Raw genomic sequence first — 72,089 nt, 5'->3', positions numbered from 1 at the left:
TTTGGAACACAGATTGAAAATAAATTCTAAGAGGGTGAAGTCAGTGGCCATCAAGAAGAAAGAGGGTCTCTTAAAAATTGATCTGAGAGTGAACAATATGAAAATAAAATGAGTAGACAAAATTGCTACTGTGGGCAGTCCAGTAACATTAGGTTGTTGAAGCAACAAAGAAGTTAAATGGAGAATAGGAATGTCAAAAGAGGTATTTAAATGACATAAAGTGGAAGATTTCCTCTGCTCACTAACCGTAACAAGATCAGAAATCAGTTCTTGTAATCAGTTTTGCAATCTCAGTATATATGGCACTCTGTGGCTACATTACTTTGGTCATAATGAAAGCTGAAAGTAATAGATCAAAATGCAACTAAATAAGAATGTTGTTGACTAATGTGATGGCTTGGTCATCAGGGAATGATACAGGAAAGCAGATACTCAAAAGTTTGAATTTTACTGATTGCTAACTTGCGGGAATAAGAAGTGAGATATAGAGCTCCTATTTCCTTCCAACATTTTGTCTGGACACTGAACCGACATATTACAGCAGAACTGCACTCTGTCTATCCAGACCTCAGAATCAGATCATCTGTATAGTCCAGTGACACCTTGATTCAGGTGCCCCATGCCGCAATCCCCTACCCTCCAGGAGGTCTTCCGCTTCAAGGGGGAAATTTATGCCCCAGCCCCATCCATCTCAGTTTAGTGGCTGCGAAAGACTGCACCTACTGTGAGTATTGGCCCAGATCCATCTCTCAAGGACGCAAAATGAATCCAAAAGCAATGTAAAAGTCACAGAACCCCAACGTGATGGATCCCTTTTTACTTTTTCTCTCTGTAGCACCTGAGATGTGAACACATGGAGATGAATATGGGGATCACGAGTTCATTCCTACAGATCTTTCCTTATATAAACCATCTTGTCAGTGGAGGATAACATTGAAGGTTAGGTACTTCCCTGAGGATAAGTGTTATATATTTAAGTGGTTGTATGATTGCTTTAAGAGCTGTCACAAGGTATCATTGGGATGTTTCACAGGCTCCTGTTTTACTTTCATTTTCTACTCCGTAAAAGGCACAGTTCCATACAATAAACCTATTGTTATTTTGAATCTATGTACGCAATTTACTATTTTTCTTTTGTTTAAAACCCACAGCCTCTAACATAGTTAGACCATTACAAAAAAAACATTGGTGACAGTCAGGATTTTGTTTCATTAAGAAAATGGAGAAAAGATCCTAAGTAAAAGAAAACATTGTGGGTCCTCACGCTTTGAATATCAGAAGGCTGGGGATGATTGACAACAGAATTGAAGATTGAAGATTGAAGTGCCAATGAAAAAAGAACAAGTGTGAAAAAGAAAGGAAAATACATTGCATTCCTTACCAGGAAAAGAAGTTGGATAGACGCCTGTAAGCTGCAGGATCTGTGCATATGTTACAGTGGCAGAGCAGAAGAGTCACTACAAAGTTGAGAAAGAGTGTAAGCTCTCTGTGTGGGACTGAATAAAGCAGTGGTTTAGACAAGATTTAGATTATATTTAGTTCTAATTAGTTCTTACTATAGTGGGCACTAATTGTGACAGTTTAGTGAGTAATTGACTTGATTAACTATCCAATTTACTTATCACTTAAATAAAAAGGGGTTCACACAAATTAAATTTTAATTTTAAATAATTAACTAACAGAGGGTAATGTCGGTCACACTAGCTCCACCTGCGACATGTGGGTAATTCAGAACAGTTCAACTAATGTAAAGGATTACATTGGCAGGAGGTACGTACAAATGAGGCTCCGAATAGGCTAGCTTTTCTTCGTATAATAGGAAGCAAAACCTTCAATTTGCTCCAAAGCTTGGTTCATTCAGCAAAGCCAGGAATCAAAACATATGATGATTTGATGAAGAACCTTGAAGAATATTACTTTGCAAAGCTACTGATTATTATGGAACAATTCAGGGTCTATTGAAGGAATCAAGTGTAAGGTGAAAGCAACCGTAAACCGGTTGGCAGAACATTGTGAACATGGTGAGTCATTAAAAGATACTCTTCGACATCATCTGGTTTGTGGTCTCCGAAAAGAGGTTTTCCAAAGAAGATTGCCTATTGAACTGTTTTGACTTTAAAGACAGCAATAGAAATCGCAGTGTCAACAGAACTGGCTGCTAAAGAGACTTCACAATTTGGTACAGGAATGAAGATTCTCAAGTTAGGATTGCTCAAAAGAAATTGAAACAGCAACAAGCATATCACAGATGTGCCAAAATAGGTCAGGAGTGAAGGCTGGAGCAAGAATAGTCAATGCAAGACTTGTGCAAAATGGGTCACATCACAAAAGCTTGTCAAGCTAAACCAGCTGTCTCTGAGAGGAATATTTAGAAGAAGCCCGGAGGCACCTTGGCACAGCCCATTGGGCATGGGGCAGTATAAAGAGAATGGGGCCGAATGGGGGTGGGGCCTAGGGAGCAATCGGTGGGGAAGTCTTGCTGCCACTCAGCCATTGGGATCAGTAGGGGCAGGAAGAATGCCAGTGATTGGGGTGGGCTGGAGGAGAGAGTCAGTCGGTAGAGGGGAGGGAGGTCAACCAGGGGTCTGCTTCCTGGGGAGTCTGCACTGCGGGGGTGGTGGGGGGGTCAATACTGGAAGCAGGGGGGTCAGGAGATTGAAGCGGGCTGGGGACGTCAGCACTGCCTGGGGCTGGGATTGGGACTGCTAGGAGGAACTGTGGGGGGAGTTGGGGGGTGGGGTTCTTGAGATCAGGGTGCTCCTGGATGGGAGGAGTGTTGGTACTGGGCCCAGGAATGATTGTTGGGGGCAGTGACAGTGCTATGGCATGGTTGGGGAGACAGCATTGTGGGGGTCGCAGGGTTGGCCAGTGATTAAGCTGGCCGGCAAAGAGGGAGGGTAACAGTTCAGGGCCACTGGGTATGCACAGGGACATGCAGGTTTCAGCCTCCCAAGTGGGAATAGTCCCTACCCCCTGAAACTTAATAATATTCAAGCAGATGGCCTCAGCACTGTACAAAGTGTGGGAGATTCTAATGTGAACTCACACTGAAAAAAAACACCGTGAATGACTCCAGTTCTCCCGCAAATTCAACACTTTGAATTTTTTTGGAAGAACTCGGCTCATCCTCTCTTCCACCTTCTTCCGTAGGAAAAAAGATACAAAAGTCTGAGGCCATGTACCAACTGACTCTAGGACAGCTTCTTCCCTGCTGCCATCAGATTTTTGAATGGACCTACCTTATATTAAGTTGATCTTTCTTTACACCCTAGCTGTGACTGTAACACTACATTCTACACCCTCTCCTTTCCTTCTCTATGTTAACAACAGTGGTTGAGGGGTGACCTGACATAAGTTGACAAGGTTATGAGTGGCATGGACAGATTGGATAGTCAAATGCTCTTTCCTAGGGTAGAAAAACTCAAGTACTAGAGGGACAAGTTTTAAGGTGTGTGGGAAATAGTTTAGAGGAGATACGCAAAGCAAGTGTTTTACACATATGTTGATGAATGTTTGGAACATGCTGCCCGGGGAGGCGATGGGAGCAGGTGCAATAGCAGCATTTAAGGGGCATCTAGATGAATACATGAATAGGATGGGAATGGAGTGATATGGACTCTGTAAGTGCATGTGGTTTTAGTTTAGGCAGGCATCATCATGATGGGCGCAGGATTGGTGGGCTTAAGGGCCTGTGTCTGTTCTGTACTGTTCCTTGCTCTTTGTTAGTTGTCTAAAGTTTGGGGAAACTATGGTTTTACCATTTCTAACATCTCTCACTGCTTTAATTATATATATCTCTTCCACAGCCATCAAAGGAATTGTAATTGTTGGACCCACCTCAGTTTGAGTCTGTTCCTTTGAGTCTATTCCCTTGTATTAAATGTCATTTTGTCAAACCAGCGAGATGTAGCTCGACCATGTAAGCCGAAGGAGTACCATATTACAAGTGGTAAGCTGTAACTCCTTATGGGTGCCACAAAGGGATCATACAGCATAAAAACAACAACTTGCATTTATATTTTTAACATTGTAATATCTCCCTAGATCCTTCACAAGAACTTTATCAACTTTATTGACTCTGAGCCACATAAGGAAATATTCAGACAGATGACCAAAAACTTGGTCAAAGAGGTGGTTTTAAGCAATGTCTTGAAGGAGGGAAGAGTAGAGAACTGGAAAGGTTTAGTGAGGGAATTTCAGAACTTAGGCTACATGCAACTGCAGGTATGGCCACCTGGAGGGTCATGGAATCTGAGGAGGTTATGGAAATAGGGTGGGACGAGACCAAGGAGGGATTTGAAAACAAGCATAAGAATTTTAAACTACAGGTATTGCACAACCAGGAGCCAATGTAGATCAATGAATACAGGAGTGATGGGTGAACCGGTCTTGGCATGAGTTAGGATATGGCTATAAGGATTTTGGATGACATTAAGTTTATTGAGGGTGGGTGATGGAAGGCTGGCCAGGAATGTATTGTAATCGTAACTTTTAAGGCCAATAAAGGCATGAATATCCACATCTTGTCCTAGCCTGTACTAAGTTCTCAGGTGCAGTTTTCAAAGATAAAGCATACAGCTAGGTTGTGTTACAGTGTTCATGTCTGAATCATTTTGGAATTAGTGCTTCAAGGCTTTCAATTCCAAGTTACAACTGTAATGCGTGTGTTTCGAGTATTTATGGTCAGCAATAAATGAGTTGCAATTTCCTTGGCATGAGCCAGCAGTAAATGTGCAGCAGGTTTCTTGGCAACAATTTTACAGATTGGCCATGACCCTGGAAAATTGAATTGTTGTGTGGTTTTCTTTTAGGTGCCATCTTCTTACATATCTATACACAGATTTGCATGCAGCAATGAACATGACCACTTTGTCCTGTTGATGAGAGTGTCCTGAAGTGCCAAACAGAGCAACTATCCATGTACACCTTTAACTGACCCTGCATTAACAAACAAGTATTATAAAGGGTTGAATAATTAATAAGAGTGAATAGTGCATTTATAGTGAAAGCTGGGCCAACAATCCAATTATTTTCGTTGTTGAAATCAATAGTACTTGACAAAACAGCTCCAGCAAAAATTGATTTTAGCGGTGACAAAAAAATGCGGTATCAGGTAAGAACTATAACTGTGGCGAAGCTATGAAATGTGATAAGCTTGTTTTTTAAACCTTGGAAACAAAAGGAAGAATGGCAACAGATTTTTGCTGGCCTCCCAGTTGTAATACAACAACAGAGCTTTCCAACTGCTGACCCCCCATTTCTAGCTTGAAATCAAGAGACTGACAATTGAAAATCTGTTGATATCCTATTGAATCAACTTTTAAATGAGCATTCAGCACATCCAACAAAACAGACTGGAAGCTTTTTAAACATGGGTGTTTCTTGCAATTTTCAAGGCAAAGTGGGTAGTTCAACTTCACTGTCTCCAGGTGTCGAGTGGATAAAAACCCTGATCAAATTGAGTGCACAAGGTCCTTAGAATATCATCATAGAATCATAGAATCCCTACAGTGCATCAGGAGGCCATTCAGCTTATCGAGTCTACACGGACAACAATCCCACCCAGGCCCTATCCCCATAATTCCACATACCTACCCTGCTAGTCCCCCTGACACCAAGGGGCAATTTTCCATGGCCAATCCACCTAAACCACACATCTTTGGACTGTGGGAGGAAACCAGAGCACCCAGAGAAAATCCACACAGATACAGGGAGAATGTGCAAACTCCACTATAATTGGGGAAGACTATCAGCCATTGTAGGCCTCTCTCTGAAGATCCTTTTTCATTTTGTTTTTAAAGATTTTTCTGGGGCTGTTGGAGGAACAGGAGCATTTTCTCAAACTACAGTCCCAATTCATTTAAAATAGACAACAGCAAAGGGTATTTAAAATTCTCATTCCCATAGACGCCTCCAGGTGGTCAGACTTCTATCGCATTCACAGTGGTAATATCTCCACACAATTGTAACTGCTGCAGCTCTATAGGATTAATGTAATTTAACTAAATAAGTCAGTCAATCTAAACAAAAAACAAACAGGACTTCAGACACTGGCAATGTGAAGCAAGTTCAGAACTGATTTCAGTAACAAAATACAGAGCAGGAGGTTGAACATTGGATGAGTGGTCTGCTTGATCACCTTGCCATTTAGGCAACAAAATTAAGAATTACCTCTATTATCACCTCTGAGATTGTGCTCTGGCTCCACAATCCAAGATCCAATTAGTTTGCATTATGGTTGCCATGGGCTGTGCAGTTAGGATTACTGAGTGATCCATCATGAGATTCCTTTCAGGTATTGCATTCTGTGGCTTAGAGCCAATGGTGTAGAGCTTTTGTATGTTCCATCAGATTGCAAAGTGGGCATAACAGAACTTTCTCCTACCAGTTTGAACTCATAAGAATCCTGTCCAAATTGAATGAACATGGACATTGGGATGATTGGAGAAGACTATCAATACTTGAAGAGGTATAACAGAGGCCTTATCCTACTATGTAGTTGAATCTCAACCATTCCGAGGCACTGAGACTTAAGCCTTGATTGGGCCAAAAAGGAATGTTCAAAAATTCTGTTGTGTTCTACAAGGAGTGGAAGGACAATATGTACAGGGTAATCGGTTTCAGAGGGATCAATTATTTTTGCTAAATCACATGTTTAAGCCTATTTTATGCCCACAACAGGAAAAAGAACTGCTAGATGGAAAAATGGGAGAATATTTCTAGATATGACACCAAAAACTGGCAGGATATTAAGCTGTGTAGGTGGAAAATAAGCCTGCAGGCCCCACCCTGAATTTTTATACACTGTTAAAAGTGAGTTACAACATTGGCACACCTAAGTTCCACCTCAAAATCCAATCTCATGCTGCTACACCGTTGCATGTAGTCGACAAGCCAAAGTCTGGAATTCCTAGGCTATTTTATTGAAATTATCTTAGTTTATCTTCCTTTCTGAGTCTAATTATAGAGTCATAGAGGTTTACAGGATGGAAATAGGCCCTTTAGCCCAACTTGTCCCTGCTGCCAGTTTTACCACTAAGTTAGTCCCAATTGCCAACAGTTGGCACATACTTCTCTGTACTCATCTTACCCATGTAACTATCTAAATGCTTTTTAAAATACTTAATTGTACCCGCCTCAGGCAGATCGTTCCAGCTTCTCATAACCTTCTGAGTGAAAAAAATGCTCCTCTGGACCCTTTTCTATCTCTCCCCTCTCACGTTAAACCTATGCCCGCCAGTTTTAGATTCCCCTACTTTTGGAAAAAGATATTGCCTAATTGCATTGCCCTTATTCAAACTGTCATTTGCTTCTCATTAACCAATCACCCCAACCTACCTACAACTTTTAATGTTCAATTTGCCATTTCCCTATTGGTTTGAACCCTTTTCCCTATTTGGCTTAATCTGCAAATTTAGTCAGATTTGTTTCTGTTGCAGCATTGAATAATCTCTATATACTATAAATAGCAATGGTCCCAGAATCAATCACTGTGGCATCTACTAGTGATCACTTGACATGTTGACATCTCCATTTACAACTATCCTTCAATTTTTTTCTGGCTTAACTATTTTTCATTTCACCTCAGAAGATTGTATCCTATTCCATGCATTACCACGTTTGGAATAATCACTTGTGTCACATGGAATCAAAAGACTTGCTGACACATATTTATCAGATCTAAGGAATTCTTGTTGTCCTCAAGGTACATATTTTCCTTAAGAACTCCACTAAACTTGTTAGATGAGACCTCCATCTTAAAAATCCATGTGACTTCCTCTTACCATACCTAGCTCAGTGTTTCATAATCCTCTTGTTCATGTTATCTTTAACAAACGTTGGTTCACTGGCTTGTATTCTCTAGCTCGCCCAAATCTCTTTCTTCAAGATTTGAATTATAATAGCTACTAATTAATCATTAGGCACAGTCCCAACTGTCTCCAAAGTGACAATGATATGACTGGTTTTGATAATCATTTCTTCAAGCATCTCTCTCTGTGCCAAATATTTTGTCTGTTCCCCTCAAACTATCAGTGACTTATCTGAAATTTCGAAAAATGTTCCTTCCAAAAATGTAACTCTCACGCTGGTAAGACTGTTTACAGCCTCCTTCATAATTACAAAACAAATACCTTGCCATCCATTGATCCCTTGAGCCAATCCACTGTTAGTGCAAACTGGAATATATTTAGAAATAATATACCAAGAACAGTTAAATACAACTAGGGAAGAATGGGAACAGAGGGAAAAGGCTGACATGAACAACAGAAATTATGCAGGGATATAATTAAAACCTGATTGATCATATTATCTCTCCTCTTGTTTATTCCTCCCAATATTCAACACTGTGGAACTGTGCTTGAGTGAACATAATAGACTGAAAAGCCTCCTGCTGTCCTGCAAATTTCTTTGGATGAGGATGAACATAAGAACATAAGAAATAGGAGCAGGAGTAGGCCAACTAGCCCTTCAAGCCTGCCCCACCATTCAATAAGATCATGGCTGATCTGTCGTGGCTCAGTTCCACATTCCCACCCTCTCCCCATAACCCTTAATCCCCTCTCTTATCAAAAACCCATCAACGCGCGTCTTAAAAATATTTAGCGAGGTAGCCTCCACCACTTCAACGGGCAGAGAATTCCAGAGATTCACCACCCTTTGAGTGAAGAAGTTCCTCCTCAACTCTGTTCTAAACCGCTCCCCCTTTATCTTGAGGCTGTGCCCCCTAGTCCTACTATCCTTTCTGAGCGGGAAGAGTCTCTCCACCTCTATCCTATCCATCCCATTCATCATCTTATACGTCTCAATGAGATCTCCCCTCATTCTTCTAAACTCTAACGAGTACAAGCCTAATTTATTCAGCCTCTCCTCATAGCTCAACCCCCTCAACTCTGGCATCAGCCTAGTAAACCTCCTCTGCACTCCCTCCAAGGCTAAAATATCCTTGCGTAAGTACGGCGCCCAAAACTGCACACAGTACTCCAGCTGCGGCCTCACCAATGCCCTATACAGCCGCAGTAAGACCTCCCTACTTTTATATTCAATCCCCCTCGCGATGAAGGCCAGCATCCCATTCGCCTTCCTGACCACCTGCTGCACCTGCAAGCTGGGTTTTTGTGACTCATGCACAAGGACCCCAAGGTCCCTCTGCAACAAGTAGATAAAACTGTTTCTTTTGGCGGTTCAAAAACATCAGATGACTGAAGCACAAATAAAAATAAGGGGAGTATAAGAATCGTAGAAATGATATTTAAGAGAGTGCATGAATTTCTGTGCAACTATAAAATAAAATTGGTGACAGGATGTAGAATTCTTAAGTGATATGTGAAAACAATATTGCGTAGATGTAAAAACTGGTCCGTCAATGCTGAGATATGATGATTGGATACATCTGAATCACAATGCTTCATGTATGTGTTGGAAATTAACTGGACAGGAAAAATTATGAATGAGGGGACCTGCGAACTAATGGGCTAAAAGGGCTACAAGAGGGAAGTGATGTGGTTAATTGCATAATAAGACAAAATATACCCTTTGGGCACATTATTCATAAGAAACAGAATGTTATTATTTGGAAAAGTTGACAGTAATATTCAAGAGGCAGACAATGAAAAGCATGGCTGTATATTAATAGATACTGTCACATCAGGGAATAGGTTTTGTAACTAATAACAATAGTATGGGATTCGCTGAGTGCCAGCATATAAAGAGAGAAGTGAAAATGCAGAACATTGCAAAAGACAATCAGATGGCAGATACATGATTGTATTTCTGAAACATTTGTACCATTCAAATCCGTTTAACAAAACAAAAATGGTCAACTAGAACCAGTCAGTAATTTTTAAAATACATTCCGAAGGTCTGGACACTGCTGGAAAAGTCAACATTAATTATCCATCTCTAGTTGCTCTGAGAAGATAAGAATGAACTTTCTTCTTGTTCATTGTATTTTATTCTTTACAGTGATTTGAACAAACGAAATGCGTTGCCAATCAGTCTGATGATGTAAAGTATAGGAATGAGCAGTGCTGAATTCAAAATCGAATTCAATCCAAAGATGGCAATTTAAAATTAACGATGATTAATAAAACCTTCTTACTGACATGACAGCTGTTTACTTCTGAGATTCTGAGTTAAGTATATTGTTGGATTGCAGCAAAATGGACTTTACATTGCTCAAGGTTGACTATCAGTGCCAAAGTTTAAAAGCATTCCATTCCTCAGCATCTACAACCCTTATCCTTTGTAAGTGTAATAATTCCCAATATATACATTTACACATCACTGGATTTTTAAGAAGTGTTCAAAACTGTCATCCAAGTTATTTAAATATACTTAATGGAATTATTACTATGAAATCTGGCACAAATGCAACAACAATTGGAATGAATGTACAGTGGCAAATAGATCACTCCAATAGTGGTCAGGCAATGCCAAATTCCATTTAGGTATCACTTGCATGTCAACTTTTTCATTTAATTATTAATAGCTATCTGTAAAGCACAATGGATACCGATCCTCTTTCCAGTGTATAGTGCCACCAAATCTGCATCACCCTAATTATAATAATATAAGAACGTAAGAAATAGGGGCATAACTAAGTCATTCAACTCAATGTTCCTGCTCTGCCATTCAGTAAGGTCATGGTTGATCTTTACGTCAATTTCCCATCAAGCGCTATACACATACTCTGTGTATCTAAAAATCTATCGATCCCTTTCTTGAATATGCTCAACAAAAGAGAAACCATTGCTTTTGGGGTAGAAGAGAGTTTCAGAGATGCACAATCCTTTGAGTGAAGCTATTTCTTCTCATCTCTGTTATTTATTCTGACCACAGCCAGGGTACACATTTTTCCAGAATCCACCCTTTCAAATCCCTTCAGAATTTTACATGCTTCATTGTGATTATCTTTCACCCAACCAAATTGTAGGGAATAAAGGCATAGCATCTCACCTTAGCAGATAATTTCCTCATCTTAAGAATTAGTCTAGTGAGGGTTCATCTCATTATCTTCAAGGCAAGTATATAATTTCTTAGCTAAGGAGACCAAAACTGTATACAGCATTCCAGACATGGTCTCACTAAGTCTCTATATAATTAAAATAATACTTCATAGAGTCATCATAGAAACCTTACAGCGCGGAAGGAGGCCATTTGGGCTGCACTGACTCCCTGAAAGAGTATCTTACCCAGGCTCTATCCCTGTAACTGCACATATTTACCCCACTAACCTACTCATCTTGGGATATTAAGGAGCAACTTGGCATAGCCAATCAACCTAACCTACATACCTGTGGGAGAAAACTAGAGTACCCGGAGAAAACCCATGCAGACACAGGGAGAATGTGCAAACTCCACAAAGACAATCACCCAAGGTCAGAATTGAACCCAGGTTCCTGGCACTTGAGGCAGCAGTGTTAACCACTGTGCCACTGTGGCACCCACTCATTCACAGTTATACTCCAAATCCTTTGTAATAAAAGGTAAATACTATTTGTTTTCCTAATTTCTGTAACTATATGCTAACTTTCTAGGGCACCTCAGTCCATCTGAATATCAATACCTCAGTTTCTCATCATTTGCAAATTTTTTTCTATTTTTCATAGTTCCTCATATTGTATTTCATCTGGCATCTTCTTGCTTACTGATTAAACCTATCCATATTATTTTGCAGCCTCTGTGGCCTCCTCACAACTTGCTTTCCCACTTAACTTTGCATTGTCAGTAGATTTGGATACTTTACACTTGATCCTCTCATGTAAGTCATTGATGAAGATTGTGAATAGCTGAAACCTAACCACTGATCTCACAGTATCCCACTACTTACAGCCTATGAACTGGCAAATAGCTTGTTTCTTCCTACTTTATGTTTTCAGTCTGTTAGCCAGTCCTCAATCTCTGCCCTAATTTTGTGTAATAGCCTCTTCTGTGGGACGTTAGTGAATGTTTTTGGACATTCAAATACGCTACATTCACAAGTTCCCATTTATCTATCTTGCTACTTGCAACTTCAAACAAATCTTGGGTCTGCCAAATCCAAAGGTTTCTCTTTCATAAATCTGCACTGGCTATGTCCATTAATATTATAATGAGTTCCCTGTTACCATGCTTCAATAATAGATTTTTATATTCTACTATTGATATGAGGTTAACTGGCCTATAGTTCCATTATTTTCTCTCCCTACCTTCTTGACTACTGGGGCTATGTTTGCTTCCCTCTAATCCATGATGACTGTTGCAGAATCTAGGGATTTCTGGAAAGTTCTCATTGTTCTCCGGAGCATTGAACCTGGTGGCTGTGGCTGTGGTGAGTGACTGATTTAAAGTGAAAACCGCTTTTTTCCTGTACTTCCGGTTCTCGGGGCTTGTTAGAGTGTAGTTTACTTCCGTACCGGAAGTTAGGCCAGGGGATTGTCGTTAAGGGGGAGCGGGGGGTATAAAAAAGGGGTAGCAGTATAGAGCGGGCAGCGGAGTGAGTGGGAACTGAGTGAGAAGGGCTTTGGCTTGCTGGGCTTAGGCGAGTGCAGGCTTAGAGAAGGTGAGAGTCAGATTCCTACCTTGGGCACTTACAGGAGGTTGGGACATGGCAGGGAATATAGGGAGGAATGTAAGTTGCGTCCGGTGCCACATGTGGGAGTTCCTGGTGGTGTCACGGGTCCCCAAGGTACACATCTGCAGTAAATGTTTAGAACTGCAGCAATTGAGGGCCCGGATCAGGCAACTCGAGGGGCGACTGGAAGATGCGTTTCTAGTCAGGGAGAACGAGGAGATAATGGCTGGGAACCATAAGCAGGAGGAGGTCTCAAGGGCGGAAGAGAAGGGAGGATGGACGACTGTTAGGAGGGGAAAGAGGAAGAAGAAGAGTAGTCAGGGTCCCCCGGCCTCCCCGGAGGCCCCCCAAGGTTCGTCGGCAGGGGCACAGAAAAATAGGAAGGAAGGGGAGACTGATTTAGAGGGACGGAAAGGGTCTGGTAAGGTGATAGTGGTAGGGGATGGGAGGGTCCGAGGGATTGATAGGAGGTTCTGTGGGCAAGGGCGCGACTCCAAGATGGTGGTCTGCCTCCCTGGAGCAGGGGTAAAAGATATAATGGAAAGGGTAGAGGGAATTTTGAAAGGGGAGGGGACCCAGGCAGAGGTCATAGTACACGTAGGGGAGGGGGATATAGGAAGGAGGAGTAGGGGAGAGGTCCGTAGGCAATTTAGGGAGTTGGGGGCCAAACTAAAGGGCAGGACCTCTAGGGTGGCACTGTCTGGGTTGCTGCCCAGTATGAGCAGGGCTAAGAATGACGAGATCATGCAGTTGAATGCATGGTTGAGGGACTGGTGTAGGGTAGAGGGGTTTACTTATGTAGATCATTGGGAGGTGTTTAGGAGAGAAAGGCAACTGTACAGGAGGGGTGGGGAGGATTTGAACGGGAGGGGGACTAGTGTCTTAGCAGGGAGGTTAGCTGGGGTGTTCAGGAATGATTTAAACTAATAGGGAAGGGGGGTGGGGAGGTGGCTGGGAGAGAGACGGGTGAAAGGAAAATTATAAGGGAGAAGGTGGTTCCGAGGGACATTTGTGGGTTGAACTGTGTCTGTTTCAATGCTAGGAGTGTGGCAGGGAAAACGGATGAGCTTAGGGCCTTGATGTTTGTGAGGCAGTTGGATGTGGTGGCTGTAACGGAGACGTGGTTACGGGAAGGGCAGGACTGGCAGCTGAATGTTCCTGGGTACAGGTGTTTTAGGTGTGACAGAGGAGGGTTGAAGAGAGGTGGAGGGGTGGCACTGTTAGTCAAGGAAAACATCACAGTAGTGCAGAGGGAGGGCGATATGGAAGAGATAGGGATTGAGTCGCTGTGGGTGGAGTTGAGGAATAAAAAGGGAGAGATCACACTGCTAGGGGTGTACTATAGGCCACCCAACAGCCCAAAGTCAGTGGAGGAGGGAATTTGCAGGGGCATTTTGGACAGGTGCAGAAAGAATAGAGTGGTTGTAGTGGGTGATTTTAATTTTCCCGGAGTGAATTGGAGGGGGCCTAGAGCTGGGGGTACGGAGGGAGAGGAGTTTGTGAAATGTGTTATGGAAGGGTCGCTAGAACAGTATGTAACTTGCCCGACTAGGGGAGGGGCTATACTGGATTTAGTGTTGGGAAACGAGCCAGGGCAGGTGGGTGAGGTAGAGGTAGGCGAACATGTGGCGAACAGTGACCACAAGTCCGTCTACTTTAGGATAAAAATGGAAAGGGACGAGTGCCGTCCAAGCGGGAGTGTGCTGAACTGGGGAAAGGCGAGCTATGGCAGGATTAGGAGGGAGCTGCAGCAAACTGATTGGGAGGGACTGTTAGCTGGCAAGTCCACGGTTGGCAAGTGGGAGGCTTTTAGGGACAAAATGAAATGGTTGCAGGGGAGGTTTGTTCCGGTTAAGCGAAAGGATGGGAAAGGTAGGATTAGAGAGCCGTGGATTACGGGGGATATTGAAGACTTGGTTAGGAAGAAGAGGGAGGCGTATGATAGGTCAAAACAAATGGGTACGGAGTGTGCGCTGGAGGAATATAGAGAGAGTAGGAGGGAGCTAAAAAGGGGAATTAGAAGGGCGAAGAGAGGGCATGAGATGGCTTTGGCCGGTAGGATTAAGGATAATCCTAAGGCATTTTATTCCTATATTAGAGGCAAGAGAGTAGTTAGAGGGAAAATTGGTCCTCTTAGGGACAAGAGTGGAGAGTTGTGTATTGAGTCGGAGGGAATGGGGGAGCTCCTGAATGAATACTTTGCGTCGGTATTCACGAAGGAGAGGGGTTCGGAATCGTGCGGTCTCTTGGAGGGAGCGGAGGTTCAGTTGCAGGATATAGTTATTACGAGAGAGGAAGTGCTAGGGCTTTTAGGTAGCGTAAGGACGGATAAAGCTCCGGGGCCTGATGGTATTTATCCCAGGCTGCTTAGGGAGGCGAAAGATGAAATTGCTGGGCCTCTGGCGCACATCTTTGTCTCTTCTTTGGACACAGGTGAGGTCCCAGAAGACTGGAGGGTAGCAAATGTGGTCCCGTTGTTCAAAAAAGGTAGTAGGGATAACCCTGGGAATTATAGGCCAGTGAGTTTGACGTCGGTGGTAGGGAAGTTAATGGAAAAAATACTTAGGGGTAGGATGTATGAGCATTTGGAGCGTTGCGATCTGATTAGGGATACGCAACATGGCTTTGTTAGAGGGAGGTCTTGCCTTACGAATCTGGTGGAATTCTTTGAGGAGGTGACAAAAACGGTTGACGATGGGAGAGCCGTTGATGTCATCTACATGGATTTCAGTAAGGCGTTTGACAAAGTCCCTCACGGTAGGCTGGTAGAAAAGGTTAAGGCGCATGGGATACGAGGCCAGGTAGTTAGGTGGATTGAGAACTGGTTGGGAAATAGGAGACAGAGGGTAGTTGTGGAGGGTACCTTGTCGGGCTGGAGGCCAGTGACCAGTGGTGTGCCGCAGGGCTCGGTACTGGGACCTCTCCTCTTTGTAGTCTACATAAATGACTTAGAAGAGGGAGTAGGTGGTGTGATCAGCAAGTTTGCTGATGACACCAAGATGGCAGGGTTGGCGGGTACAGAACTGGATTGTCAGGTGATACAACAGGATATAGATAGGTTGGTGCAGTGGGCAGATAGGTGGCAGATGGCATTTAATCCTGACAAATGCGAGGTGATGCATTTTGGAAGGAATAATGCAGAGAGGAGTTATGTGATAAAAGGTAGGCCGATTAGGAGTATAGATGTACAGAGAGACCTGGGAGTGCAGGTCCACAAATCCATGAAGGTTGTGTCACAAGTGGAGAACGTTGTTAGGAAGGCTTATGGGATGTTAGCCTTTATAGGAAGGGGCTTAGAGTATAAAAGCTGCCGTCTAATGCTTCAGTTATACAGAACGTTGGTTAGACCGCATTTGGAGTACTGCGTCCAGTTCTGGTCACCTTATTACCGGAAGGACGTGGAGTCTCTGGAAAGGGTGCAGAGGAGGTTTACCAGGATGTTGCCTGGCATGGGGGGACTGGGTTACGCGGAGAGACTGAAGAGACTGGGGCTATTCTCCTTGGAAAGAAGGAGATTGAGAGGGGACATGATAGAGGTATATAAGATACTGAAGGGAATAGATAGAGTTAATAGTGAGAGACTGCTCCCTAGACTGGGTACGAACACAAGAGGTCATCAATTAAGGGTGAGGGGGGGGAGGTATAATTTGGAGGTAAGAGGAAGGTTCTTTACACAGAGAGTTGTGGGGGTCTGGAATGCGCTACCGAGTAGGGTGGTGGAGGCAGGCACGTTGGACTCGTTTAAGATGCAGTTAGATAGGCATATGAGTGAAACGGGAATGGAGGGATATGGTAGGGGCTATTAAATAGGGTAAACCTCGGGAGACACCGGAAGGGCAGGCTGTATAACTAATATGTTTTGTCTTTATTCCACAGGTGGAGGTCCACCTCGTGTCAAGCGAGGGGCATGCACACGGCAGGTTGTGCGTGGGCTGCTCTTGGAAGTCCAGGAGTGGCCTAGTACTTCATGTCGGTGTGTGTGCTTGATCCTGGACCGATAGACGGGCTCCACAACAGCTCAGTGACTAGCACTGCTAGCTGTGCAGATACATGGATTTGGGCCTGTGTCTGTGGGAGTTTGCGCATTCTCCCTGTGGTTGCGTGGGTTTCCTCCGGGCGCTCCGGTTTCCTCCCACACCCCAAAGATGTGCTCTTAGGCTAATTGGTTTCCACCAAATTGACACTATTTCTTCCCTGAATCTGACTGAGTAGGGTCCCATTCGTAGACATGCAGGGTAGAATAGGTGTAGGGCGATGCGGCGGCGCGGGCTCGTTGGGCCGAAGGGCCTGTTTCCCGTGCTGGGTTGTTCTTTGTTCTTTGTTCTTTGTAAGTCAAAGTCAATGCATCTAGTAGCTCTGCAGATACCTCTTTTAGGCTAGAGCCCATGTGTTGATGTTTAGCGTTAGAATGTAACCAGTGACAACTTTGTATTGGATGTAATGTGACCAATAGTAACAAGTCATAAGGGTCAGCCGACCCAGTGAACCATAGAACCAATTACAGAATGATGTATTGCTCAGTTGACCAGGTGACTCACTATAAATAATTGTGGGGAGCTTGGAGTGGCCGAGGGCGTGGTCCCAAATTTGGAGTAATTAAGTTTCTTTATTAAACCTTTCTTTGATTAATAAGTTGGAGTAAGTTTTGTGATATTTTTATTCTCTGCATTTGAAGAGTTACTTCCAAAGAAACATTTAGGAGCATTAGTTTCTCCAATACTATTCATTTAGTTATAATAATCTCTCTAAATTTTTCATTCTCATTAAACTCTTAGTTCTTCACTACTTTCTGATTTTTTTTTACTATGAAGATAGATATAAACTATTCATTTAACGTCGCGACCATTTAATTTCTCCCCAGTGTAATGTTTCTTGTCTCTGACAATAAGGAACACATTCTTTCATTAATTTCTTCATTTTACACACTGTAAATATATTAACAATCTGTTTCTGTGTCTTTTTCTAACGTTCACATTTTATTTTCTCTTTCTTCATCAATTTGTTACAGGTAAAAGTGGATTTAATTTAAACAGCCTGGATTTCTCCTCTCGCCATCCATCTGTAAACAGAAAGGTGCCGTGATTTTGATTTCCTTCTTTATAAATGGTGGCATGGTTCACAACCCCTAGTTCTGGTGTGATTCAATTTCAATTTCTATTAACAACAACACAGCATACTTATGATAGGATGAACTCAGAGGGTTTGTTTATTCAAACACTCAAAACACAGGAAGAGATGTCGCTATGTAGCCCCCTGTACATTCGTACAATAAATGAGGGATAGAGAAAGAAAGGTTTACAGGGCAAAGAACCCAGAATAAAGCAATATTGTTTTAAATGAGTTTGAGTCCAGAATCAAAGTCCAATGGCATATTTCTTCACAAAGATTGGCAGGTTGAAAACTGTTGCTGGACAATTCACTTTTTCAGTAGACATTACTTCCACAATGAGATTTACATGCAGCGATGAATTAATCTTATAGGTGATAGTACAGAAGGTCAGATGTTCCAGTAGAAAACAGGGTAAATGGGGGCTAGGCATTCAAATCCAGAGACAGCCCCTTTCCTGTGTCACTGCTTGGTAGATAGCAGACTGATTTTCAGTACAGCAAGACAGGTATAGCTGGTTTTCCAAGTGAGGAGGGTCATATCTCCACTCTCCACTTTGGCTTTGACAGAGGATGCAAATTCCTTTGTCTGTGTTCCTGAGATTGTCAATGTTCCAATCATTAAGAATTTGAAAGAACAGTTGCAGGGCTCTTTGTCCTAGCAGAATAGTAGACTTTGGTGGCCAAACCTGGTTTCTGAAATGTAGAAACACTTTGAATTTGGTCTCTGCAGCCTGTAAGTGTCATTAACATTTCTTCAGTGATAATGGGGTGCAAATTTGTTTGAAACTGCCAGATTAGCTACAGCCAGACATAGCTTCTGTCATTTTAAAAGGTCATTGTCCAGTTTTAAAATTTTTGGAATTAGGCATTTATTATTTCTGCTGAATTCTAAAATCCTCCCAATCTTCGGGATTACTACCCTTTTTGGCAAATGTATAAACTATTCCATTTCTATCTTATAGTCATGGGGTTTTTAACCCTTAAGGGAATATATGTTTGTGGCAAATTATCAATGCTTTTTAAATCTTTGCCATTTTTCATCCACCATCATATTTTAATCTAGTTTCCCAGTACAACCCAGCCTATCCAGCCCTCAAACCTATGTATTTTGATTTGAATACGTTTAAGACACTGGGTTCAGACTTGAATAAATCGCTCAAACTCAATGTAGGATTTTATCATATTATGGTCACTCTTCTTTACAGGTTCCTTTATTACAGGGTTATTAATTAACACTTTGACAATGCGCATTACTAGATCTAAAGTAACCTGTTTCACAGTTGATTCCACAACATACTGATCTATTTTGGATGCATTGTATGAATTTGTCCTCCGCATTATCATCACTAATTTGGTATGGCTAATCTATATGAAGGCTAATGACTCCCATGATTACTGCATTATCATTATTACATCCATCTCTAATTTCTTGAGTTCTGTTCTGCTCAACACTGCAACAGCAGTCAGGAGACTTATAAACTACTCCCAACAGTGATCCCTTTGTTGTTTCCTAGCTCCACTGAAATAGATTGTATATCTTGTCTTTCTGAACTAAAATCCTCCTTTATTATCAGGGCCAAAGACCCCACCCCCCCTTTCAATTTCACCTTCAAAAAGTCATGTATTCAGGAATATTCAATTCCTTTTCTTCATTCACTCATGGCTGGCCAGCATTTTATTGTCCATGCCTAGCTGCCCGAGGGCAGTTGAGAATCAATGACATTCATGTGGCTCTGGAGTCACATGTAGGCCAGACCATGTAAGAACAGCAGATTTCCTTCCCAAAAGGACACTGGTGAACCAGATGGATTTTTCCAACAATCAACAATCGTTTTAATTCCATTTTTTAAAATTGAACTGAAATTCTACCAGCTGTCATAACAGGGTTCAAACCTGGATCTCCCGAACATTAGCTGAGTTTCTCACTAGTCTAATGATAATACCACGAGGCCATCATCCCCCCTCCGTTCCCTCCTAACTGTTCACTCTGTAACCATGTCTTTGCACTGACTGTTAAATCAAAATCATTAATTATCTCTTTCAAATTTGTCACGCAGCGATGTGTAATCATTTTCCAGACTGTCAATTCAAAGTAAGCTATTGACTATCACTTGTAAGTAGATAGTTTAGACAAGGTGGCTTAAGAACAACATCTATTGTAAAAGGGGCCTAGCATGCAGTGTAATCTACAATAGCATTTCATTATTTTAATAAAACCCACAATTAAATATGGGAGATTTGGCTGAATGATTAGATATTAATGACAAGTTATAATAGAAACAAAGAAGACAGGAGCAGGAGGAGGCCATTGGGCCCTTCGAGCTTGCTCCACTATTCATTCCAATCATGGCTGATCATTCAACTCAATAGCCTAATACTACTTTTTCCCCATAATCTTTGATCCCATTCGCCCCAAGTGTTGTATCCAGCCGCCTCTTGAATACATTCATAATGTATACATTAATATTGTTTATATTATTTTTAAAATGGCAATGTGAAGTATTTCTTTAATGTTGCATGCATTCTATTTCAAATACTCTACATAAAACTTTTTTTTAGATCACAACAAAATGCTATATTGTTGAAAATTAGAGTATTTTTTGGGTAAGGTTTCTAGCCTCTGCTTGAGATTGTTGGATTTGGGAAATACAAGGTCATTACTTTGACAACAGAATTATAGAATGGTAACAGCAGAGAGAGAGAGGCCACTCAACCTAAGAGGTTCCTGCCAGCTCTGGGCAAAAACAACTCACCTAGTCCCCCATCTCTGTCCTTCTTCAAAGCCCTGCAATTTATTTTTCTTCACTTGCTTAACCAATTCACTTTTCAAAGCCACCATGGAATCTGCCACCACCACACGCTTGGGCAGTACACTCCAAATCCTAATCACTCACTGCATTAAAAGGTCTTTCTCATGTTGTTTATATTGTCAATCACCTTAATTCAATATTCTCTGGTTTGCTAATGGGAACAGTTTACACTCTATCTACTCTGCCTCAGAGTCTCATGATTTTGAACACTTCGATCAATCACCACTCAAGCTTCTGTTCTCTAAAGAGGAAAATCCCCAGCTTCTCCAAACTACCAACGATGTGATGGATAACCTGTGCTTAACTGTCTCTCCACTCACATTGCCTGCACCTGTAAAGATTTGATTACCTGTTAAGACTTGCATTCTAACCATTCTCTTGTAATTGATTCTGTGTCGATATATGCTGTGTTTGTGAACCCAACTCTCCACTCACCTGATGAAGGGTGAAGCTCCGAAAGCTTGTGCTACCAAATAAACTTGTTGGACTTTAACCTGATGTTGTGAGACTTCTTACTGTGCCAAACCATCCACATAACTGAACTATCTCATCTCTACAACCATTCTTGAAAACCTTTTCCACCCCATCTCTCATGTCTCTACATCTTTTCAAATGTAGAATTGGATGCAATACTCCTGCTGAAGCTGAACCAGAGTTTTATAAAGGCTTTGAGATGGTCCCCTTGACTTATTTTAAGACTCATATTCCATTTGAGTAAATCTTTACTCCTCTCTTGTTAAACCATGGATTCCAGGGGAGGCAATAGCTGAATGGTTTTAATGCTAGACTATTAATCCAGAATGTCAGCTAATGTTCTGGGGACCCAGTTTCAAATCTCACCATGGGGGATGGTTGAATTTGAATTCAATAAAAATATCTAGAATTGAGAATCTGCTGATGACCATGAAACCATTGTCGATTGTTGGAAAAACCCACCTGGTTAAACAATGTTCTTTAGGGAAGGAAACCTGCCATTCTTTCCCGGTCTGGGCTACATGTGACTCTAGAGCCACAGCAATATGGCTGACTCTCAACTGCCCTCCAAGGGTAACTAGCGATGGACAAGTGCTGGCCAACCAGTGACATCCCACGAATGAATTAAAAAAGGCCTTTAAAAATCCCAAAATGACAACTTGAGCTCTTCTGTAACTTCTTGTCACGAGGTGAAGTTTCTTTCAGCTATGGTACGTTGGCAGTAAGATAAGAATCAGCTTTATTTACTCACTTTATTGGTCCCTCGGATGAAAACTGGCCAGTTGTGCTAAATAGGGCAGCCATGTAGTGCTGCTTAATGCTGATGCTGCTTCAGTGTACATCTAATAACAAATGTCATCTAAGGACCACTAACATACAAGTGAAGGACTACAACTTCCAATGTGACTGCACTTCTCACTTCACCCACTTCCCATCACTGTGTATCTGTAGGTCACACTTTACAGCTAAACTTACACTAAAGAATTTGATTATAGGGGAGGGGCGTGTGTGCTGCTGTCCTCACTCTGCTGTTTTTGTATGATTGCAGAGGCAAGGAAAATCCGAGACATAGGGTGGCTTAGCAGCTGCAATGGGTGATCAATTCTTGCTTTACACTTCACTACAGTCCACACTGTGCTGCCATTGTACCATCGCCGCGGAAAGTATCAAATGTGCTGGTTAGGTGCATTGACCTCAACAGGTGCTGGACGGGGGGATTTTCACAGTAACTTCATTGCAGTGTATTAACACTATCACACCGCCTAATTGTGACACTAATAAATAAGCTTTAAAAATGTATTAAAAGCATGAATTGGAGTATTCCTGAATGACTTAGCATCGCAATAGGCAAAAAATATAGATTTTGAATTCTTAATAATGTACTTTGTGTCACATCGTTAAAATCCATGTCTGCTCGAACGGGAAAAATGATCAGCATATTTTACGAGGACTACTTGTCTCCTAAATGAACTTGGTAGGTTAAAGGACAACAAAAATGTGGAGGGCGATGTTCGTTCTTCGTATTATTTTCCTGATCTTCTGACGCTTTGTCACTCCCTGAAAATAGATGAGTGCCTCCAGCTGTGGCACTGCATGTACGCGGGGTTTCACCCACCTCCTGCCGAAGTACACCTCTCCGCCCGCCCGCCCCCGATCTGGATGTGAGTTGAACTGCTTTGAAACCAAGGCGGACCGTCGCACCTTTGTCGCTGGACTGCCTCTTCAATTACAAGCTGCTATCTATTCTTTGCTTTTTATTGCAAGTATGTTTTATTTGTGTTTGCAATGGGAAATTACATCGGAACTATGGTCGGTTGTACTTTCCCTCGGGGAAAAAAAAGAAACAGCCATACATGTGTTGGCCGGGGCACATTCAGCGGAAAGTTCCACCATTATGTTCCAACAAAGTATCTGCCAATGGTTCCAGGTCTGTCGATAACCAGTCCTCCTTCTCGATTTAATTGACTGCATCTATTCAATTGTCAATGTAACATTTCTCACTAAAATCATGAGACTTCGAATAATTAAGCTGTCATCACTTTGACTCTGGAGATTCTGGCCAGGACAGGAACTTGTCCATCTGCGATCTGATTACAAAAGAGATACTCCGCTGGGTTATCACTTCTTCCGTGTGACAGAGACATCGGAAAACTCACACCCTGAATCAGTGTCAGTCTATAGCTGTCACTGCCCGGATTAACACGTTAACTCTCGGCGTTTTGCCCCTCTTGCTCAGCATGTTGCAGGAACGAAGCGCACTTTAGGGGAGGGTAAAAGTGCTATTTTAACTTTCGCTGTGTGGCTCCAACTTTAAAAGCATTTGGATTGGACTGAGAACCAAAAGAAAGTCTAGCAAAGACAGAGGATTCGCTTTATTTAAAGAGAACTCGAGCGTGATGCAATGAATTAAGTCACTGGAAGCGTTTTCGTTACTTATTAAGAGCATCATTGTTTTCAACAAGAGTTGTAAACACTGGCTGGTCCAAATAAGGAAGTCAGAATGTAGGTGTACATTACGTGCGAGCCCGGATCAGTACCGAGGATGTGAGATTACAGAGTCTTGTTTGTCGATTGCGGGTTGTGTTTGGAGGGGCGCTGTGGTTAGTGGAAGCCTTTCGGGCGCGTCATTCCAGTGCCGGAGCCCTGCTCGCTCAGCAGCCTGTGTGTGTGTGTGTGTGTGTATGGGGCTGAACCAGAGAGAGGAGAGAAGAGAAAGGACCAACACACAACAGCTTCAGCATCCAGCCAGTAACTGAACAGCAGCCCCCCCCCCCACCCCCGCCTCACCCCACCCTTCCCTCCCTTCTCCTTCTCTCCAGCATCGCTGGAGGACAGCCGCCAGGAAAACGCTGAGCCCCAGTGAACATGACTGACAACTTTTTCACCTGGTCGGCGCCGCAAACTCGAGCGGAACCGGCGGAGGAGGGGCGCAAGCCAGTGCTCCAGCGGTGAGGGCCAAGTCCCCAGGCGCTGCGCCCATGCACCCCCGTTCGCCGAAAGTCCGCCCAGCCTCGGGGGTTGCTCGAAGATGAAGTTTGGAAGCGGACCCTTGATCCTGAACGTTGGGGGAACCCGCTACTCGTTCCCCAAAGACGTGATCAAGGACTTTCCCCTGAGGAGGGTCAGCAGGCTTCACAGCTGTGTGTCCGAGAAAGAGGTGCTGGAAGTGTGCGATGACTATGACCATGAAAGGAATGAGTATTTCTTTGACAGGCACTCCGAGGCTTTTGGGTTCATCATGCTTTACGTCAAGTACGGGAAGCTCCGCTTTGTCCCCCACATGTGCGAGCTGTCCTTTTACAACGAGTTAATTTACTGGGGTCTGGACCGCTCGAACCTCGAATATTGCTGCCAAAGGCGCTTGGACGACAGAATGTCCGACACCTACACCTTCTACTCCGAGGAAGAAGAGGAGCTGAGAAAGCAGAAGAAAAAAGAATTGAAAAAGAACTCGCCATCTAATAGGAAGTGGCTGGATCGGATGAGGAGGACTTTTGAGGAGCCCACCTCGTCTGTGGCGGCCCAGATCCTGGCAATCGTGTCCGTTGTATTTGTTATCGTTTCCATGGTGGTGTTGTGCGCCAGCACACTCCCAGACTGGAAAACAGCCGAGAACAACAGTGTGGAGGAGCACAGGTACACAGAACATTTAATGGGACCATCAGGGTATCTATAACTCCTTCTTAAATTATGGTGTTGAGTGGCTCAGTGGATGTGAATGTCCTTTGTCCACGAATGCAGTTTCAAAGTATTTTATTTATATATGTAATGTACTCTGTTGTGTCTCTTTTCAGAATGTTTGACTCTACTCCACAAGCGAAACTTCACAAAGCACAATTCCCTCTCACCTACCGCACACGCTGTTGCTATTCACACTTAGAGAGTGTCAGTTTCACATGCAAATAGGAGAGTTGTTTTCAGTTTTCTCTAAAGGTGGCAGCCTTAGCTCACTGGCTTCCAGGTCAGAGCTTTGGTGGACTTAAGTCGCACCTCCGCCCCCCTGTATAAACAAACATCGATGGAAGTTTCCGCCGCATTATCCAACCTGAGGTCTGCAATTATTTTTAATGTGCAGCATTGAACATGGATTGGATGGGATTGAGGGTGTGTGGCCAATATTCAATCCTATTTTTCCATTCAATTTGTGCATTTCAATTAGGAACTCGGGCTCTAACTGAATGCAGGCGAAAAGTACGCTTCCCCCGAAAAATGAATCTCTCTATACAAACAGAACAAAGAAGATTACAGCACACGAACAGGCCCTTCCGCCCTCCAAGCCTGCACCGACCACTCTGCCCGACTGAACTAAAACCCTCGACCCTTCCGGGAACCACATCCCTCTATTCCCATCCTGTTCATGTGTTTGTTAAAACGCCCCTTAAAAGTCAGTATCGGATCTGCTTCCAGTACCTCCCCCAGCAGCGAGTTCAAGGCACCCACCACCCTCTGTGTAAAAAAAAATGCCTCGTACATCTCTCAAATCTTGTTCATACAACTCGTGTTCTCTTCCAATTCTAGTTTATATGCTCGCTGATAACAGGGACAATCCCAAGCATAACAAAGTCCCGTCGCTTATATAATGTCAGCAAATGAGTCCTTCCTCTTAACTAATACATAAACACCTGAAAAAGTCACTAAGGTACAAAACCTATTGCATTCTGGACTAAATGACACCATGGTCCAGAGTACCGTAAAATATTCCTCTCCACACAACTCCGGGCGCTAAATAATAATCGACTTGCTTAAAAACCTGCCTAAACTTAAGAGCTTCTTGGTTGCTTAATTGCTGTTCACAGATTTCCTTATTATGCCCTTTAAATTATTCCCAAACAAAATCCATGTGCGGCAGACGTTAATGCCCCCGCTGTTATAAAATGTACTCCAAATGTCTCCAAAATGATTGGCACTTTCCAGATCCTCTTTCTTTCCTATTTGGCCAAGATGCGCTGGCACAATGTCAAATTAAGGTAAAAACCTGTCGTTAATTAAAACACAGTGAAGTCACCGCTCAGGATATTTCTCTCCCTTCTGGGGAGAAGGCTGTAACTTAAGGTCCCACCACCAGAGAGGTTTGAGCACACAATGTAATGACATTGCAGGTGGTATTGAAGAAGTGCTACACCACTGAAGCCATGGATATATAAATGACCTCCTGGCCTTTGAAGCAAACCGACCCAATTGTGGCACCATTCTCTGGGTAAATGTGCCGATTGCGCTTACTGTACTGTGCGACGTGTCATCTTTCTATGGACGTAGTTGAGGCCAAAACTGTGTGATTTCAAGAAGAAATTAGATATAGCTTTTGGGGCTAAAGGGATCAAGGGAGTAAGGGAGAAATCGGGATATTAAATTTGATGATCAGTCATGATCATCATGAATGGCGAAAGGCCGAATGGCCTATTCCTAGTTCTAGTTTCTATGTTTCCGATTAGACTTTAGACTAAGACGTTCTCTGCCTCTCCAACAGATTTAAAGATTTCACAGGCTTTTCCCCAGAAGAATGGGGAGTTCTCCTGGTGTCCTGACCAATATTTATCCTTCAATGGATTAAATTATTCGGCCATCTATGTGAAGGAGACTGGTTTTCACATTAGGACGATTCCAATTCCAATGTACTTAACTTGTAGTGCGTTGGGACGTCAACGGATTGTTGAAAAAACTACTGATTTTCTGTATAGCTTTACTGTTAAACATAGCCCACGACTTAATATGGGGCAAGTTTGACGTCTTTTCTGGAATACATATGGGAATCTGCCCTGTAAAAGCAAATCCAATTGTTGATCGGGGATGGAATCAAAGTATAAAGTGTGACTAACTAGTTTAGCACAAATTTAGTGGCGTGTTTGACATGCCAGATGTTGCAACTAAATTCGCGTTTCTTTCGCACTGCAGACGGTCCAAGATTTCTTCCAAGACCAAAAGACACATTTGAAAGGAACGCGCCTTTTTACTGTGACCGAGATAGAAACACAATTAGGTGAAACGCGAAAAGTCTTGAGGTTAGAAAAGAAGGGGAACATCGAAGCTCAGAGATCAACTTACAGATGTGTTCCAACGATCAGGACCGTCTCTCTGTTCCTTGTACTTGTTCCTCGATCAGACTGAATCTGATTAATTTCATACAGGTTCGACTGTGTGGAGGGCCCCTTCCCAATCGGGAACCTCCATGTCAAATATCATGTACTCCACTATTACTTGCAATTACTTCACTCTGGCAGAGATAGCAGGACACCTTTGATCAGGGTGACCGACTGTTCTGTATTTAAAGGGATGATTGCCCTTATTTTGACTATTTAGTCCGACGTGCTTAAGGGACGCCCTTAGTACTGTATTCCTGGTGGGAGACCGAGTCTGGGAGTCACAGTTGGGTGATTTGAGCAGGACTGCAAGTCCGAGAGTTATAATGTGAAGATGCCGGCGTTGGACTGGGGTAAACACAGTAAGAAGTCTCACAACACCAGGTTAAAGTCCAACAGGTTTATTTGGTAGCAAACGCCACTAGCTTTCGCTGCTCCTTCGCCCACTCACCTGACGAAGGAGCAGCGCTCCGAAAGTTAGTGGCGTTTGCTACCAAATAAACCTGTTAGACTTTAACCTGGTGTTGTGAGACTTCTTACTGAGTCTGAGAGTTGGCCAGTTTCGCGAGTATAATGTGTGATTCCATAAGAAAAGTTGTAAATTCCGGAAAATCCCAGCAGGTCTGGGCTCTGACAAAAGGGCCATCTGGACTCGAAACGTCAGCTCTTTTTTCTCCTTACAGATGCTGCCAGACTTGCTGAGATTTTCCAACATTTTTCTCTTGGGGTTTCACATTCCAGCATCCACAGTAATTGGCTCTTATTAAGTTGCAAACTTCACTCGTCTCCCCCACCCGCTGTTATGGCCATCGCCAGTAGACCCTCCGCCGCCAGCCAAAATATTAAAGAGATTATTCAGTAAAAGACTATAAAAAGTACATTATGAAAAATGACTTCAGACAGATCTCAAACTTCCAGACAACTGTATAGGTTCAGAATTTAGAAATGTGCTCTAAGCCTCTTCTCAATTCGTCAACAGAACCATCCCACCCGCCCCAAATCCCATGGTCCAGGCGTCCCCTTCTTTTGTTTCAGAAAGATTTGGTCACTCTGATATTGCAGCCCCAATGCTTGGTAAACATTGGGCTTCCTCTGTGCATGTCACATGTTTTAGTGGTATTGGTGGCGTTGCGTGGGTGATTGTTATGGAAGTTCACTTTCTGTAGCTAATTATTACCATCTGTGTTCCTTTGGCATTTCATCCAGGCATTTTTTTAAAAACTGTGCATCACATTGTGTTTCAACCCCCAAGTTGCTTGTTTTACTTTGTCATTCCCGTTGGTCTGTGCAGGATAATCGAGGCCATCTGCATGGGTTGGTTCACCGCCGAGTGCATCGTCAGATTCCTCGTCTCCAAGAACAAGTGTGATTTCGTGAGAAAGCCCCTGAACATTATTGACCTGTTGGCCATTACGCCCTATTACATCTCGGTGCTGATGTCCCTGTTCACCGGCGAGAACTCGCAGCTCCAGCGGGCTGGGGTGACCCTCAGGGTGCTGAGGATGATGAGGATTTTCTGGGTGATCAAACTGGCTCGCCACTTCATTGGGCTGCAGACGCTGGGCTTGACTCTCAAACGCTGCTACAAGGAGATGGTCATGCTGCTGGTGTTTATCGGCGTGGCCATGGCCATCTTCGGCGCCCTCGCCCAGTTGTTGGAGAGCGGACTGGACCTGGAAGACAAGAACACAGCCTACGCCAGCATCCCGGCCTCCTGCTGGTGGGTGATCATCTCCATGACTACGGTGGGCTACGGGGACATGTATCCATTCACCGTGCCCGGCCGGATCCTCGGGGGGATGTGTGTGGTCAGCGGCATCGTCCTGCTGGCGCTACCCATCACTTTCATCTACCACAGCTTCGTGCACTGTTACCATGAGCTGAAATTCCGGTCAGCTCGCTGTGGCAGGAGTTTATCACTGGAATATCTGAACTGATGGGAGTGAGTTCAAGTACGCGGGAAGAGGCTGCTGTGGAGAAGGGCAGCACAGAGCAGAGGGGCCGAATGGCCCTGTTGCTGTGCTGTAGACTTTATTGCGACCCCGTGTGAGCAAGCGATTGGGGGGGAAAAAAACCCTCCCCAGGGGCTGTGCACTGACCCATTCATCCAGGTTGAGGTATCTGTGGCCGGAAGACCTGATTTGGAGATCTCCGCGGTGCATACAAAATTCATGGTTTTACAGCAAACTAATTAATTGACTTTAACTCCGGGGGAATTGATAAAGTTGGCGCGGTCGAGTGTCGGCTCAGCAAATCTGAAACTGTCCCCATCTGCTGAACAACAAGATAAACAGAGATTGGTAAACATTTTGATTTCCCAGGGTCAGCCCAGCGGCTCACAGTTCTGTAAACAAACAAAGTCAACTTGCTGAGGGGGAGGAAGCGGACGGGGGCGGCGGGGGGGCGGGGGGGGGGAACATTTTAAACTTGCTGCAGATTGAATGTTCCATCAGGAGAGTGGGCTGAGAAATGTGCCCATTTAACTGACAGCCGCTCCCGCCCACCCCAATGCTGCAACCGCAAAGTTAAAGTCTTTGTTTGGGGTTTAGCCTTTTCAGTGATACTTAAAACTCATTTACAACAGCGAGTTCCGTACAATTTACCTAAGGCAGCACACACCAAGCCTCTGGTCACGGCTGTGAAATGGACCAGGAGGAGTCGACACCAAACTCCATGGCAAAAATATACATGGTGTGGACTGAGACTGGGGCGGCTGCTGATTTCCACGCAGAGCAGGCTTGCCAGTGGCAGAAGAGGACAAACAGTATATTGTAGTCTTAGGGCAAAAGGTTTGCCAAAAGCGACGCTCCTTTTAGCATGGGCAAAATTAGATGCTTAGTTCAAAGGTTAGGGAGGAGGGAACCTATTTATTCTTTAGCGGGAATAGTATTTTAGTAGTTTCTATCAAGTATTTCGAATAAATGCCTCCACTATACTCCTAGTCAAATTCCCAGTTTTCTTTGCTGAAGAAGTTTCTTGTCTTAGGGCTGGACAAGGGCTGATTCGCGTGCAGCAGGCAGAGGGCCAGTGGGTTAAAACAAGAATCAAATGATTGGTTTTTTGGCACATGTGGGTACTCGGTATGTGGGCGGGTAATGAACTATTTCCCCCATGCTTCTAGCGCTCCTAGGTACGGTGTAGCATGAATTACAAGCCAGGTAGAGCTCTCGTTTCCCGCTAGCATGTCCCTGAACCCCAGCTCGATTATTCCAACCGCCCATTGGATTGGCCCAAACTATGCTGATTCTCCGAGGAGGATGCGATTCGTGCTCAGGGAATCTCGGGTACAGTGGGAGTGGAAATGGGAAGGAGACAACCTGGAACTAAGTTTCCCCCAAATAGCCCTGGCAACCGAGACAATAATGGTCGGAATTGACCGGCTGCGCTGGTCTAAAAGCCGGAAACTTCCGCCCGACTGTCAACTGAGACCGGAATTCTCCCACCCTGCCCGTCACTGGAATTTTAGCGGGCAGACTGCGGACAATATATTCGTTTTGTTCCTGAAGTTAGATTCAAAACCAGAACTGGACAGTTGTTGGAGTTGTCCCAGCATCCGGTTAGGTTGTTTGCATATGGACACCAAAGATGTGCGGGTTCGGTGGATTGGCCATGCTAAATTGCCCCTTAGTGTCGGGGGGGGGGGGGGGGTGGCTAGCTAGGGTAAATGCATGGGGTTATGGGGATAGGACCCGAGTGGGGTTGTGGTAGGTGCAGACTCGATGGACCGAATGTCCTCCTTCTGCACTGTACGTTCTATGATTGTACCAACCTCAATGGCAGTAGGAAGGAACAGAACATTTCATCATTGGACAGGCAATGAAAGTGATTAATTAGACCTGAAATTCGCTAACATCTCTTACTGTCTTCTTGAAATTGACTGAGGAAGGGAAGACGGGAGAAGCCAGAATTCTTCATCTCTTCCAAGCATATCTTAGGGCAAGATCTTTCACACAAGGTTTGAAATATGTGACACCACTCTGCATCCTGCCTTAAAACTCAGTGAGGTACCAAAAAAAGCTAATGTGGGAAAGTTACTAAACCGCAGATGGCTCCCAAAATCACCTGGTCCAGGATTATCCTCTTTTCATTTGGCTCCGACAAAGCTGTCTGGATTCCCTGATCCAAGATGCAGACTGAATGTGAATTTTTCTAATAATCCAGTGGATAAAGGAGGCTGCAGAGAGTAACTAGAGGTTTCAGCCCAGGTCTTGCATCTAGCACTTTCACAATTGCAAAGAAACTGGGTATTTTGATAAATTTTGAAGATCTAGCAATTTTTTGGAGGTCCTTTTGGAATGATTCCAACAGTTGTTGCAATGAAAATGCAATTCAAATAGAATCGACTTGAATGATTCCCCGGGAGTTGCTGCACAGTATTCAGATATTGCTGTGGATTGTACTGGAAGGTGAAAACACTTCAATATTGGATCAGGGTCCATGCTGGGAGACTGGCTGCAGACTGGCCTCAGACTGTCGAACCTGAGCCGAGGTGCCCTGGTCAAACAGCGAGAAAGCTCTGGTAGACTTCAGCCCCATTCACAATGCAACACAAATTCGAGTCAGTTTCAGACTCCTGTGAAAGATATTTGCTTATTTTGGTCCTCGATATTCTGTTTTACAATGTATACAGAAAATTTATTTTACAGTATTAAAATTATTTGCTATAACGAGCCTGCAGCTGTCACAGAATCATTTGTTTTCTTCACATATGACCTGGGCATGCACTGTTTTAGGAGTAAAAATCAAATATGGGATGATTGTGTCCTATACAAACAACATTCAAAGAAAGTACCAAAGTAAGACTGAAAACAGTTTCAGGAAAGGTCACTTTTTTAAACTTAGGTCTTTCCACAAATATTCCAATTAAGAACTGTCATCTGCTATATTGGTGAAACAAAGTTCGTTCTTGGAGTTTGGAAATTACCTGCTAAATGCACTACTTCTAAACTATAAGATTGCAAAGAACACCAGTCACTCTCCCTAAATAAAGTGAGATGGCAGGTCTATATTCCAATCTTCAAGTGAGTCAGGGTTAGAAGGCTGAAGGTAGACTAGGGCAGGCAGAACTCAATCTTTTTATAACCTTATCATGAATTCCCAAATGGGGGAGAAAGATGTAATTACAGCATGTTTTTCTTGGGATGTAAACATAACTGACAAGGCTGAGTTTTGTTCTCCATCCCCAATTGCCCTTCGTAAGGTGCTAGGGAGCCACCTTCTGGAACTGCTGCAGTCCATGTCATATATGTACACCTACAGTGATTTGGTACAACTGAGTGGCTTAAAGTTGAAGTTATTTATTAATCACAAGTAGACTTACATTCACACAGCAATGAAGTTACTGTGAAAATTCCCTAGTCACCACACTCCAGCATCTGTTCGGGTACACTGAGGGAGAATCTAGTTTGGCCAATTCTTCTAACCTGCACATCTTCTGGATTGAGGGAGGAAACCGGAGAACCTGGAAGAAACCCACTCAGACACAGGGAGAATGTGCAAACTCCACACAGACAGTGACCCAAACCGGAAATCAAACCCAGGTCTCTGATGCTGTGAGGCAGCAGTGCTAACCACTGTGCCACTGTGCTTGCTTGGCCATTTCAGTAGACAGCTAAGAGTCAACCACATTGCTATGGATCTGGAGTCATTTGTAAACCAGATCAGGTAAGGAAAGTAGATTTCCTTCCCTGAAGGACGTTCCTGAACTAAATAGGCTTTTATGGCAAACTGGTCATTTTATGAGACTAGCATTTAATTTCAGATTTATTAATGAACTGGATTTCAATTCTCCCATTCTAGTTCTTAGCTGAGCATTTGTGGAGATACCTGTCATCTGCTATAATGGTTAAACAAAGTTCCTTCCCGGGGTTTGGAAATTACCTTCTAAATGAACCACTTCTAAACTGTAATACTAAAATTGCAAAAACATCTGTCATTCTCCATAAATACCATGTGGTGACAGAACAATATTCTAATCTTCAGGTGAATCAGGGTTAGCAGGCTCAAGGTAGACTAAGGCTGGCAGAATTCAATGTTATCATGAATTCCCATATCTAAACATTTACAATGGGAATATTTAGGTTCACTTGGGAAGAAGGGTGTAAAGTTAAAGTTTATTTATTAGTCACAAGTAGGCTTACATTCACACTGCAATGAAGTTACTGTGAAAATCCCCCAGTCGCCACACTCCGGTGCCTTTGGGACAATTTAGCATGGTCAATGCACCTAACCAGCACATCTTTTGGACTGTGGAGGAAACCGGAGCACCCGGAGGAAACCGTGCAGACACAGGTGGAATGTGACCCAAGCCGGGAATCGAACTCAGGTCCAGGCGCTGTGAGACAGAAGTGCTAACCACTGTGCCAGCACGGTGTAATTACAGCATATTATTCTTGGGATGTAAGCAGTGTTAATAAGGCTGGCTTTTGTTGTCCATCCTCAATTGCCTTTGGTAAGGGGCTGGTGAGCCACCAGAATTGGGATCTGAAGCCATGATTCTGCAGCATTAGATCAGCCCTATGGATGGCTATCCCAGTAATATATCATTCTGCTGCTGTGCCTGAAGCAGTTTTCATTGTAAACAGAGATATCGGAACTTAGAATGGAAACAGTTGACAAGTTTTGTGTGCACAGGTCACATCCTGAAGTTCCACCATAAGTTTGAAGTGAAAACTGCCACCATTTTTTCAGGGGTTTTGCCAATTTCCACTGATGTTCTGGTGGGAATCAGGAGTAACTGTTGGAAATGTCAGACCTAGATTTTCAATACATTGCATTGCACGTAGTAAGTCAGAGAATTTGGTCTCTTTCACTTGTCTCAGTTTTTATGTTGCTGCTCTCTATCTGTCGCTACTCTTCTGTCTCTTTTCCTTTTGCTTCTCTCCTCTTAACATTTCACAATTTCTTTCCTTTCAGACAGGGGGAGTGACAAGAGACGTGCTTTAATCTGGGATGGAAATTATGGGGAAAATGCAACAGCAACTCCTTCCCTATTCTTATCTCATCCCCCATCACATACACTTCCTCCCGTTTGTTCACAACCAAATCAATTTTCCATTATACGTTCTGCTGCCTACCAGACCCTCACCCCAATTCCACTCCATCCTTTCACTTTGAATGATGCACTCACCCTCACTTTGGATACGGTCACACTAAAAGGCATCCCAAATATCGCATGCACCTCCTGTTCAAACATCAGGCATCAAACTTCTGATATATTCCTTCATCACACCATCTTATGAGCAAATTTAAGCAAAATCATGGTAAAATGCTTTGCATTTTGAGCTGGCTGGCTGAATAAATTAGGAAGAACATAGGAACACAGAAGGCCATTGGCCCCTCAAGCCAGGTCTGTCATTCAACTAGATCATAGCTGATCTCCTGCCCCAAGGCATTTTCCTGCATTTCATATGATATATTTAATATCTAGAAATCTATTGATTTCTGTCATGAACATTCTCAATGATTCGTCTCCATATCCCTCTAGGGTACAGAATTTCAGACTTACGATTCCCTGAATGAAGAAATTCCTCCTCATCTCAGGCGTAAATGGCTGACCTTTTATGCTGAGACTGCGCCCCCAGTTAAAGACCTCCTACCCTGGGGAATCATCCTGCATCTACCTTGCTGCACCCTAATCAATTTTGCATGCTTCAATGAGATCACCTCTCATTTTTCCAAACCAGTGCTTCTTCTAAATCACTGGTGTGCCCTGAAGACCCCTCAAGTGTGCCGTGAAAAAGGATTCAAAATTCATGTAATTAAACTAAAACAAATCTTTGCCTTTAGCTTTGTGGTTGGCATCTCCAAGACTGGATGAATCTTGGGCCTCCCATGCATATGCCAGCTGGGAAACAGCCACACAGACACGGTTTTGAATTTTTGTGTCGGTCAGGGCCATGTGCGGGACCAAAAGGATTTGGAGCTGAAGTAAATTCCCACGCGCCTGCACAGAAAGCCAAAGCTCAAAAAGGGCGCAAAAACCCTGGGGGAAGCGAGAGAGACATGGAGAGGTTTAAAAAAAAAGAGGACAGGGAGAATTGAAAAATGAAATTCCCAGTAAGGGCAGAAGACAGAGAGAGAATAAGAGGTGTGTCTCAAAGTTCTTTTTAACGTCCAGAGGTATGCCATATAAAAGCTTGGGAACAACTGTTCTAAGCTCTGAAGAATACAGGCCCAGTTTCCTCAAACCCCCCTCAAGACTAATCCATCAGTGCAGGAATCAGTCTTTGTTGCATTCCCCTCATGGTAAGGTAAGGAAGTCCATTCTTAGTATGGAGACAAAAACTATACATATTACTCCAGATGCAATCACATCAAAATTGCAGCATGACCTCTTCACTCCTGTACCGAAATCCTCTAGCATATTCCTTCTGAACATGCTTGTTGCACCTGCATGTTAACTTTCAGTGCTTTATGAATTAAGATACCAAGGTCTCTTTGGATATCAACACTTCCCAATCTCTCACCATTTAAGAAGTATTCAAATTTTTGTTTTTTCTAACAAAGTGGATGCATTCACATTTTCCACATTATATTCCCTCCACCATATTCCTGCCCACTCATTTAGCCTATCAAAATCCCCTTAACGTTCCATTGCACCTTTCTCACCACTCACATTTCCACCTAGTTTTGTGTCATCAGCAAACTTGGGAATACAGGTTTCCTCCCACAGTCCAAAGATGTGCAGATTAGGTTGATTGGACATGCTAAATTAACCTTTGGTGGCCTGGGATGTTAGAGGGATCAGCAGGGTAACTGAGTGGGGATGAGGCCTGGGTGGGATTGGTGTCGGTGCAAACTCGATGGGCCGAATGGCCTCCTTCTGCACTGTAGGGATTCTATGATTCAAGTACTGGACCCCCATATCCAGCATCCCAAATTCTGGAAGGACCTGAAAACTGGCTAAGTTCAAAGCTGGTAACACACCCACACTGGAAATTGCTGTACAATCCCATCAGGCATTGCTGTCTGTTATGCCTTTCATTAACACAGAATTCCAGTGATGGACCCCGGCATGATTAATTGTTCCCTACAATCACCCTTTAGTTCTTTTAAATTTAAAAGATTTATTTTGTGTGAAGTGCTGGCAGTGGAGGGCTACTTCCAGTACACTCTGTATCCAGGTACACTGATCTCCTGCTCTTTGGGTCTGGCCTTACATTTTCATGTTGGAATTAACAGTGCAGAAGCAGACTGGTCCACCTCTTAACCCTTTTCAACCAAGCTGGATATGGCTTGGTGGAGAAATTAGCCTAGCTTAAAATTTCAATTAATTACTATCTTATTTCCCCTCACCCCAACCATATCCAAAATCCAGAAAGTCCCCATGTCCTGCACACATCCATCCTGAGCTTCTCAGATATGGGGTACAGTACCTGTACTACATGTGGCCCCTGCATCCAAATCATTGATGTACAGATTGTGAATAGCAGCTGCCCAAGCATCCTTGTGGTACCCAACTAGTCACAGCCTGCCAAGTTAAGAATGACCCATTTATTCTACTTTGTTTTCTGTCCTAACCAATCCTCAATCCATGCCCGCAAATACATGCATTCTAAGTTCATTTCCTAACCTCTTCTCTAAAGCCGTCTGAAAATGCAAATACACATCAATGGTTCTCCTTTATCTATTCTGCCAATTACATGCTGAGAAAAACTCTAACAGATTTGTCAAACATGATTTCCTTTTCATAAATCCATGTTTGACTCTGCCCAGTTTGACCATTATTTCCTCAGTGTCCATGGATCAATCAGATGACCCTGTCCTGCCTCCTGGAACAAAGTGTCCAGGCAACTTCCGCCTCTCTAACATGTTGCAGTGCTGTAATGGAATTTAATGTTGGCAAGTGTGAGGTGGTCCACTTTGGTAGGAAGAATGGTAGGAAGGAGTATTACTTACGTGGCGAAAAACTGCAGCAGGCGACGGTGCAGAGGGACCTCGGGGTCCTTGTGCATGAGTCGCAAAAACCCAGCTTGCAGGTGCAGAAGGTGGTCAGGAAGGCGAATGGGATGCTGGCCTTCATAGCGAGGGGGATTGAATATAAAAGTAGGGAGGTCTTGCTGCAGCTGTATAGGGCATTGGTGAGGCCGCAGCTGGAGTACTGTGTGCAGTTTTGGGCGCCGCACCTGCGCAAGGATATTTTGGCCCTGGAGGGAGTGCAGAGGAGGTTTACTAGGCTGATACCGGAGTTGAGGGGATTGAGCTATGAGGAGAGGCTGAATAAACTAGGCTTGTACTCGTTAGAGTTTAGAAGAATGAGGGGAGATCTCATTGAGACGTATAAGATGATGAATGGGATGGATAGGATAGAGGTGGAGAGACTCTTCCCGCTCAAAAAAGACAGTAGGACTAGGGGGCACAGCCTCAAGATAAAGGGGAGGCGGTTTAGAACGGAGTTGAGGAGGAACTTCTTCACTCAAAGGGTGGTGAATCTCTGGAATTCTCTGCCCGTTGAAGTGGTGGAGGCTGCCTCGCTAAATATTTTTAAGAAGCGGGTTGATGGGTTTTTGATAAGAGAAGGGATTGAGGGTTATGGGGAGAGGGCGGGAAAGTGGAACTGAGCCACGACAGATCAGCCATGATCTTATTGAATGGCGGGGCAGGCTCGAAGGGCTAGATGGCCTACTCCTGCTCCTATTTCTTATGTTCTTATGTTCTTATGTTCAACCTCCTGTTCAATGACTCTGAACCTTACGTTTCTCCATCCACAGACATTTACTGCAGATGTGTGTTTGCCTCGGATCAAACAAGTGTCTACAAACATTTAATTAATTAATTAAATAGTTATTGTACTGAGTACATTCGAATTAAAGTGTCTATTTCTGCCTTTGCAATATTCTTATTATTTCAATAAATGTTCTACTTAGCCTGACTGAAACTCTCCAGTGAAGATATATGGGACTCAACAGCCAACCTCATAAACTTTACAGCTATAATAAGAATGACTAACCAAACCTTGCACTTCACAAAATTACCCAAGTTTTTAAAAGTAAATGAGAAAAATCATTGATCAATTAACTACTTGTTTTCCTGTAATGTTACAAATGATTTTCCCAGAACTTGGCTAGTCCCCTCTGGAGCCACAACTGGGCTAGCTCTATCACAAAGTTCTTGACCAACCACTCTTGTGCTCTTTCTTGAAGTCTCTAAGTAACTTCTCAAGTGAAAAGCATCCCCATCCTGTATAGGAGATGAGTCAGCACTGCTGATTAGATAAACCAGTGTTACAACTGGGTGAGGAGGGGTGAATTGCCCCCCTTGGTTGGTCATAACAAAAAGGTTTTTAAAAATTTATTTTCCTTGTAAATGCCTTCTCCATTCCCAATATATTTATTTGTTAATAAGAAGCCAATAAAACCAGGTTTTCTTGAGTCAAAGAAAAAGTTTATTAGTTACTAAAACCGAGAAAAAAAAGGTACAACAATACATGAGTCAGAAAAGTTAAGAGTCCAAATAAATTAAAAGAATATATGATTAATTTCTTTGCTTGACCTTGATTTGTAGATTCTTGAAGGTTGCTGCTGTTTGTAGGTAGCTGGTTTCCTTTAAAATCCTGGAGTTAAATTGAAGTTCAGGTAACTAGCACCTTGTTGGAGTGAATCTTAACTTTACAGAGAGAGAGCGCGAGTCCTTATCCAGTTGTGTTTCCAGAAGTCTTTTTTTCTTTCTGTTTATGCTTGGCAAAAATCAATTCTTAAACCCCCTTTCAGTATATTCCAAGAAGGAATTTGATTAACATGTTTTGCAGTTCTCTTGGTCAAACAGGCAATTGCACTTTTGATATTTCATTTCAGAAACTTTGGACACATTTTAAGATAGTAGAAGCCAAAAGGAGATAGGGTTACTTCATCCTCCACAAGGATTTTGGCTGGTTAGTAGTTTCCATTGTCTTGACAGAATTACAGTTGATTAAAGTTCAGCAGTTTGCATTTTTAAAGCCTTCTGTTCAAGAGTCCCTTCTGAAGTGAATCGTACACCCCCAAATGTGGAATTCCACAAGGAACACGTCAGCAAATCTGCAATCCACATTACAAAATAACCTTTTCTGGAAATTTTACAATCTCAGAGAGTGACTCGTGGAAGCTGTTTTTGGTCAATATCTTTTCATGTGTGCTTTGAGAAAATAAGTCCTTTTCAAACAGTGCAATACTTTGTTTGGTGTGTTGTGGAATTATGGATAGATCTTACTTAATCATAATCCCTATCATCATGATGCCAGTTCATAGTAGCTATCTAATTAATGAATTGCAACCGCCTCTCCAGTAGAGAACTTGTTTATCCATGACTAAGACTGAAAGACATTTTAACAGTAAATTGTAGTTAAATTTTAAATGTAAACTGGACTAGACTTGAAAAAGAGATTAACCCTTAAAATTAAAACTTAAAATCCCACTCACCAAATTTTCAAGTTCATACTCTGAATAGCCACACTCAGTGACATGCTGCTGTATTCATGTTTGCTTGTTTTATGCTTAATTAGCAACGCATTGGTTGATATGTAAAAAAATCTACTGTAATCTAAGGTTATTGATTATGAATCAGTTCTATGCAAACTTGTTAAAAATCAGACCTGCTCAAATCACTCGGATTTCTCATGCAAAAACAAACAATAAAAGCATATTTAAAATAACAAGATGAATAAACTTACTAATAAAGATGCACTGCAACAACTCTCCAAGGCTTCTTTGACAGCATCTCTGAAACCTATGATCTGTCTAACCACAAGGACAGCAGGCGTATGGTGACGCCATTACCCCTAAGTTCTCCCAGTTACACACCATACTGACTTGGAAATGTATTATGGTTCCGTCATCATTGTTGACTCAAAATTCTAGAATTTTGTTCTGAACAGCAATGTGGGAGCATCTCCAGGAAGTCTGCTCATCATCATTTTTTCAAGACCAAATTGAGATGGAAAATAAATGCTGACCTTGTCAGAGAGACTCACATCCCACAAAATAAATAAAAACAAAGTTATATTTTATGTTTTGGAGTATTTTCCTGAAGATTTTTACTTAAAGGATTCACTCAAAGACATGGGTTCACAGCTGATACTTTCTAACACCTGTCACTGCAACACTTAGAAGGAGCTTGCTGCAGTGATCTGAATACATGCAGAGTGCTGTGTTTCCTATCGTGAATTGGTAAGTCTTTCACTATGCAACTGAAATATCTCCTATATTTTTGAACAGGATTTCTGAATTCCTTTAATTTTTCCAAATTGTTTTCAAAAAGCTGTAGGAGGAATTTCAATAGCTTTTTTCAGGCAAAGTTTCAAATTTAAAAGATTATACAGTTTTTAGTTCTTATTTTACAAAAACAGTCTTTGCCTCAAGCTGTTGTTTGTGAGTCTGCCTCTTGTACTGTCTAGACAAAAAAAAAGTGTTGCATGTCAATGGCAGAACCCTTAAGAGTATTGATAGGCAAAGGGATCTGAGTGAACAGGTACACAGGTCACTGATAGTGGCAATGCAGGCGGAGAAGGTAGTCAAGAAGGCAGGTTTACCTTCATCGGCCAGGGTATTGAGTTTAAAAATTGGCAAGTCACGTTGAAGCTTTATAGAATCTTAGTTAGGCCGCACTTGGAATATAGTGCTCAATTCTGGTTGCCACACTACCAGAAGGATGTGGAGGTTTTGGAGAGGGTATAGAAAAGATTTACCAGGATGTTGCCTGGTATGGACAGCTTTAGCTATGAGGAGAGGTTGGAGAAATTTGGTTTGTTCTCACTGGAGCAATGGAGGTTAGGGGCAACCTGATAGAAGTCTACAAGATTATGAGAGGCATGAATAGAGTGGATAGTCAGAAGCTTTTTCCCAGTGCAGAAGAGTCAATTACTAGGGGGCATAGGTTTAAGGTGCGAGGGGCAAGGTTTAAAGGAGATGTACGAGGTAGATTTTTTTTTTACACAGAGAATAGAGTGCCTGGAACTCGTTGCCTGTGGAGGAAGAGGATACAGTAAGGGACTTTTAAGGGACGTTTTGACAAGTACATGAATAGGACGCGAATAGAGGGATATGGTCCCCAAAAGTGTAGGGGGTTTTAGTTAAGTCGGGCAGCATAGTCGGTGCAGGCTTGGGCTGCCAAAGGGCCTATTCCTGTGCTGTAATTTTCTTTGTCCTTTGAAACATTTAACTTTTCTTAAGTTACATCACTACATAAATAAAAGAGAGTTTCCTCATCTGTTGGGTGCTTTTACCAACACCTTAAAAGCAGTAATCTCTGCTTCTCAACCTTTCCATCAAAGGGGACAGTTTCAATCTATCTACTCTGTCTACATCACTCATTATTTTGAGCATCACAGTTAAATCTCCTTTCAAGCTTCTCTAAGCAGAAAAACAAAGCTGTTCCAATCTATCCATGTAACCAAAGTCCACCAGCTGTGAAATCATCCTCACAAATTTTTTCTGCCTCTCTAAGGGCTTCACGTCCTTCCTAAAGTCTAGTGCCCAGAATTGGACACAATTCTCCTGTTGAGACTGAGTCAAAATCTTATAAATGTTCATCGTAACTCCCTTGCTTTTGCTCTCTATGTCTCAATTATAACACTCAGGAACCCTGTGTGCTTTTTTAATCTCAAACTGCTCTACCATCTTCAATGATTTGTGCCCCTCTGTGTTCCTGCACTTCCTTTAGAGCAGTGACTTTTATTTTATATTGCCTCTCCTCGTTCTTCATACCAAATACATCACTTCATACCTCTCTGCATTAAATGTTTGATAAGAACATAAGAAATAGGAGCAGGAGTAGGCCATCTAGCCCTTCGAGCCTGCCCCGCCATTCAATAAGATCATGGCTGATCTGAAGTGGATCAGTTCCACTTTCCCGCTTTCTCCCCATTACCCTTAATTCTCTTGTCTATCAGAAACCTATCTACCCGTGACTTAAATATATTCAGCGAGGTAGCCTCCACCACTTCAATGGGCAGAGAATTCCAGAGACTCACCACCCTTTGAGTGAAGAAGTTCCTCCTCAACTCCGATCTAAACTGCTCCACCCCCCTTATTTTGAGGCTGTGCCCTCTAGTTCTTCTATCCTTTCTAAGCAGGAAGAATCTCTCTACCTCTACCCTATCTAGCCCCTTCATTATCTTAAATGTCTCTATAAGATCCCCCCCTCAGCCTTCTAAACTCTAAGGAGTACAGACCCAGTCTATTCAATCTCTCTTCATAGGCTAACCCCCTCATCTCTGTTATCAGCCTCGTGAACCTTCCCTGCACTCCCTCCAAGGCCAATATATCCTTTTGCAAATGTGGCCACCAAAACTGCACACAGTACTCCAGTTGCAGCCTCACCAGCACCCTGTACAGTTGCAGCAAGACCTCCTTGCTTTTATATTCTATCCCCCTCGCTACAAAGGCCAACATTCCATTCGCCTTCTTGATCACCTGCTGCACCTGTAGACTGGGTTTTTGCGATTTGTGCACAAGGACGCCCAGGTCCCTCTGCACCGTAGCGTGCTGCAGCTTTTCATCCTTTAAATAATAATCCCTCCTACTATTATTTCTACCAAAGTGGATAACCTTACATTTGCTAACATTATACTCCATCTGCCAGGTCCTTGCCCACTCACTCAGCCTACCCAGATCTCTCTGCAGACTTTTCGTGCCTTCCACGCAATTTGCTTTTCCACTCATCTTCGTGTCATCGGCAAATTTCGTTACCCTACACTCAGCCCCCTCCTCCAGTTTGCCCATCCCATTAGCCTGTCTTAGGTCCTGTGAAGTCAAATGCTATTTTCTTCTTACTTCACAACTCATCCAACTTTTGTGTTATCTGCAAAATTTGAAATTGTGTCTGCACACTCAAGTTTATATCATTAATGTATACCAAGAAAAACACTGATCCACCTGCCAACTCTTGTGAAACCCCAGTGTATACCTTCCTCTAGTCCACAAAACAATCATTCGACACTACTGTCTATTTCTCTTAATCTATAGGCTTCAATTTATCTCATATGTCTACTACGTGGCACTTTATCAAATGTCTTTTGGAAGTCTATATTCACCACACCAACAACTTTACTGTCATCAAGCCACTCTGTTCTTCTTTAGCGTATGTTCCCACCCACACTGTTTCTCCCTTTGGGGAATAGTCGGGAAGTTGTGGAAGGATTTCCAAGCTGTTTATCTGCCTGTTGAACTGCATTATGAATGTTCCTTCAATGGCCAACAAGTTAGGCATTGGACTCAAATCCAAAGCTTCTAGTCCAGCAGTAGGGGCACCATGATGTACATAGCAAGTTTTTTGTGCAGTGGTGGGTACCTGGAACTTGCTGCTGGGGGAGGTAGTGGAAGCAGATACGATAGTAACTTTTAAGGGGCGTCTGGACAAATACACAAATAGGTTGGGAATAGAAGGATATGATCCCCAGAAAGGTAGGAGGTTTTAGTTCAGATTGGCAGCGTGGTCAGTGCAGGCTTGGAGGGCCGAAGGGTCTGTTCCTGTGCCGTAATTTTCTTTGTACCACTGTGCCATAACACCTTCTACCCTCTGTTATTCTCATCAAAACATGACTTTCTGTAAATGAATTTGAGCTGGTTTTCCCTAATTACTCTACACTGGTCCAAGTGACTGGTAATTTGTCACTGAGTATCTCTAAAAGCTTTGTCACTACCAAGGCTAGAAAACCTTTAGAGACAATAATTCAGGACAAAACTATCAGTTATTTGGATAACGAAAAGTAATTTAGGAAAAGTAGTACGGCATCAAGGGCTCTGGGGATTAGGGTGGGAGAGTGGAGTTAATTTAGAAGTTTAGCCATGATCATATTCAATAGTGAAGCAGGCTGACAGGGAAATATGGTTTAATCTTGTTCACGGAGGAGGACGTGAATAATTTGCTGGGTGTTAGCGATGGAAAGGTAGTAGGACTGGAGGGTCTTAATGACATTAGTTACTAGAGAGGCGGTGCTTGACAGACTGGAGGGGCTGATTGTGGACAAGTCCCCAGGACCGGATGGAATGCATCCGAGGGTTCTGAAAGAAATGGCGGAGGTGATAGTGGATGCCTTGGTGGTTATTTTCCAGACGTCGCTGGATTCCGGGGAAGTGCCGGATGATTGGAAAACGGCGAATGTTACGCCGTTGTTTAAGAAGGGTGCCAGGCAAAAGGCGGGGAATTATAGGCCGGTTAGTTTAATGTCTGTCGTAGGTAAAATGTTAGAATCTGTCATTAAGGAGGAAATTGAGAGGCATCTTGAAGGGAATTGCTTGATAGAGCAGACGCAGCACGGTTTCATTAAAGGGAAGTCGTGTCTGACAAATTTACTGGAGTTCTATGAGGATGCGTCTAGGGCGGTGGATAGAGGAGAGCCGGTGGATGTGGTCTTTCTGGATTTTCAGAAGGCGTTTGACAAAGTACCTCACAAGAGGTTATTGCAGAAGGTCGAGGGACATGGAGTTGGGGGTAGGGTGTTAGCGTGGATAGAGGATTGGTTGTCAAATAGGAGGCAGAGAGTGGGGGTCAACGGGTGCTATTCGGATTGGCGGATGGTGACTAGTGGAGTGCCCCAGGGGTCGGTGCTGGGGCCTCAGCTTTTTACCATTTATATAGATGATCTGGAGGAGGGAACCGAGTGTAGGGTGTCGAAATTTGCTGATGACACCAAGATTGGGGGAACGGCAAATTGTGCGGAGGGTGTGGAGAGTCTGCAGAAGGATCTAGATAGGCTGGGCGAATGGGCCAGGAAATGGCAAATGGAATTTAATGTTGGCAAGTGTGAGGTGGTACACTTTGGTAGGAAGAATGGTAGGAAGGACTATAACTTACAGGGCGAAAAACTGCAGCAGGCGACGGTGCAGAGGGACCTCGGGGTCCTTGTGCATGAGTCGCAAAAACCCAGCTTGCAGGTGCAGCAGGTGGTCAGGAAGGCGAATGGGATGCTGGCCTTCATAGCGAGGGGGATTGAATATAAAAGTAGGGAGGTCTTGCTGCAGCTGTATGGGGCATTGGTGAGGCCGCAGCTGGAGTACTGTGTGCAATTTTGGGCGTCGCACCTGCGCAAAGATATTTTGGCCTTGGAGGGAGTGCAGAGGAGGTTTACTAGGCTGATACCGGAGTTGAGGGGGTTGAGCTATGAGGAGAGGCTGAATAAACTGGGCTTGTACTCGTTAGAGTTTAGAAGAATGAGGGGGACGTATAAGATGATGAATGGGATGGATAGGATAGGGGCGGAGAGACTCTTCCCGCTCAAAAAAGACAGTAGGACTAGGGGGCACAGCCTCAAGATAAAAGGGGGGCGGTTTAGAACGGAGTTGAGGAGGAACTTCTTCACTCAAAGGGTGGTGAATCTCTGGAATTCTCTGCCCGTTGAAGTGGTGGAGGCTGCCTCGCTAAATATTTTTAAGACGCGGGTTGATGGGTTTTTGATAAGAGAGGGGATTGAGGGTTATGGGGAGAAAGCGGGAAAGTGGAACTGAGCAGCGACAGATCAGCCATGATCTTATTGAATGGCGGGGCAGGCTTGAAGGGCTAGATGGCCTACTTCTGCTCCTATTTCTTATGTTCTTATGTTCTATTTCTTAGGTTCTTACAGAAAATATATCTCATTTAGGTTCTCTATAAGAGAGAAAGTTGTTTTATTTTATTTTATTTGTATCACTGAGAAAGTGTATGCAAAAGTAAGGGCAGGTATGTGTTTAGGGGACTGCATGAGAAAAAAATGTGTGCGCATGCACACAGACCTAGGAAACAGACTGTGTGTGGGAAATAACGAGTAGCCTGAGCCTAAATCTGATATTGTGAAACTGCCCAGTTTTCATTTCCATCCCTAGACAAATTTCAACGTGGAAATTAATTTGTATGGATTACTGTTTTAAAATTAGAAAAGCTGTCAGTCTGTCTCTGACAGAGAAAATAACTGAGACTTCAAATGCCACGTCAATTTTTGCAGCTCTTGTTTATGTTTGAATTCCAGACATTTATCCATTATTCTCAGTTGAATAGAGAACTTGTGTCTGTGCAAAATATTGCAGTAGTTCAATTTTAGTGTTTTTGAAATGATTTAGAATGAACAGGAGAATTACTTTAAGTGGACTTTCAACTAAGCTTTTAAGCAATCACTATAACTTTATTTTTGTAACTTCAGATAGCATGTTAACCTGACATTAATAGAGCAAAAAGTGAGCAGGTGGAATAGACATCCTAGGAAGTGCCTCATTGGAGATTCAGCTCAGATTTCAGCTCTGCTGAAGAGGAGGTCAGTAATGTAGACTTTAGGTTAAGCTTTTCAAAGAAAAATGCATTCTCTAGCAATTGCTGAATGCATTGTACTCCTTGCAACATGTTTGAGACTGGGGAGAAGTGCACAACCAACTTGTCTGTGGCTCTGTTGAACAAATTGGTACTGCGCAGTCAGCCATATTAAATGGTACTGCAGGTGGTCTCCCTGCAGGGGTCCATTGCACAACTAGTGGCATCGCTCAGGGATGTTCACACTTACGCTAAATGGGTTTCAAGTCACACTTACTGTTCTAATTTGATCTTTCAAATATCATACTTTGGCTGGGCACTTTGATGTTATACAAAAATGACAACAGATCACAACTCTGTAATTGTGAGTATTGTACCCATCAAAATCTACCAATAAACAGATTGGATCAAATCGCTTAAACAAGTCTAAATTATTTCAGAAGCAACATACTAGAACTTTGCAATTAATCAGAAGTTATGAAAACTTATCATACCAAAGTAAAACCAAACTGCGTAGCAATCAAATAGGCCAACATTTTAGGGTCACCTTTCATCCATAACTTTTTCTTTACAACAAAACGCAAACATTCTGAGTTCAGAATAAGAATTACTTAATGTGCTGATATATATATATTGTACTCTATAAAAGTACAATGTTATATAATTAAAAATACAGGCATGCTATTCAGCTGCAATAGGCAAGGAAAGCACTAACCAATTGTTTTCCCAGGACAAATCAAAGGATATTTTCTCCAATGGCAGAATTGTCAAGATCCCATTTTCCAAATTATTTTAATGAAGATATACATCTCTCCCCCAGTTTGCACATCTCAGTACCAAAAGCAGTAACCTATCTTCTGACAGTATTAAAATACATTTGTGTAGTAGTACATTTTTTTCTATCCATCACTTTCATGCTTCCTATGTGGTAGTTCAGGCACCTCATCTCCAGATGGGCTCCAATTTCATATTCAGAAAACTGCAACAAATAACAACCGAGCAAGTAGGCAATGCCAAGTAGAAAGCAGGAAAGCAAACCATTAATCAATGTCTCTCAAAATTACCTTCAATGCGTCAACTTTAAACCTCAAAGGCCATTTGTTTTGGCAGTAGGGTTCAAATCTTTTTCTTTGATCTGAACATGCTTCAGCATGTCAGGAATTACAAGCTGCCTCTACTTAAATAGGTTTTCTTGAGGGAATACAGCATTCTTCTGCCTCAGGGAAGGGAAGGCGCTTATATGTTTTATGAAACTGGCTCATTGCAAAGCATAATCTCCATATGTTTCTGCAGTTGTTAATAAATTACTGCAGGTTATCGTACTTGCCAAAGATTAATACACAGAAATCGATTTCCGTTCAACTTCAAGGATGCCATCAGTTGGGCAAGGGAGACCAATTTCAAATAACTAAAAGGCAGACTTTGAATCAGTAAGTTCTCCTTCATAAAGAGTGAATAAAAATATTGAAAATATCTGTTGGAAGGGTAGTAGAGGAGAAATCTTGGCTTCATTTCAGGGACAGTTGAATGCTGTGGAATGGAATCTTAGGGTGGGATTTAATGGCCCTTCCTGTTGGTGGGATATTCTGGCCCTGCCGGAGATGAGAGAGTCAAAATTCTGGAGCTCGCTGCCTAAGAACATTGCAGGAGTGCCTTCCCAATGCAGGTAGCAACAGTTCACCACCATCTTCTCAGTGACATCAATATTCTGTGAATAAGTAAATTTTAAAAATCTATAGAAAGACTTACACATTTTTAGTACCTTTCAAATTCTCAAGACATCACCAGTACTTCACAACCAATGAATTACTCTTAAATTCTAGGCACTGTTGTGTAGGCAAATGTGACAGCCGATTTTCACACACACACAGCTCCCAAAAACAGCAATGAAATGAATGACCAGTTGATTATCATGGCTGGGGTCGGGCCTCCTTGATAAGTTATGTTCAGCATATTATTATTGAACTAAACATTTGCACACCTGGCCAAATTCACAGGACAGCAAGGCAGGGATCTAGTTTAAGATGCAGGTGTCCTGGCTGAGATAGCATGCTGGAGACAGTGAAAGGTAGCTTAACATTATAGCAATCAATCTCATTCACAACAGCCACAAAAATGGCATAGATGGCTTTGCCAAATTAGGTTGGTAGATTCCACTTTTGAGTTGTTGGTACAGGTAGTTCATTGAAATAAAAGCTGACCTTGGAATCAGGCTTGGAGGTAGTTGTGTTTTTATAAATGGACACTGTGAGCACCTTTGCTAAGTTAACAAGCTTAGAAATTCTGGAGGTTAATTGGAAAGTGTTTAAAGTCAAGCAATACATCCCAATGATGTGGAGAAGTATACTTTTTTTTTATTTTGTACCATTCTGTGAAGAAGGCAGTGTACCAACTGAAATAAGTTCATCTGATCAAAACTGTTGCTCTATTTTATTATGTATTTGAAATAAAACTGCTTGAGTGGTTCATATCAAGCCTCATATCACCAAGAATTGGCTCAGTCTGCCTTTGGAGAGCTTGATGAAGGAAACATGCAGAAGACACTAATACCCTTTCCAATTAAATTGTTACATCCCCAGGTAGATTTTGGGCAGTGTGAGTCATTACATTCAATTTACAGAACAGAAGCAAGCCACGTGGACTATGCCAGTGTCTATGCTCTCCACACAAGCTTCCCCCTACATTTCTCTACTTTTTCCTCATTGCTTGTCCGACTTTTTCTTAAATTTATCCAAGTAATTGGATTCAACCACGCCATAGGGTAGCAGGTCCCAGATTTTAGCAACTCTCTGGATATAGCAATTTCTCCTGAACTCTTCATTGGATCTATGAGAGATTCTTTTGTATTTATGAATCTTGATGTTTTAGTGCTTCACAAGTGAAAACATCTTCTTTATGTCTATCCTATTAAACATCTTCATCATTTTAAGGGCATTTACTAGGTCTTCCCTCAGCCTTTCCTTTTCTGAAAAAAGAGCCCCAGTGTGTTCAGTTTTTCCTGATGGTGAAAACTTGTTAGTTTTGGCATCATGCTCGTAAATATCTTTTGCACTTTCTGCAGTGCCTGATATCTTTTTGTAATCTGGAGACCAGATGTGTACACAATGTTCTTTCGGCTTCTTTAGTACTCAATGCAGTCTAACCAAAGTTCTACACAAGATTAAAAACGTCTCTACGTTCTGACTCTATTTCTCATTAAATGTATGGCAATGTTTTTTTTGGCCTCGTTAACCTACTTAGTCATTTTCTAATGATACTGACTCAGGTGAATTAGTGGTTAGCACTGCTGCCTCAAAGCGCCAGGGACCTAGGTTCAATTCTGGCCTTGGGTGATTGTGTGGAGTTTGCTCATTCTCCCCGTGTCTGCATGGGTTTTCTTTAGGTGCTCTGGTTTTCTCCCACAGTCCAACGATGTCGGTGGATGTGGTCTTTCTGGATTTTCAGAAGGCGTTTGACAAGGTACCTCACAGGAGGTTATTGCAGAAGGTCAGGGGACAGGGAGTTGGGGGTAGGGTGTTAGCGTGGATAGAGGATTGGTTGTCAAATAGGAGGCAGAGAGTGGGGGTCAATGGGTGCTATTCGGATTGGCGGATGGTGACTAGTGGAGTGCCTCAGGGGTCGGTGCTGGGGCCTCAGCTATTTACCATTTATATAGATGATCTGGAGGAGGGAACCGAGTGTAGGGTGTCAAAATTTGCTGATGACACCAGGATTGGAGGAAAGGCAAATTGTGCGGAGGGTGTGGAGAGTCTACAGAAGGATCTAGATAGGCTGGGCGAATGGGCCAGGAAATGGCAAATGGAATTTAATGTTGGCAAGTGCGAGGTGGTCCACTTTGGTAGGAATAATGGTAGGAAGGATGATCACTTACGTGGCGAAAAACTGCAGCAGACGACGGTGCAGAGGGACCTCGGGGTCCTTGTGCATGAGTCACAAAAACCCAGCTTGCAGGTGCAGCAGGTGATCAGGAAGGCGAATGGGATGCTGGCCTTCATAGCGAGGGGGATTGAATATAAAAGTAGGGAGGTCTTGCTGCGGCTGTATAGGGCATTGGTGAGGCCGCAGCTGGAGTACTGTGTGCAGTTTTGGGCGCCGTACTTACGCAAGGATATTTTGGCCTTGGAGGGAGTGCAGAGGAGGTTTACTAGGCTGATGCCGGAGTTGAGGGGGTTGAACTATGAGGAGAGGCTGAATAAACTAGGCTTGTACTTGTTAGAGTTTAGAAGAATGAGGGGAGATCTCATTGAGACGTATAAGATGATGAATGGGATGGATAGGATAGAGGTGGAGAGACTCTTCCCGCTCAGAAAGGACAATAGGACTAGGGGGCACAGCCTCAAGATAAAGGGGGAGCGGTTTAGAACGGAGTTGAGGAGGAACTTCTTCACTCAAAGGGTGGTGAATCTCTGGAATTCTCTGCCCGTTGAAGTGGTGGAGGCTACCTCGCTAAATATTTTTAAGACGCGGGTTGATGGGTTTTTGATAAGAGAGGGGATTAAGGGTTATGGGGAGAGGGCAGGAATGTGGAACTGAGCCACAACAGATCAGCCATGATCTTATTGAATGGCGGGGCAGGCTCGAAGGGCTAGATGGCCTACTCCTGCTCCTATTTCTTATGTTCTTATGATGTGCCGGTTAGGCAAAAATTGCCTCTTAGTATCCAAAGACATGTAGGTTAGATGAATCAGCCATGGTAAATGCGCAAGATTATGGGGGTGGTGGGGGCCCACTCTGAAATATCAGCCTAGATTATGTGCTGAGATCTTAGTTTGTCTTACATATTACTATGCAAGACATGCTTTTTAAAATTTATCGATACAGGGGATGTGAGCATCACTGGCAAGGCCAGGTTTCCCATTCCTAACTGCCCTTAAACTGAATGGCTTGCTCAGTCGTTTCAGAGGGCAGTTAAGAATTAACCACATTGCTATGGGTTGGGAGTCGTATGTACACCAGACTAGATAAGGATGGCAGATTTCCTTCTCTAAAGAACTTTAGTGAACTAGACACATTTTCACAAAAATGAATAGTAGTCTCACCTGATTCCAGGTTTATATTCCAGAATTTATGTTCCCAAAGCTTTAGTCTGGGACTTTAGATAGCTAGTCCAATGACATTACCACTTCACTGCCATGTTCCCTTAACTAAAATGTACTCTTCACAAGTTCTGAGCAAGTACATGACTCGCTTATTTAGAGCTTACTAGTTTTCATTAAATTGTACAGAAAAATATGATTATTCATAATCAGCTCAAAGACATGGTTATGAAAAGTACATTATATTGATTCAACTGAAACAATTGTTGTATTGCCATCTGCTGCTGAAAATGTACTTTTCGATTAGAGTGCTTTAGTAAGGTTTGGTAAAGTATTAGGTTGGTTCAGCATAAAAGGGAAAGTAATAGTTTAAATTAGGATTACAGCGCTTGTATGTGAATGCACAGAGTGTGGTTAATAATGTTGGAGGTACAGATAAACACATAGAACATGTTGTGATGATAACAAAGACATGGCTCAAAGAAGAGAATGACTGGGTATTAAATATTCCTGGGTACAAGGTATTGCACAGACGCAGGCCATAGTTTTCCAATCTCCCTTAGAGTCAGGCAGGTGCCAGAGGCCTGGAGAATTGCAAATATTACATCCTTGTTCAAAGATACATCCAGCAACTACATCTCAGTCAGTTCAACCTTGACGCAATGCAGGCAGAACAGCGCAGGGGAGGGGAGAAGAGGGGCTTTCAGAGATAGAAATCATAGAAACCCTACAGTGCAGAAAGAGGCCATTCGGCCCATTGTGTCTGCACCGATCACAATCTCGCCCAGGTCCTATCCCCATATATTACCAACTAATCCCTCTAACCTACACAACCCAGGACACTAAGGGGCAATTTAGCATGGCTGCACATCTTTGGACAGTGAGTGGAAACCGGAGCACCCGGAGGAAACCCACGCAGACACAGGGAGAATGTGAAACTCCACACAGACAGTGACCCCAGCCGGAAATTGAACCCAGGTCCCTGGAGCTGTGAAGCAGCAGTGCTAACCACTGTGCTGCTGAAATTTTCCAGTCCTTCATGCCAGTAAGTTTTTTTGGTCCCAGCTAAATGAACGGCAATTTCAATGGATTGCAGTCCCATCAAGGGGAAATCTGAGAGGGGGGATGGTGTGGGGGTGGAGCTGGATTATTCTGGCTAATAATCTGGACAAAGCCAAAATAGTACTTGGATTATTTAAAGAAAATAATTCTTTATTTAGAGCAGGTTATTTAAAGAAAAGCTAATATGTATTTGTTAAGAACAAATGACGTAGATGCAATGGGCTCCTTCTGCACTGTAGGGATTCTATGGCTTCCTGGGCTTTATCAACAGAGGCATAGGGTACAAAAGCATGGAAGTTATGTTAAACCTGTATAAATCATTAGTTTGGCCTCAACAGGAATACTGCTTCCAGTTCTGGGGACCACACTTTTAAGAAATATATGAAGGCATTCAAAAGGTTGTAGAAAAAATTATTGAGAAATTATTAAAAGTTACATAGATAGTTTGGAAAATTAGGACTGTATTCCTGGAAGCAGAAGAGTCTGAGAGGAAATTTGATAGGGGTATACAAAATCAGGAAGGGTCTAGAAAGATAAGGATGAACTATTCTCACTGATAGAAGAGTCAAGTACCAGATTTAAGGTAATTGACACAAGAGGCAAACATGACTAAATAAAACCTTTCCAAAGCAACGAGTGGTCAGGATCTGGAATGTACTGTCTCAGAGTGTGGTGGTGTGGTGAATACACCTTCAACAGAGGCATTCAAAAGGAAATTGGGTCATTACTGGAGAAGGAAAACAACTCCAGACCTATCGGGAGGTAGGGCAATGGTACCAGGTGACTTCTTGCTGATTTGGAGGGCCAAAATAGAGAAATAATGGGCAAATGATGTTCTTTGGTGTTCTGACCATCCTATGATTATTTGGCAAACATTCTTTGGGCCAAATAATGCTGGAATCTGAAAAAAAAACAGAAAATGATAAAAAATCTCAGCAGGTCTGACAGTGTCTGTGGAGCAAGAATAGAGCTAACATTTCAAGTCAAGATTTTGTTTGCTCTATTGTCTCTCTACAGATGCTGTCAGACCTGCTAATGTTTTCCAGCATTTTCTTTTTTTTTGATTCTTTAGGACAGATTGAATTGTTTTGATTGGTAAGCTTTCATGAACAAAAAAAACATAGATTAGAAACCTCTATATTAGCCTCACATTGAAAGATAAGTGTGAGTGAGGTGGTGCATATCCCTAAACTCAACATAAACAACATCTCCAACCTCCCCTGCAGCTGTCAATTAGCCACTTACCTTGCAGTCACCTCTCCTTCAAATTTATTGGATTCAACACAGCAGCTTCAGTGGATAAAGGAGAAAAAAAAACATCACCTTTTGTCCTATTCAACCTGTAAAACATAAACTGCCCCATTTTCCACCACAGAGTGGGGGGCGTTCTCTTTATGGAAATCAGACACAGTCAGGCGGTGCGGAGACACCTGTGATGATGCCTGTCGGCGGCGACCGGATGGGGATGGACCCCAGCGGGTGGGGGTTCTTTCTGTCGCAGGAGCCGCGGGGAAGGAGACCTCCAGTCATGTACTACAGGTTCAACGGCTTCACACAGCGGCTGAGCGCCGGGGCCGGGCCGGCTGCCTACTGCCCGCAGGTAGGAGCACGGGACCGGGGGAATGGCTGACTGTCCGCGGCGGCAGTGGTGGCCGCCGCGCTGTTGTGAAGGCCGCGCTGCCCGGCTTGACCTTGCCGGAGCAGAGCCTCAGCCTCTGACACGGTCACCGGGACAGAGCCCAGGCACACGGGGAAGCAGGGCGCCACCGCTCAGAACCAAGGTCACCTCGGCCTCTTCCCCCTTCCTCCCCTCCAGTTATAGAAAAAAATTGTATGACATAACAGTGCAATTCAATGCATAAAATGCAAAGCAAATCACAGAACTCCTACGTTGCGGAAGGAGGCCATTCAGCTCATCAAGCCTGCACCGACAATCCACCCAGACCCTATCCCCGTAACCTCACGTTTACCGTGACATAATAAGAAGTCTCAGAACACTAGGTTAAAGTGCAACAGATTTATTTGAGATGCCAACGCCACTAGTTTTTGGGGCTTTGCCCCTTCGTCAGGTGAGTGGGGATGAAGGGGCAAAGCCCCGAAAACTAGTGGCGTTTGCTATCAAAATAAACCTATTGGAGTTTAACCTGGTGTTGTGAGACTTCTTAGTGTGTTTACCGCATTCCAACGCCGGCATCTCCATGTCATCCCCGGACACTCGGGCAATTCAGCATAGTCAATCCCTCTAACCTGCACATCTTTGGAGTGTGGCAGGAGACTGGAGCACCCGGAGGAAATCCATGCAGACATGGGGAGAATGTGCAGGCTCCGCATGGACAGTGTCCTGAGGCTGGAATTGAACCCAAGACCCTAATGCTGTGAGGCAGCAGTGCTAAATACTATACCACTTTGCTGCTCTAAACAGTTTCTTTCAGTAAAATATGTGACACTCTATGATGTCTTGCCACACTTTACAACTATCAGTTGCATTTACAATAATTTCATGTCAAACCTAACAGCCTGAGAAATTTTACATGGCTTCCAGCCCCTTGTTACATTAAGGCCGGAGGGCTTTGGACAGTGGCCTTTCCTTATTGAGCGTTCATGGCCTCTGTCACTTTCAAATTTTAGTGCATGCCCCAGGAAGTAGGCCGAGACCTTGGAATGTGCCACCTTGTAATACTCGGTTATTGATGGCTCATTGCTGTGGAAGAGTGGCCAGTTTTGGGGTCGCCCTGGCTTAGCCCTACCATCCTTGATGTCATCCACAGCGAAGTTATGGCAGTTTTCACCTCTGATTCTGAGGGCAATAGTGTAGTAGTATTGTCACTTGACTAGTAATCCAGAGACCTAGGCAATGCTCTGTGGATTTGGATTGAATCCCACCATGGCAGATGGCGAAATGTGAATTAAAATCTGGAATTAAAAGTCTAATGATGACCTTGAAACCATTGATTGTAAAAAAAAAATTCTGGTTCACGAATGTCCTTAAGGGAGGAAAATCTGCTGTCCTGACTCCCAATCCACAGCAATGTGGTTGACTCTTAAATGGGTCAGGGATGGGCAATAGATATCTGCCCTCTTGGGTGAAAAATCAGACATGTGAAAGAGTTGCCCTGGCCCAGGCTAAAATTTATCTTAAGTAGATTGTTTGCTTTGGGATTTTGCTGCAGTCAGGCTGTCAACTCTCCAACTTTACAACAGTGACTACACTTTATTGACTGCAAGTGTTTTAGGATGTCCTGAGGGAGGAAAATGGAAATTTCTTTCACCTGAATGTCCTAACTGGGTTGTTTTGAAAGCGAGTGCAGGAAGAGTGATGGGTTGTTCATCATTTGGGGACAGTTGCTGATGAGACCACCTTGATCTTGTACATGCCATGTTTGCACTTTAGAGATGGCTGGATAGGATTAGAAGAAAATGTGTAGTGTATCCACATTTACAGATGATACAAAGTTGGGTGAAGAAGTAATCTGAGAGGATGATTCAAAGAGACAGCAAATGGATGTGGATAGGCTGAGTGAGCAAAACCAATACTGGTGGAATACAGTGTGGAGTATCATGAAATTATCCACTTTGAGAAAAATAGCAAAGCAAGAATTCTTAAATAATTTGATACTGGGAAGTGTTGGTGTTCGGAGGGACCTGAGTTACTATGTACGCAAATCACTGAAAATTAACATGCAGATACAATAAATAATTAGGAAGGCAAATGATATGTCAGCCTTTATTGTAAAGGATTTGGAATGTTGGTGTGAAGAAGTCCTACAATCATAAAGGGTCTTGATGAGACCACATCTGGAAAACTGTATATAGTTTTGGTCTCCTTACCTAAGGTAGGATATACTTTGGAGGAAGGGAGTTTGATGAAGGTCCACTGTGTTGGTTCCTGGGATGAATGGATTGATCTATAAGAGGAGAGTTGAGTGAGCTAGGTCTATATTTCCTGGAATTTGGAATAAAGAAACATATTTGATAAGTAGCTGCTGTGATGATGTTTCCTTTGGTTTGGAATCCAGAACATGAGGTCACAGACTCAGAATAAGTGGTTGGCTGCTTATTGGATTTGATTTATTTTTTGTCACATGTACTAATATTCAGTGAAAAGTTTTGTTTCTCGTGTGCCATACAGACAAAACATACCATTCATAGGGAAGAAAAGCAGAGAATACAGAATGTAATGTTACAGTCATAGCTAGGGTGTAGAGCAACTTATCGCAAGGTAGGTCCATTCAAAAGTCTGACAGCAGCAGGGAAGAAGCTGTTTTTGAGTCGGACCTCAGACTTTTTAATTTTTCCCGAAAGAAAAAGATGGAAGATAGAATGTCTGGGATGTGTGAGGTCCTTAATTATGCTGAGGCAGAGTCAATGAATGGGAGGCTGGTTTGCGTGATGGATTGGGCTACATTCATGACCTTTTATCGTTCCTTGTGGTCTTGGGCAGAGCAGGAACCACACCAAGCTGTGACAAAACCAGAAAGAATGCTTTCTGTGGTGCAAAAGTTGGTCATGATGAGGAGATGCCGGTGTTGGACTGGGGTAAGCACAGTAAAAAGTATCACAACGCCAGGTACCAAATAAACTTGTTGGTCTTTAATCTGGTGTTGTGAGACTTCCTACTGCAAAATTTGGTGACAGTCACAGCTGACATGGCAAATTTCCTTAGTCTTCTGATAAATAGAGGCATTGGTGGGCTTTTTTAACTATAGTGTCAGCATGGGGCGATCAGGACAGGTTGTTGGTGATCTGGACACCTCAAAACTTGAAGTTCTCGACCCTTTCTACTTTGTCCCCGTTGATGTAAACACAGTAAAAAGCGTGACGAAGGGACTAACCCCGAAAGCTAGTGAGTGTACTATCAAATAAATCGGTTGGACTTAAACCTGGTGTTGTCAGGCTTTTTACTGTGTTTACCCCATTCCAACGCCGGCATATCCACATCATGACTACTATCGGCCCTTTGACGTAGGCAGGGGCATGTTCTCCTTTATGCTTCCTGAAGTTGATGACAATCTCCTTTGATTTGTTGACATTGAGGGAGAGATTATTGTTGCCGCAGCAGTTCACCAGATTCTCTGTCTCATTCCTATACTCTGTCTCGTCATTGTTTGAGATCCGACCCACAACAGTGGTGTTGTCAGCAAACTTTAAAATTGAATTGGAGGGGAATTTGGGCACTCAGTCATAGGTGGATAAGGAGTTTAGTAGGGGGCTGAGAACACAGCCCTGTGGGGCACTGGTATTGTGGAGGAGGTATTGTTGCCTATCCTTACTGATTGTGGGCTGTTAGTTAGGAAATTCAGGATCCAGTGGCAGAGGGCGATGCCGAGGCCCAGACCACGGCGTTTGGAAATGAATTTTGTGGGAATAATAGTGTTGAAGGCTGATCTGGAGTCAATAAACTATGAGTCTGACATAGGTGTCCTTGTTATCTAGGTATCCCAGGATTAAGTGCAGGGCCAGGGAAATGGTGTCTGCTGTGGACCTGTTGCGGTGGTAGGCAAACTGTAGTGGTTCCAGGTAGTCCGGGAGGCTGGAATTGATTCGTGCCATGACTAACCTTTTGAAGCACTTCGTAATGATGGATGTCGGAACAACTGGCTGATAGTCATTACGGCACACTGCGTGGTTTTTCTTAGGTGCCAGGATAATGGTCATCTTCTTGAAGTAGATAGGGACCTCAAATTGTTGTAAAGAAAGATTGAAGATAACTGTGAATACCCCCGCCAACTGATGCACGCAGGATCTGAGTGCACTCCGGGTACCCCATCCAGGTCAGTTGCTTTCTATGGGTTGACCTTCGAGAAAGCTGCTCTGATATCTGCAATGGTGACCCCAGATACAGGTTTATACGGGGCTTCCAGGGTGGAAGGCTTGCTCACACTGACCTCTTGCTTAAAATAGGCGTAGAATGCATTGAGCTCATAAGGGAGAGGTGCGTTGGGGCCAGCGATTTTACATGCCTTCATCTTGTAGCCTGTTATGTGCGGCAGACCTTGCTATAGTCGGTGGGGTCAGTGTGGTTAGCTTGGGACTCTAACTTGGTCTGCTATTGTCTTTGGCATCTTTGGATATCCTTGGATCTTATCTTGTATAGGTCAGTGTCACCTGACGTGAACGCTTCAGACCTGGACTTCAGCAAGCAATGGATATCCCTGTTCATCCATGTTTTACAGTTGGGGAACACACAGATTTGCTTCTTTGGCACACAGTCTTCTACACACTTACTGATGAACTCAGTTACTGTAGTAGTGTATTCGTTCAGGCTGGTTGCAGAGTTTTTAAATACTGACCAGTCTACTGACTCCAAGCAGCCCCATAGGAGATCATCCGATTCCTCAGACCAACATTGCATGACTTTCTTTGTTGTTCAGTTTTTGCTTGTAAGCCAGGAGCAGGAGCACAGCTTTGTGGTCTGATTTGCCAAAGTGTGGGTGGGTGATAGAGCAGTAGGCATGTTGATATTTGAGAAATAAAGAAAAAAAATTAGAGCTGAGATGGGAAATTTCTTCACTCAGTGTTGTGAATTTGCAAAATTTCATAGCTCAGGGATGCATAGATGCTCAATTATTGAGTATATTCAAGGTAGAGATTTATAGATTTTTGGATTCTTGGTGAACTAAGGAATATGAGGACAAATGACTTCAATCTATGTTGTAATTTCTTTGGTATTTTTGATCCCTATAAAACTTGGATTTCTCTTGGTTTGTGTAAAAGCATTTTGTAAGTTTTAACATGATATCCAATACGGATTTGTTGAAAATGAGGAAATTTGATTGGAGTTTATAACACTACAAGACATAGAAACAGAATTAGGCCACTCGGCCCATCGAGTCTGCTCCGCCATTCAATCATGACTGATGTTTTTCTTATCCCCATTCTCCTGCCTTTTCCCCATAATCCCTGATCCCCCTTATTATTCCAGATTACTGGATGAATGAATCCAGATTACTGTTGGGGAAGAACACATTGCTGTATATGTATGTTGAAGAGTTGTGATGTACTGGAAAACCACTGCCATTCAGGCTGACATGCATGAGTTAGAAATGGACTGTAAAATTTAAATGAAGCTTTGTATTTTTGATGGTTACTCCATTCTGCATCCTTTTCCCGTATCTCGGTATGATGTCAGGCAAAAAGGCACGTTTTATTGCCACTTAGGCTGCTGTTTGTCTCTTGGGCAGCAAAAGATGCGTTTAATGAGATGGCAAAGATGCTTTTGATATTCAGATTTATTCTTCAGGAGTTTATAAATTAGCTTGTAGGTAGTTATAATCTTAATCATTTATGAGCATTAAAAAAATGACAATCTGTTAAAGTTATAATTACCTATGAAAGTCTTGGTCTGCACCTATGAATTTAATTTAATAAGAAGCCTGTAAATATCTTTAACTGTTCAAACAAAAAAGTTATCGCATGGAGTTTGCAGTCAGCAGCAAAGCGATAGCACTCATTGAACAAAGCTACTCACAAAGATCTCTGTAGCATGGATTTCCTCTTTCCAGATTTTAATTCTGGGCCTGTGGCAAAGAGATGTCCAGGCAACAAAGTAATCAGACAGGGTAAACAGATAATCACATTGAAGTATTCTCACAGACAGCAAATTAGGAGGTAAAATACACCCCTGTACTTGAATTTTACAGTCCATTTCTCTTGCAGAGAGCAAAATAAATTCTTGGCCATATATATGGGACTGAGATGGATGCTTTTTTGAAAAAGATAAACTTTTTCAAAAAATATAGTTTTGAAACTTTTTTTTCCCCATTAAGATAAAAACATTCAACAAATGTGAAGTTTTTTTAGGATTTGTGAAGCTCTCCTGTAAAAATTAACTCGGTATATTATTAACACAGAGACCTCTTTCGTTAAGGTCTAACTTTCAAGGGTTTTTACAGTGGGACTAAAGGGCAAGTTTTTGTTGGTTTAGGGTTTTCTATTTGATTGTAATCTGTGTGAACTTCAACATTGATCCTTTTGGGAAAGTGTCACCGCACTGACTGCAGCCTCTGAATTTCCCCATTTAACTGTACATGTGCAGACCCCAGAAGCTGCTGTCAGCTTCAGAACAGTATTAAAGGTGAATGCTGACAGTTCCACTGTTGTTACTATTGCAAAATCCTTGCCAGTGTTTCAGATGTATCGTTCATTGAGAATATGGCAAAGCCTAACATTTAAGTCTTTCTTCTTTGATCTATCTACTTAATCTGCATGCATTGTTCAATCTTTTTTGAAGTGATTGCAAAGAACTGGCACATCTTTTGGATATTTGAGGAAAATTTGAGCAATCCTGCTGTAGGTATCATCGATATGCATTGAATGTTGCAATCTCACTTTCTTCACAATAAAACAGTGTCGTAAATGTGAGGGGAGGCGATACATGACAGATCAGAATAAGTAACGTTTAACTAAACGTGAAACACCAGTTTTTCTTTTACAACAGAATGGGTTAGTTGTACAAACTATTTGATTCACTATTGAGTCTCTCCAATTAAATCTGAAAATGTCCCATTTGGAATATTCCTTTTAAAGGTGGCCTTTCATTATGCAATGCAATAAATGGCTCATTTCCTCTACTTGAGTGACTCATTTCTCCTGTTTTTTGAATCCCAATTTAGAAATGTGTAAAATGATTTGAAAGGGTCAGTGTGGCTCTGTGAAGGCTATTGTTTGACAGTGGATAGAGGAATTGATTCTTCTGTTCAGTGGAAAATTCTGAGCAAGCGATGATGATGACCTTGAATAGGAACTGAACTGTTTAAAAGTAAATCCGGGGCAAATTCAGTCTTAAAGATTGAGACCTTGGAATGCACTGCTTCAAAGGACTATAAATGCAAAGCTAATTACTATTTAAAAGACAGAGATAGTTACTTTTGAAGTGAGAGAGTATTCAGAATATAGAAAGAAAATGAAAGGAGTTGGGATTAAAAAGAACTGCCAAAGTTAACAAAAGCAGAATTGATTTCATGGGCCATTGGATCTGTTTCTTGTTCTGGCAACGGTGAAACAGAGGTGCGTCATTTTAAATATAGCAAAGGAAATATCGCTGACTCTTAGCTAGAGAGTAAATCAGACTATTCATCCAAAAGTTGTAACTTTGTTCAGCTAATATAATTTTATTATATGTAGAATTTTATTTTGGGCCAAATTTTGTTTCATACGAGTCCCTTAAGATAGGGAAGGCCATCCATGGTCTTAGAGCAGTTGCTCATTAGGAATCCATATATATATCAGCTTGCATACCTGACTAGTAAATAAAATTGAGTATTAGTTGGCTTTGTGATCTCAATATTCATTCACGTTTATATTCTTGTATTTTAGCCTTTTTGGTGCATTTGTTGAATAAATGACACAACCAAAAATGAAAAACTCAGAGCTTTGCTTTGTTACCAAGTGGTGGTAGATGTTTTTGAAGTACAGATATACATGTGAACAATTGTTTCAGCCTGTATTATTTAAGGTTATTCAAGTAGTTTTCTATTAAAATTAGTGCATGCTGCTAAATAAACATCACTATAGCCATGTGTGACTGACTAGTAATTCCTATTCACTGACGCTGCCTGGGGGCAATCTAACTTGTAGATCAGTGGATGTTGTGTATCTGGACTTTCAAAAGCTTTTGACAAGATCCCACACACAGATTAGCGAGCAAAGTTAAAGCTCATGGTACTGGGGGAATGTATTGACTTGGGTAGGAAACTGGTTGGCCGACAGGAAGCAGTGGCAGGCTGGCTGAGTGGGCAAATACTTGGCAAATGAAATATAATGTGGATAAATGTGAGGTTATCCACTTTGGTGGCAAAAAACAGGAAGGAAGATTATTACCTAAATGCTGGCAGTTTAGGAAAAGCGGAAGTGCAACATGACTTGGGTATCATGATGGAACAGTCGCTGAAGATTGGCATGCAGGTACAGTAGGCAGTGAGGAAAGTTAATGACATGCTGGCCTTCACAGCAAGAGGATTTGAGTAGAGGAGTAAATATGTCTTGCTACAATTATACAGAACCTTGGTGAGGCCACATCTTGAGTATTGTGTGCAGTTTTGGTCTCCTAGTCAGAGGAAGGACATTCTTGCTCTTGAGGGAGTCCAGCAAAGGTTCACCAAACTAATTCCTGGAATGGCAGGACTGTCATATGATGAGAGATTGGATCAACTGGGCCAGTACTCACTGGAATTTCAAAAACTGAGAGGGGATCTCATAGAAATATATAAAATCCTGATGGGACTAGATGTGGAAAGAATATTCCAAAAGTTGGGGAAGTCCAGAACTACTGGTCACAGTCTAAGAATAAGGAGTAAGCCATTCAGGACTGAGATGAGGAAGAAATTAGTGTGAACCTGTGGAATTCTCTATCATAGAAAGCTGTTGGGGCCAGTTGTTAGATATGTTCAAGAGGCAGCTGGACATGGCTCTCCTGGCTAAAGGGATCAAGGGGTATGGAGAGAAAGTGGGATTGGGATACTGAAAGTGCTTGACCATTTTGAATGGTGGCGTAGGATTGAAGGGCTGAATGGCCCACTCCACTAATTTTCTATGTTTTTTCTCTCTCAATACCATGTGATCCTATTTGTCGTCTTCTGATTTGTTGGGTGTATGAAATTGGTTTGGGCTCCTCCTCGCTCTATTGGTGGATAAACACCAAATCAAAATTTATGTTCTGTTAGCATCATAATTTATGTAAATTCATAGGTATGTGGACTTTAAATCTTTGTCTTTCCTGCCATGATGTGTGCTGATATGACCATGTAGACAAAATGTTGACAGTCCTGCTCTAATGAATCTGTTGTCTTTTTCTTTAAATTGCACAGTATAGTTAATGTGTAGTAACGTTTTGCATTTTTTTAATCATTCATGTAGGGCTTGAAGCCTCTGGTTTCCACAGAATCCCCTACTATGATTTTTGCCACTCCAACAAAATCAGTATCAGAATTGGAAGGAGGTGGAGTTCACTTTTTAGGACGGAATAAGGTGCCTGATTTCCAGCAGATTTTTCAGGTATGAATCTAAATTCTGAAATGTTTTTCATTATGGATAAGGACAATCTAGTTGTGTTTTATAAATGATAAAGGAGTCATCCTGGATATAAGCTGATCCCTCCCCCCCACGCCCCCGAGTCATGTTCATTTTATCCTGTATATTTGTGAAATTCTAACTGTAGCTGTGTAGTGGTTGTTACTGAGGATGTCTATCTGTTGCTCTAAAAGAAATGAAGCAAAAATGTGTCTACTGTTGTAAGAATTCTTTTGCAAATGTAATGATTTTTTTCCTCATGAAAGGAAACTTAAGTGGTTAAAGTTTCAGTATAGTTCTTTAAACTTCATGGATTGAGTCTGGACCTTGGCCAGATCAGATGGGATGCCCCTGCAATGTGTCTGCGTTTTAACTGCAATCGGACACCACTGTATTTCCACACATCTATCTTGTCCTTCCTTCTCATTTGTTCAAATTGAATGCAGGAGAACATTTAATATAAACTTTTCTTATTATTCAATGCAGACCAAGCCAAAAGACATAATACAGATCACTGAGCTACATCGTACAGGATGCAATTTCAACAATGTGCACAGTAGACTGCAGGTTCTTAATCATTCTTCAGCCAACTAGGTGCTTTTTGCAGTGTTGTTGTTCAGTGCTTAGCAATTATAATACCTGTCTTCAAGAACAACTGTAGGGGGTTCTCTGAAATCTCCATAGCTGAATTCTTCTTCAGTTGCCTGTGGTGTTGATGTTTTAATTTGCCAAAATTTCATGTCTAACTTCTGGAGGATGATTATTTTCTACCCTTTTAAACTGCAGACAGATGGTCATTATTCTGAAATAACTCTTTAAAGGTTTTCTTCTTCAAAATCAGCAACCTGTGAAAAGTGACTGGTGTGCTAATTGATGGTGATAATGACCTTCCTTTAGAGCTGTGCAGATGTGGAATTGTTCTACACACTAATCAGGCAATACAGAACTGAGTATGAAGCTACAGTTTTGTTACAAGGATGTATGTCAACAGTTACGGTTGGGTCCCACCAGGTTTAGCTCTTGGCTTATTCTAAAAGAAACCGTAATAGAGCTTTTGAAACAATCGCCTTTGCAGTTGTAAGCCACAGGTGTTTGTTAGGCTCTGGGGACGCATTTTGTCTCAGAGTGAAGGTTGTAGGTTCAAGTCTCACTCCAAGTGAACCATGGGAATTGTGAAGGTTGGTGATTAACTGGAGGGATTGTAGGAGGCAAAATAATTGACAACAAATTGAATTTGGGCAAGCACAAAACTAAAACAGATCTCTTGGGAACATTGAAGTTCTCGTCAATTTCAGGTCTGAGCTGTAACCTGTATTGTAACATTGAGATTTGTAAACTTCTTGATGCTGGTTTTAATTTTGTTTAGAAATGGAAAATTTTCAATAACTAGCCTTCAGATGGTAAATACCACACCACTGTGAAATACTGTTTTCTTGGCTTGCTAAGTGCACTTTCTTTTAAAGTTTGAGCCCAGGCTTATTTTAGTATTTGTTGCTGTAAGTGCTCTCACTGAAACTGGTTTCACAGGATACTGATTTCATCAAAGCTCTCTATCAGCTACTGAATAAGTTTGTTTTGACACTGCTGGAAAGATCATGTAAGGACTGTAAAAGAGACTAGCAATTGGGAACAGGCTAGGGAATGAGCAATACCAATCCTTACAGCCCAGAAACAGGCCAGACAGCATAATTGGCCCATGTTGTGTTTATGGTCCACATGGACCTCCTCCCACCTGTAACTCTATCAACACATTCCCCTTTTCTTTCCTTCATGTTAACTCTGTTTCTCTCTCCACAGATGCGGCCAGACCTGCTGAGTTTTTCCATTTTATTTTATTTCAGATTTCCAGCATCTGCAGTATTTTGCTTTTATTATCTAAAATCTACCCTAGCATTGCTTTCATCATCTTAAAGACCTCTATGACATCACCCTTCAATCTTTTCAAGAGAAAATATCTCAGACCTATTTGTTTTCCTAATTGGTATAACACCTCACTTCTTCAATGTCTCTAAATCCTTTCTAGAATATGGAGGCCAGAAATGCTCACTGGTCTAACCATGGTTCTATGCAAGTTTAACATAATGGTTCTCGTTTCCAATTCTATTCCTTGAGAAATAAACCTTAGTGCTATGCTTGCTTTTTGTGATTTTAATAATCTGTGCTTTCAGACTCATAGATATATACAGCACAGAAGGAGGCCATTCAGCCCAACAAGTCTGCTTTAGCTCTTTCAAGGAGCAATCCAGTTACTCCTACTTCCTACTCTTTCTCCATATCCCTGCAATTTTTTTTCTCCAAGTACTTATCTAATTCCCTTTGTTCATACACCTTGTTATTTGCCAATATTCTCCAAATGCTAATGATTCGCTTTATAAAAAAGATTTTACCTCATGTCAATTTATAATTGAGGAGGAAATGTTAGAAAGATTGGGGAGGATTTTCCAGTCCAGTTTTTGTCAAGTGGCATTGGCCCCAGTGGTCGCTTTCTCCACTGTATCATTCCGCTCGCTGATGGTCGAAAAAAGTGAAGGGCCAGATCCCATCACGTAACCGCATTTGTGAATTTTTAAACTATATCTGGATCCCAAATCCCTCTACTTCTCTACCTCATTTAGATTGTTATTTTCCAAAGAGTATATACTTATTCTTCCAAACAAAATGTACTATGTTAAATTTATCTGTATTAGAGTTTATTTTCCAATGGCATGTCCATTCGGCAAGTTTATTAGTGTCTTCCTTTATTTTATGCATTCCTCTATATTAACTATACCTGCTATTTGTCAGTGTCACGCATTTTGAAATTAAGAGACCACATTTATGATCATTTATTGCTCAAACGGCACTATTTTAAAGGCATACTTAAACCAATAAACAGTCACCATAAAGCAAAGAGAAGCAATTACTCATTCTTCAGCAACTAGAACGGTTATAGCTGAGACGACAGAGATTGGCTTTGCTTTACATGTCTCCAGATTGTAAACCTATATCAAACCCCAGAAATTCAGTTCATCTATTTTCAAATCAGATTATCTAAAAGACTTATTTGGAAATCTCTGCCCCCCAACTCCCCGTCCCTCTTCAATATTTATTTGGACTGTGATACTTCCGTGCTTGTCTAACTATAAAAGTTGGCAGGACCATCAGTAGTACATTGATTACTATTCCCAAAGGATGTGTTTACTGTTCCCTCTAAATGTTTTTTTTATTGTGTGTGGGGCATTAAAATATTTTTGTTGGCTGCACGCACATGGTAAGTTAAAAGGGGCTAACTTGCAAACAGCAAGAGCTGTGAGAGCTTCCAGATTACTGAACAGCCACATAACATTGAGGGAACGTTGGTAACGGACGTTTTCTATGAGTGCGATTGTCGTGTTAATTTTGTGTACATGTACATGTTGGGGTCTGTGTTAATTTCAAGCCTTTATCATCTTTGCTCTCCAGAAGCCAGATGGTTTGCCTGTACATCTAAAGCGAGGCGTCCCTGATCGACTACTATATAGGACCACAATGGCATTGACGGTTGGAGGGGCCATTTACTGCTTGGTAGCACTCTTTATGGCAGCCCAGCCCAAAAAGCAGAACTGAGCAGAATCTGTTGATGTGACTGGCACTTCTGAAATCCTCAACTCAAGAACTGGCATCTAACCCATTGTACAATTATAAGCCATTCCAGGTTTATTTCCTGGTACAGCAGTTTCTTTAATGTCTGTACGTGAGATTGACTGCGGTTTGTTTCAATCAGTTTTATCCTGTGACTGTTGGTGAGAATTTCAGAGCTGGGATGCTGCTGAAAAAATAATAATCAGGTTAATTAGAAATTGACTTTGAATCATGCAAAGTGTTCAAGAAAATGTATTTAGAAGTGAGTAGGATGAATAGAACACAATGCCGCAGATGGTGGAATATGAAAGTTCTTACACTTGCCCCAAAGACTACCAGGATCTGTGGGGAACCCCGGAGAAACTCTCATATTCACCACCATGAACATAAGATCTGGTGTAAATCTTTGTGCAATTGCAATTGTGTCTCTGCTGCTAAAATAAAGCTCCAACAATGATTTTGGTAGTGTTTCCTCAGGTCTTTTGCATATAATCTTTGTGCACGGTTGTCACCAAAACAACAAATTAATCTGTCTAGTTACACAAATTTTAAAAAATGTTGTCCTTGAAGCCTGTCATGTTGCACTATGTTAAGATGACTGCTACTAGCAAGGCCACACTTTCCTAAATGTCAGCATTGTAAACTTTTCTCTTTACTGTTGTGTTTGTGGAGATGAATGCCATAACATGTTTGACCATTACCTTTTTCATAAAAGGGCAATAAAATCTGTGGCTAAGAATATCTTCCTGCAACTTCTCTGCTTGGCCTGACTAGAGGTGTTAACTGTCCATCTTTAGTATTTGTTTGTTGTAGCTGAGATTTTGTCAAAGCCATGCATTTGCTGAAGGTCGATAATCTACTTTTCATTTTGAGGCAAAGACCACAAGTAATGTTTGCATGCAACGAAGAGATGCAGTCTTTGCAGTTTTGATACTAGACAGAAGTATGATTGATTGAGTTCAGAAAATAGATTTCACCATTTATTCAAACTTTGGGAATTTACCTGAGGTGAACAAAATGGAGATTAAAATAGCTTATTTTTTCTTTCCCTACGAAGGAATGATGTGATTGCGTTAGAAAGGATGCAGAGGAGCTTCACCAGGATGTTGTCTGCGTTACAGTGTTTCAGCTATGAAGAGAGGCTGGTTTGACTGGGGTTGTTCTCCTTGGAGCAGAGAAGGCTGAGGGGGACAATTGTACAAAATTATGAAAGACATAGGGAGAAATTCTTAGTCAAGAACTCCATAACTAGGGGGCATAGATTTAAGGTAATGGGCAGGAGATTTAGAGGGGATCTGATGAACATCTTTTTCACCCGGGGGGGTGGCGGGAATCCGGAACTCACTGCCTGAATGTGTGGTAGATGTGGGAACTCTCTGTTTTGAGAAGCATTTGGATGTGCACTTGAAACACCATAGAATGCAAAGCTACTGACCAAGTGCTGCAAAAACAGGATTAGAACAGATAGGTGCATGATGGCCGGCACAGATGCAGTGAGTCAAAGGGCCTCTTTCTGTGCTGTAAAATTCTACGATTCTTCAACGCAAATTGTTTAAGTATGAAATTAAGAAAAAAACACCATTAGCAGGAAGTTCCTTTTTGTGTACCATACACTTTACCTTCTGACCATGTCTTAAACACTCCTCAGCATTGAGAATAATGTCCTTTTTTAAAAAAGAACACAGTTGGCTATTGTAAAACATCATCCAGTATTCTTTTATGACTGATTCAAAATTGTGCATTTGACATCAGAAATTTTGACATTTTCAGTCTAAATGGTAACAGTAAGATCCACGGTGACTAAGATAGTGATTCAGAACGTGAGATCTTGATATATATGTGTAACAAACTCAGTCCTGTAATGTGTGAAATAAACTACCAATATTCTTGACCAATTGGGAACAGTGATTGTTAGTGTGATAGATGACTGAATTGTTGATCTCTATGTGTAAATCCATACTACCCTTTAAAGTTCCACTGTATAACGACTTGCAGGTATCTGTACCTGTTGTGGCAGTAATTATTTTTTAATCATTGAGCCAGACAGCCCTTCATATTTGTATTGTGTGCAACGTTTCATATATTTTCACAGTTCGGTCCTTTGATTTTATGTGTAGTTTCTAATTTCCATTGCAAGCAAGAGGGGCAGAGGGTATTGTGGAATGCTGAAACAAAAATGCAGCTATTGCGCATTGTTGTAGGTAAAGATACCTCTGAGACTAATTGTGAGTCAAAGTACAGCAGTTTATTCAAAAGCTTTTGGGAGATACACCTGGCACCTAACAGCGGTTCCCCAGGCATCTCTCCGAATACAAGTTAAGAGCATATATTTATTACCCCCCGGTCACATACGCATCTTCTCATTCTCAGCAGGTTCCCAGGCTGTGGGTTGTCCTCCATCATGGGAACATGGCTGCCTCGGCATTTCTTCGTGGTTATCTCAAGGCCGCAATTGACGTGTGTGATTAGCCCTTAGCTAACGTACAGGCTGACAAGACAAGTTAAACTTAACGGGCCAGTATAACAATCTATGCTCATAAGTTGTATAACATATAAGAACATAAGAAAAAGGAGCAGGAGTAGGCCATCTAGCCCTTCGAGCCTGCCCCGCCATTCAATAAGATCATGGCTGATTTGTCGTGGCTCAGTTCCACATTCCCGCCCTCTCCCATAACCCTTAATCCCCTCTCTTATCAAAAACCCATCAACCCACGTCTTAAAAATATTTAGCAAGGTAGCCTCCACCACTTCAACGGGCAGAGAATTCCAGAGATTCACCACCCTTTGAGTGAAGAAGTTCCTCCTCAACTCCGTTCTAAACCGCCCTCCCTTTATCTTGAGGCTGTGCCCCCTAGTCCTACTGTCCTTTCTGAGCGGGAAGAGTCTCTCCATCTCTATCCTATCCATCCCATTCATCATCTTATACGTCTCAATGAGATCTCCCCTCATTCTTCTAAACTCTAACGAGTACAAGCCTAATTTATTCAGCCTCTCCTCATAGTTCAACCCCCTCAACTCCGGCATCAGCCTAGTAAACCTCCTCTGCACTATAATATGTTAGTACATGACACATAAGCAGTATATAATGAATATATATATAAAATATATTTAGGACAAACAGGCTTCACCTATATTAGGTGAAAGTCCACGAAATTAAAGACACGACAAAACTACAAGCTGGGTCAACTACATTTCTAAGCAGGCATACCATAAAACTTGTGTACAATAGCAAGAGCAGCTGCTATCTCCCTGTCTGGGTCACCTGAAACTTGTGTACAACAGCAAGGGCACTGAGCAGTCCAGGCACACGAAAACAAAGTTACATTTATATGAAATATATGCATCTAGACTATAAACAGGCTTCATCTAGACTACTGGATATTTTTTCTCATTCTCTCAAGTATTACAAAGTTCATTTAACTCATTCCCTACTACACGCATCAACAACTGAAAACTTAAGTTATTGTAATGTCTCAGATGGGACTTTCAATAGTGTTAATATTTCTCAATTTTGGATCCAGATGATACATCAAATACTCAACAACTGTACATACGAGTTGCATTGCATGTAGAGGCTTTTGAGATAATACTTTCAACAGCGAACTCAGCGTCATAATATCTTTTTAATGTAGTGAAACTGTTCATGGCAAAGGGCAGTGGAGAATAAGCACTGTAGAAGATTTGGGTGGTGACCATTGGCTTACTTAAAGATGTATGGCGGGATTTTACAGTCTTGCCGGACCCGAGGAACAGGGGATATCTTATAGAAACATTATAAAGGGGATAAATGAGATAGAAGCAGGGAAGTTGTTTCCACTGGCAGGCGAAACTAGAATTAGGGGGCGTGGCCACAAAATAAGGGGGAGCAGCTTTAGGACTGAGTTGAGGAAGAACTTTCTTCACCCAAAGGGTTGTGAATCTGTGGAATTCCCTGCCCAGTGAAACAGTTGAGGTGACCTCATTGAATGTTTTTAAGTCAAGGATAGATAGATTATTTGAACAGTAAAGGAATTAAGGGTTATGGTGAGCGGGCAAGTAAGTGGAGGTCACTCCATAAAAAGATCAGCCATGATCTTATTGAATGGCGGAGCAGGCTCGAGGGGCCAGATGGCCTACTCCTGCTCCTGTTTTTATGTTCTTATTATGAGACTGGAAAATCCCACCCCAGGTCAACTGACTTCCCATTGTTTGCTCCTCGCCTGCTATTTTTGGAGAATTCTGGCTGTAGACTTTCAAGAAGGTAGAGTTGGTAACAGTGCATAATTCCAGTTTTTTGTGAAGGCTAAAAATTGAATTACCAGTTAGGTTAGAGAAAACGTTGAAGCTACAGCAGTTGGAGGATGAGAGGTTGCAATTAGTGATGACAGGCTGCAGAAGATTGTGGAGGTATGGCAGGTATTGCCATGAAGGGATTTGGAAATATGTATGAGAAATCTGAAATTAGCAGTTTGTGAGTGGGGAATCTATGGTGATGGCAGGTGTGTGGGACGTGGTATAGGATGGGGAGATAGAGCCTTCAAATGCTGAAGAATAAGGTGTTGCGGGAAGTTTGCGGTTGAAGGCAGCATTAATGGGCTCCAGTAGCAGTGTGGGTGATTTAAATCAAGTGTTTGACTCTTCTTACTCTGTTTTCCTTTGCAATTTCTCTGCCTCGCATCTTCCTGTGGGGCAAAGGCTGAAAGCTCTGCAACTAAAGTGAAGCACACTTTGGAATGCCCTCCCTAAACCCTTCCTCTCTGCTGCTCTTCCTTTCAAACTTACTTCTCACAGCAGGCCTTCATTCACCTCTTATAATATCACTTGTGCTGCTGTTTCTTGTTGGACTTCACCTTTGAAGTGCACTGAGATGTTACATTATTAATGTTGAATAATTATAAGTGACCCTTCAGCTTTTAACATTACATATACAGTGAGACTAGTGGTATAATTTCAGGCTGAAACAAATTAAGTTATAGTTTGCTTGACTGGAGGCTGATGGAATTTTTTTTGAAAAAGCAAATCAATTAAAATTGTAACAGCAGCCATGCAAGAATGATCTGCTGGAATACTGGAAGTGTAGAAATATGACCTGCCTCATAATACACTAATGCAGGCTTGTGGCTTAGTTGTTGGGTAGCAGTAACACTTTCTCCCATATTTATTATTCAGTATTTTCCATTTCATTGCC

The 72,089-nt window shown here is 42.3% G+C and overlaps 2 protein-coding genes across 3 annotated transcripts; both read left to right on the top strand.

The window, feature by feature from the left end:
• The first annotated feature begins 23,750 nt into the window (after positions 1-23,750).
• kcng3 (potassium voltage-gated channel, subfamily G, member 3) lies at positions 23,751-29,394 on the top strand. Of its 2 annotated transcripts, none has more exons than XM_080200605.1 (2): positions 23,751-24,582; positions 28,315-29,394. In XM_080200605.1, exons 1-2 carry the CDS (start codon positions 23,975-23,977, stop codon positions 28,958-28,960), a joined length of 1,254 nt encoding a protein of 417 aa, XP_080056731.1. In that variant the 5' UTR covers positions 23,751-23,974; the 3' UTR covers positions 28,961-29,394. The 2 variants fall into 2 exon arrangements, with proteins under 2 accessions (XP_080056731.1, XP_080056730.1); XM_080200604.1 differs by having other exon boundaries at positions 23,751-24,612.
• Positions 29,395-53,769: 24,375 nt separating this feature from the next.
• Positions 53,770-67,379, top strand: cox7a2l (cytochrome c oxidase subunit 7A2 like). The gene is made up of 3 exons (XM_080200606.1): positions 53,770-53,915; positions 63,170-63,307; positions 66,764-67,379. The coding sequence occupies exons 1-3, from the start codon at positions 53,775-53,777 to the stop codon at positions 66,905-66,907; spliced, it is 423 nt and encodes a 140-aa protein (XP_080056732.1). The 5' UTR covers positions 53,770-53,774; the 3' UTR covers positions 66,908-67,379.
• The last annotated feature ends 4,710 nt before the right edge of the window (positions 67,380-72,089 follow it).

Source organism: Carcharhinus amblyrhynchos, chromosome 12 (genome assembly GCF_965287045.1).
Source record: "Carcharhinus amblyrhynchos chromosome 12, sCarAmb.v2.hapA, whole genome shotgun sequence".
In the NCBI taxonomy this organism is placed as follows: domain Eukaryota; kingdom Metazoa; phylum Chordata; class Chondrichthyes; order Carcharhiniformes; family Carcharhinidae; genus Carcharhinus; species Carcharhinus amblyrhynchos.
Note: the sequence above shows the minus strand (reverse complement) of the source record. Positions and strands in the feature narration are given on the sequence as shown.

Bases quoted from the DNA above. Each gene is read 5' to 3' on its own strand.
- cox7a2l (XM_080200606.1), top strand. From the start codon at position 53,775: ATGGGGATGGACCCCAGCGGGTGGGGGTTCTTTCTGTCGCAGGAGCCG. The intron at 53,916-63,169 runs GTAGGAGCACGG...TCATTCATGTAG, and splicing joins CGGCTGCCTACTGCCCGCAG to GGCTTGAAGCCTCTGGTTTC. The intron at 63,308-66,763 runs GTATGAATCTAA...TTTGCTCTCCAG, and splicing joins ATTTCCAGCAGATTTTTCAG to AAGCCAGATGGTTTGCCTGT.
- kcng3 (XM_080200604.1), top strand. From the start codon at position 23,975: ATGAAGTTTGGAAGCGGACCCTTGATCCTGAACGTTGGGGGAACCCGC. The intron at 24,613-28,314 runs GTATCTATAACT...TGGTCTGTGCAG, and splicing joins CATTTAATGGGACCATCAGG to GATAATCGAGGCCATCTGCA.